This window comes from Schistocerca gregaria, chromosome X, assembly GCF_023897955.1.
Source record: "Schistocerca gregaria isolate iqSchGreg1 chromosome X, iqSchGreg1.2, whole genome shotgun sequence".
Classification (NCBI taxonomy): Eukaryota; Metazoa; Arthropoda; class Insecta; order Orthoptera; family Acrididae; genus Schistocerca; species Schistocerca gregaria.
The window spans coordinates 277405471-277477559 of record NC_064931.1 but is presented as its reverse complement, the minus strand read 5'-3'; the positions used below and the strand labels follow the sequence as shown (position 1 = coordinate 277477559).

Here is a 72089-nt window from a genome sequence, read left to right as displayed (position 1 = left end):
TGCTTGGCAGAAGAAAATCATGGTGGTAGTTTAATGCACACCTAAAGAAACTAGAGAAGTACTACACATACCTGGGAACGTAACGTTACTTCCCAACACGAAAGCTGAACTATCTCAATAACACTCTAGAACCCGACCTCATCCTCTCCCTGAACCAACTCATAGCATTCCCGGGGAAACACATTTCTGTAGAATAGGTGCTTCAGCATGTGCTGCAATAGTGGCATAACCAACATTGTACGGTTGTAACGATGAGTGTCACGATATCTGGCACCAAGACAGCTCTGACTGTGCCCTGTTTAGCCTTCATTCACTTTAGGTAGAGAGCTGTCCACGTATGTGACCCTCCGCTACACCAGCTATCAGCAGCCTGGACTACCTGTCGCCCATAAGATACAACAAAGTAGGACCATCTGCTGCGAAAACCGAGATCTTAACAAAGTTTGTTGACAGGGAAACAAGTCCCCAGCATTATCTGTAATTTGTTACATCAAGAGTGAGTTAAGTAAATTAGCTACACACACTGTTCAGATAAGCTTAAGGACTTTCTTGAGTGACTCAATTTACTATTAAATATTCGTTAAGGCGTGATTAACTGGAGTGAAGAATCTGGTAATTGTATTCTGTTTGTAAGTAGTCATTTATATGGTTTTTAGTCTTGGGAAAAATGGAAAAGTCAGTGGGCTAATATATAGGTTAAGAACGCAGTCAATGAACCTTGTGGTTGAAACTGACTATTCTTAAGCAAAATGAACTGTACACAATTATCAGGTTGATGATGTATGAAGCGTGTTTTTTAAGTAAATACCGTTTTGAAATTTAAAAAAGACGTGCTAAGATATCTCAATAATTTTATATTTACATGAAAGCTCTACCTTAATCTACGCACTGACGCCATTACAGTCTGATTCTTCCTTGTTTACGTTGTGTACTGAGTGTTTAAGATGCCTCCGATAATCGTGAATCCTGCTGACTGTGAAGTACGGGCTGTTATAAGATTTCTTAGTGCTAAAGGCCTAAAAGCGATCGATACTCATCGTGAGATCTGTGCAGTTTACAGAGAAAACATTATGAGTGATGGAATGGTAAGAAAGTGGGTGAGAGCATTTAAAGATAGCGGCACAAATGAGTGTGATGAACAACGCAGTGGGCGTCCTTGGGTCATTAATGAAAGTTTGGTGCAGGAAGTGGACAATAACGTGAGAGAAAACAGACTCTTTACGATTTCCTCCTTGCGGGAGGCATTGTGGCATTGTGACCGAACAGTTGAATTACCGAAAAATGTGCGCACCTTGGGTACCGAAAGTGTTGACGGATGTGCACAAACGTTTAGACAGTGTATTGACTTTCCTTGAGCGGTACCACAACGACGGTGATGATTTCTTAAGCCAAATTGTTACGGGCGATGAAACATGGGTGGCCTACGTCACACCAGAATCAAAGCAACAGTCCTTGTAAGATGAGAAAGGGCATCGTTTTGCTGCAAGACAATGCCCGTCCGAATGTGGCGAATCAGACCAAAAATCTCATCACATCTTTTCGATGGGAAACTCTAGATCATCCTCCCTTCAGCCCTGATCTTGCGCCCAGCGACTACCATCTGTTCCTGCACTTGAAACACCTGGGTGGTCAGCGTCTTCAAGACGATAACGAAGTCAAAACACTGGCGATGCAGTGGTTAACAAGTCAGGCGGCAGGCTTCTATGAGGAAGGTATTCAAAAACTGGTACAACGTTATGACAAGTGCCTCAATATTGACGGAAATTAGGTAGAAAAGTAGATTAAGGTACAGGCTTTCATGTAAAAATAAAATTATTGAGATATCTTAGCACGTCTTTTTTTAAATTTCAAAGCGGTACTTACTTAAAAAACACACCTCGTATGTTGAGTCTTTGCAGAATGACCCTGACCTAAGATCCAAAGACTGAATCCACCAGAGAGGGTAGGTATCTGGAGTCGCCACTATTTTTCGACGCTACTAAGTAAAATAGCGACGTCGCCATGGCTGCTACAGGTGCATTGGGAGTGGGCGAAGTCAGCATCAACCAATTGCTCTTATGTCAGATGCAGCAATGTTACCAACTGGTTACCACATTTGGCCAACACCACAATAAGAATGACACAGTAAGAAGGCAGAACTACTGCAGCATCAGTAGGTCGGTTAATACACATCGAAGCCATGGGCTTTTTATTGCCTATGTGGCTGAAAGCAGCGTTTCAGAAAAACAATTATGCCTCGAGCCAGTATAATCACTCGTCATTTTAGTCAAAGGTATCGCAGTCTGGCAGCCACTATAACGTGGAGAGCTCCACGCTGGTCATTATCCTGACAACAGCCACTATCTCAGTTCAACCCTGCCACTGTAAAGGTCATCCAACCTGGACATCTACAAAGTGTTCTGTAAGTCTTCATGAGACAGACTCACGCCACTTGCTTTCAGGTCATTAAAGAGTAGGAACACAGTAACCTTGTATTAGATGCGGAGCCGAGAAAACTCATTGGTTCTTTAAAATTTTACTGTGAGTTCAGATAAATCAGTAGCTGGACATGAAAACTTAAACTGATAACAGATTTATTTAGCCAGCGGTGCGCACGCCTGGAATCTCCATGTCAGTACACACAGCTAGTGTCACATACCCTTGCGGTTTTCATCGCATTTAATTTGCATTGTTATATATATTGTGGAGAGAAATGTTAGTAAATGAAGTAATATCATTACCAGTCACTTTAATATATGCATTTGAAAGAAAAATTTTATACACTCCTGGAAATTGAAATAAGAACACCGTGAATTCATTGTCCCAGGAAGGGGAAACTTTATTGACACATTCCTGGGGTCAGATACATCACATGATCACACTGACAGAACCACAGGCACATAGACACAGGCAACAGAGCATGCACAATGTCGGCACTAGTACAGTGTATATCCACCTTTCGCAGCAATGCAGGCTGCTATTCTCCCATGGAGACGATCGTAGAGATGCTGGATCTAGTCCTGTGGAACGGCTTGCCATGCCATTTCCACCTGGCGCCTCAGTTGGACCAGCGTTCGTGCTGGACGTGCAAACCGCGTGAGACGACGCTTCATCCAGTCCCAAACATGCTCAATGGGGGACAGATCCGGAGATCTTACTGGCCAGGGTAGTTGACTTACACCTTCTAGAGCACGTTGGGTGGCACGGGATACATGAGGACGTGCATTGTCCTGTTGGAACAGCAACTTCCCTTGCCGGTCTAGGAATGGTAGAACGATGGGTTCGATGACGGTTTGGATGTACCGTGCACTATTCAGTGTCCCCTCGACGATCACCAGAGGTGTACGGCCAGTGTAGGAAATCGCTCTCCACACTGTGATGCCGGGTGTTGGCCCTGCGTGCCTCGGTCGTATGCAGTCCTGATTGTAGCGCTCACCTGCACGGCGCCAAACACGCATACGACCATCATTGGCACCAAGGCAGAAGCGACTCTCATCGCTGAAGACGACACGTCTCCATTCGTCCCTCCATTCACGCCTGTCGCGACACCACTGGAAGCGGGCTGCACGATGTTGGGGCGTGAGCGGAAGACGGCCTAACGGTGTGCGGGACCGTAGCCCAGCTTCATGGAGACGGTTGCGAATGGTCCTCGCCGATACCCCAGGAGCAACAGTGTCCCTAATTTGCTGGGAAGTGGCGGTGCGGTCCCCTACGGCACAGCGTAGGATCCTACGGTCTTGGCGTGCATCCGTGCGTCGCTGCGGTCCGGTCCCAGGTCGACGGGCACGTGCACCTTCCGCCGACCACTGGTGACAACATCGATGTACTGTGGAGACCTCACGCCCCACGTGTTGAGCAATTCGGCGGTACGTTCACCCGGCCTCCCGCATGCCCACTATACGCCCTCGCTCAAAGTCCGTCAACTGCACATGCGGTTCACGTCCACGCTGTCGCGGCATGCTACCAGTGTTAAAGACTGCGATGGAGCTCCGTATGCCACGGCAAACAGGCTGACACTGACGGCGGCGGTGCACAAATGCTGCGCAGCTAGCGCCATTCGACGGTCAACACCGCGGTTCCTGGTGTGTCCGCTGTGCCGTGCGTGTCATCATTGCTTGCACAGCCCTCTCGCAGTGTCCGGAGCAAGTATGGTGGGTCTGACACACCGGTGTCAATGTGTTCTTTTTTCCATTTCCAGGAGTGTATATTGGTCCAAAACGGCTACACAAAATGGAGGTACATAAAAATTAGTTGCTGTCAAAATAATACACATATTCAGTGGGATATTTTGTCGATACAGTCTTGGCACATAGTAACAGAATGTTGGAGGTAAATGTATTTCTTGTAGTTTTTATAAACATAGCTGGTTTTTCTGTTGTTTTTTTTTTCTGTTGTAGTCACCATCCTCATGAGCTCGCGGTTGATTCCACTTCAGACCTTTTCACACCACAAATCTCTCGAGTTCTCTCAGTGACCTTTCTTGGCAAAGTTTTGGATACTGCGACTTGTTGAAGATGGTCTTGCAGAAGCACAAAAGAAAGCTGCCTCAATAATTCTCTTCTTCTCAGTTGTTCTTTCTTATTCGTGATGCAAATAATAGCAGAATTTCACTATCTCCTCTCCTGTCATTTAAGCGTATGCTATGATACAAAACTTACAAGATACTAAAATAAGCTAAGAAGCAAGAAAACATCCGTTATAGCACTAAACAAATCCAATACTGCGTACATGTGCACACAGGAATAACCTAAGCGGACTTAACAATAAACTGACACCAGTGCATGTGCCTGGTGCTTGATACGCTCGAACTGTTTGTTTTAAGCTAACGGGAAGTGCTACTGTTAAAATACGAGGTAGACCATATCAAATGACTCCTATTATGGTCACGTAAAGATACTGATAAGATAGTTTCTTGGAAGCAATTGTCATATTTTGTACTAATTGAGAAAATATTCTCTGTGGTCTCGCAGACCACCTGCATGGACTTATAGATGAAGTGAGGAATTGAAGATCTGATATTTGTTAACATCTACAACAGTAAATCGCAAGCTGATCTATGACTAACGTATTTTTAAATATTGGTTGGTTCGAGACACTTTGCTTTCAGGTCACTTAGGTGAGATAATCTGACAATCTTGTTGCAAATCTGAGGTTCAGAAATCTCCCTAATTCTTTAAAGTTTCATATTCAATTCATAAAAATTAATAACACAATATAAAGGACAATTTTGAACGTTTTCAAGTTTTAATGAAGGATGAAAACTACTAACCGGTCCATGTCCAAAAGAACAGACACCAAATATACAATGGTACCCAAACATAAAGAAACAAACCATTGTTTCTCTGTCCTGTGTCACGATAGAATCATACAAAGTACCAACAGAAGTCCGTACGATCGTGTTCTGCGCAGAAGATGACATTCCAGTCAACAGACAACCACGGCAACGATGGCGTGAGGTCACCTATCGAACGGGATAGTACACTACTGGACATTAAAATTGCTACACCACGAAGATGACGTGCTACAGACCTAAATTTAACCAACAAAAAGAAGATTTTGTGATATGCAAATGATTAGCTTTGCAGAGGATTCACACAAGGTTGGTGCCGGTGGCGACACCTACAACGTGCTGACATGGGGAAAGTTTCCAACCGATATCTCATGCAGAAACAGCAGTTGGCCGGCGTTGCCTGGTGAAACGTTGTCGTGATGCCTCGTGTAAGGAGGAGAAATGCGTACCATCACGTTTCTGTCTTTGATAAAGGTCGGGTTGTAGCCTATCGCGATTGCGGTTTATCGTATCGCGACATTGCTGCTCGCGGTGGTCGAGATCCAATGACTGTTAGCGGAATAGGGAATCGGTGGGTTCAGGCGGGTAATACGAAACGCCGTGTTGGATCCCAACGGCCTCGTATCACTAGCAGTCGAGGTGAAAGGCATGTTATCCGCATGGCTGTAACGGATCGTGCAGCCACGTCTCGATCCCTGAGTCAACAGATGGGGACGTTTGCAAGACAGCAACCATCTGCACGAACAGTTCGACGACATTTGCAGCAACATGGACTATCAGCTCGGAGACCATGGCTCCGGTTACCCTAGACGCCGCATCACAGACAGGAGAGCCTCTGATAGTTTACTCAACGACGAACTTGGGTGCACGAATGGCCAAACGTCATTTTTTTCGGATCAATCCAGGTTCTGTTTACAGCATCATGATGGTCGCATCTGTGTTTGGCGACATCGCGGTGTACGCACATTGGAAGCGTGTATTCGTCATCGCCATACTGGCGTATCACCCGGCGGAATGGTATGGGGTGCCATTGGTTACACGTCTCGGTCACCTCTTGTTAGCACTGACCGCACTTTGAACAGTGGACGTGTTACGACCAGTGGCTCTACCCTTCATTCGATCCCTGCGAAATCCTACATTTCAGCAGGATAATGCACGACCCCATGTTGTAGGTCCTGTACGGGTCTTTCTGGATACAAAAAATGTTCGACTGCTGCTCTGGCCAGCACATTCTCCAGATCTCTCACCAACTGAAGACGTCTGGCCAATGGTGGCCGAGCAACTCGATCGTCACAATACGCCAGTCACATCTCTTGATGAACTGTGGTAACGTGTTGAAGTTGCATGGGCAGCTGTACCTGTACATGCCATCCAAGCTCTGTTTGACTCAATCCCCAGGCGTATCAAGGCCGTTATTACGGCCAGAGGTAGGTGTTCCGGGTACTGATTTCTCAGGATCTATGCACCCAAATTGCGTGAAAATTTTATCACTTGTCAGTTGTAGTATAATATATTTGTCCAATGAATACCCGTTTATCGTCTGCATCTCTTCTTGGTGTAGCAATTTTAATGGGCAGTAGTGTATTTACCTGGTAGTTCCACATCCACAATCGCTGTGCACACAGTTACAGACGATACGAAAAACGCCTACCAGACTCTCTGTAGTCAGGATCAGAGGAAGAATGGAAGGAGGATAGTTAAAAACTGATGTGGCACGATGGCTTAATGTGAACCGTTCTGTTGTTTCTCGGATGTGGCGACAGCTTATAGAGACCGAAACTGTATCCCGAAGACCAGAGCAGGGTAGACCACTTGATATCAGGAAAGAGAGGACCCTTATTTGGCTGTAAGGGGACGACGATACCGCCCTTGTACTGCACGGCAACTGGCAGCTGACGTCGCAGTATCCACTGGGCGTGTTGTATCGGGGTGAACCGTGTAGAGAAGGCTTCGGTAGAGTGACCTTTATCGTCGGAGACCTGCCATATGTGTACCTCTGAGCATCTTTACAGATGGGGATGTCTAGAGGACAGTCAACGTGCCAGCTGGGTGGTCGAACTGTGAGCCAACATTCTTTTCACAGATGAGTCCCGATTTGGCCTTTAGAGTTAATCTCGACTGATTCCATTGTATCTGGAGCACGATTCCGGGACCCAAACATTGTGGGAAGGGACCGATATCGAGGAGGATCCCTGATGGTGTTAGTAGGGATTGTGCTGACCACTCGCAAACTTCTTCATAAAATTGTATGGGTGAACTGACAAGGTTTAACTACTGTCAGGTATCGAGAAGAGATCTTGGGATTCATGTGAGGTTGTTGCGAAGTGCTGCGAGCCCAGCCTTTGTACTGATGGACGATAATGCTCGACCTCACAGAGCACGCGTGGTTGATGTTTTCTTGGAAACGGAAGATACTACACGCATCGCGTGGCGTGACCTGCTCGCTCTCTTGATTTGGGTTGGGGGTTGGGTTCTTTGGGGAAGGAGACCAGACAGCGAGGTCATCGGTCTCATCGGATTAGGGAAGGACGGGGAAGGAAGTCGGCCACGCCCTTTCAAAGGAACCATTCCGGCATTTGCCTGGAGCGATTTAGGGAAAACGCGGAAAGCCTAAATCAGGATGGCCGAACGCGGGATTGAACCGTCGTCCTCCCGAATGCGAGTCCAGTGTGGGCCACCTCGCTCGGTTCTCTCGATTTGAATCATATAGAGCACTAGGGAGACGTGTTGCATCACGTCATCATCCACCAACCACTCTCAAAGACTTGCGACTAGCTCTGCGGAAAGAACAAGTGTTATTGCCTCAACAAGAGATTTATGACATCATTCACAGCATGCCCCGTCGTTTTCAGGCCTGTATTGGTGCCAGAGGTGGCCACATCCTATACTGAGCGCATTAATCGAGTGTCGTAATGTGTGTGAAAATCTGTTAAGTTAGAAAAAACCCTTATGCATGTTGCAGTTGTTTACATTCTGTATTCTTTATACTGTTTCTACTTTACTATCATCTCTTTATCCTGTTTTATGGCAAAATAATCGCAACCTTGCAAAATTTCCGTTTGTTGCTTTAATTTTGGACTCCATTGTGCAATTAAGGCGAGGACGACCAGTTGATCACTTTAGTGCGAATGCCCACCACGCTTGAATTCTTACGGGAATCGGCTAAATGCCACGAGTAATGAGAATAATGGGCAAGGGGTACTACATCAGTAGTGTGTGGGTAAGTTGAGAATCTGGGTCTGACGGGAAACGTACTATGGTAGACCGTACAATTACGATGGCCACTCTGTGTGGATGGCGGAGTGGTCAGAGCATCTGCCTAGTAAGCAAGAGACCAGCCTTCAAATTCCAGTCCGGCACAGCCGGCCGCGGTGTCCGTGCGTCTCTAGGCACTTCAGTCCGGAACCGCGTGACTACTACGGTCGCAGGTTCGAATCCTGCCTTGGACATGGATGTGTGTGATGTCCTTAGGTTAGTTAGGTTTAAGTAGTTCTAAGTGCTAGGGGACTGATGACCTCAGATGTTGAGTCCCATTTGAGCCAGTCCGGCACAGATTCTCAACTTTCCCCATTGATTTAAATCAATGCCCATTGGCAACTATTGTTGTTAATTCATTTGTGTCATGGTTGCACAAATTTTATTCATTCCCTTGGTTTAGATACCGGCTAAGGGTATCTTCATCACAATAAGTTATAGTTACCTATAAAAATTTTAATCAACGTAGGAGATTAACAAACATTTCAAAATCCGTAAGATGCACAAGACGTGAAAAACAGAGCAAGTATTACTTACTTGGACATAGCGTGGAGAAATAATAAAACTATATGAGTGGAAGTGCTCAAGTCAAATAAGTAAAAACTAGCTTGTAAAATCTACATTAAAACCATAAGCATGCCAAGCCGCTAGGGCTGACATCAGTCTGAAAGTTTTTTCAACTGATTACACCACTACATGGAAACAGCTCAATGCGCGATATCTATAGGCCGCGAATGAAGTAGAGAGACACAAATTAAGAAAGTAGCTATATTAAGAATGAAAATAGTTATTACAAGAGACCAAGCACAATAACAGACTATAAAAGCAGGTAATAAGTAGAATACACAGAAAGAGCTGCGAAATACGCCAGCTGTGATAACTGTGCTCTTAATTTACCGTAGATAAACAGTAACGTATGGTATTTCCCTTGCACTTGCCTAAAAGTGTCACTTTCCTGTGTTTCTTTATACGATCCTGGAAAACATCGTCCGACATTCTAATTTCATTCCTGATTTCCTAGATATCTACTGTTGATTTGAGTACCTCTGATGGCTTGTAAGTAAGACATCTGATTGTCTAGAGAACAACACACCTGATTCCAGTGGTTGAAGACAGCTAAGCGTCCTGCCCCACTCCCGATGAAGAATGGCCAACACACGACTATTCCCAACATCCAGGATGTCCACACAAAGTCGCCACCTGATGAATCTAACCGTCCATCACCCCCTCCCTCCTTCTGAAACGAGTAGCTAAAGACAACCATAAACAAGAAACAAACCGAGCGAGATGGCGCAGTGGTTACCACACTGGACTCGCATTCGGGAGGACGACGACTCAAACTCACGTCCAGACATCCTGATTAACATTTTCCGTGATTTCCCTAACCCGCTTCAGGCAAATGCTGGGACGGTTCCTTTAAAAGCGCATGGCCGACGTCCTTTCTCATTCTTCCCTAACCCGATGGGTTTGATGACCTCGCTGTTTGGTCCGCTCCCCCGAATCAACCAAACAAGAAACAACAACAATAAAAACTTAACAATAACACTACAATAATAAAAGAAAAGTACAGGTGGCAATGAGATAAAAACACTAAATTGACCTGAACACAACTCAGTGCAAAACATACCCATAACACAAACATAAAGATTAAATCTAACAGCAACATAACATTGGAAAGAATCCTACAAAACAACCAATTACGAGACCTCAAAGCATAAGGTAAGTCCTTACAACGTTTTGGTCTCTGCATCCGCTAGATGGTCCTTCTTTCTGCTTACTGCACCTCTGTGTACCAGGTCGGCCGCAGTTAATTGTGGTACCACATCCATCATAGTTTCTACCGACTGACGTGCAAGATAGACATTTCGGTAGGAAACTGTACCCTTTACGATAACTGGTGAGACTATCTCCAAGACCAGATACGGTTCGTGATATTTGGCCAACAACTTTTTCGTCTTTCCCTTCATTGGACAGGGATTAGTGACCAATACTCACTGCCATATACGATACTGTGGTTATCTGCCCATTCGCCTATTCGGCTGTTCCTGGCGTTCCAGAGCATTATGTGTTCGCCTTACGTACGTTTCTCCATACCTCCCATACTTTTCTCGCAAACTCCTTTACTGATTCGCAGTTTGGTCCTGATTTAGGACTTACAACGTCAAAGGGAGACGGCGTCTTTGTTCCGAACACTACCTCAGTTCTTGACATGCCTGTTCCTGTGGGAACCTTTGAGTTGTACATACAACCCAGATATGGAAGAAAGATATTCCAGTCATCATATCTGGCATTCACGTAAAAGCATGGCATTTTCGAAATGCACTCTATGCTACCGTTGATTTTACAGTTGGATGGGCTCGTTCATAACTTCTAAATATGAAATACGTGCCACGAAGTTCGTAGTCTGATCTGTGACTAAGATATCAGGCACTCCAAACTTCAACATCCAACTGTTAACTAATGCCAAGGCCACAGTGCTGGGCTCTTCGTCTGGAGTTGCTATCATTACTAGAAACCGTGAGATCTAAATCTACATCTACATCTACATTCATACTCCGCAAGCCACCCAGCGGTGTGTGGCGGAGGGCACTTTACGTGCCACTGTCATTCCTCCCTTTTCTGTTACAGTCGGGTATGGTTCGCGGGAAGAACGACTGTCTGGAAGCCTCCGTGCGCGCTCGAATCTCTCTAATATTACATTCGTGATCTACACGGGAGGTATAAGTAGGGGGAAGCAGTATATTCGATACCTCATCCAGAAACGCACCCTCTCGAAACCTGGCGAGCAAGCTACACAGCGTTGCAGAGTGCCTCTCTTGCAGAGTCTGCCACTTGAGTTTGCTAAACATCTCCGTAACGCTATCACGATGGTCGATGATAGTAAGTACATACGTATTCCCTGCCGATGTCCTGTTACATTATCCACAAATATCGAGCCCAAGCATTTGAAGTAGCTTTGACGCCTCTGATAACCTCTGGACAGCGATCTTCTGAGACAAGAATCCGTTTTTGTGCACACATGCTACACAGTCTCTGGCATACTGCTCCACATCGTGCTCCCCACTCCTCCATCAAAATCGCTCCACAAAATGACTATCTGTTGCTCATCGGCCTCCATGAATTGACAAGACTTGGTCATGAACCTATTGTAACATTTCCTTTTGAGAAACTGCCAGGACCATGGCAGGTGATCCACATTTCGTGATTATGAACAACGAATTCTCATGTATGAGAAAATGCAGCTCTGACTCAAAGGCCTGACAGTCATTATTCTCTGCCTGTACTCGTTGTCATGTCAACACTATCTTGCGTACTCAACATGGCTCCTCTGCCCGCATTTGTGTGTTTTATACCAGGCTTATAGACAACCTCATAATCATACTCCCTAAACTTGAGAGCACAACTTCTTAGACGACTAGATGGGTCTTTTAGACCAAGCAACTATTTAGTAATACATGATCAGCCACAACTTTAAATATTGTATTATACAAGTAACACCAGAAATACGTAATACCATGTATGACTACTAACATTTCTCTTTCTATTGTTCAGTAGTTGTGTTCTGCCTTACTTAACTGCCTCAAAGCATTGGCTACAGGAATCCCTTTTCCATCAACTTCAGCCGACTGCCTTGTTAGAAGTGTCACAAAACAGGATGAACTCTTTCTCAAAATCATGAAAAACCATTATGAGATCCAACATCTATGCCTCCTTCAGTTTCTCGAATGCTAGTTGACACCCCTGTGTTCATTGAAACTTTACGGCCTTTTTGAGTAATCTCTTCAAAGGTTTGGCTATTTTTGCGAGGTTCTTTGCCAATTTACTGTAGTAGTTGCACAAACCAACGAACGACTGTATCTGTTTGGTTGTCCATAGTGCTGGAAAATTGTGAATTGCTTCTGTAAGATAAGGATGGGCCTGCACACCACTCTCACTAAGTACGTGTCCCAGATAGTTAACTCGAGTTTGAGTAAAATGGCAGTTGTCCATGCTCAGCGTCAGACGTGCTGACCATAACCTACTAAAAACGTCATCAAATTGTCTCACATGTTCTGTGACATCCTTCGCTGAAAAGTAGCAAACTGAATGGTATCCATTTATACTGACAGTGTACCCACAGCATGGTAAATGGTGGCTTGAGCCTATCCTCAAGCACCGCTTCTAATTGATGATAACTATTTCTGAGGTCCATTGTAGTAAAGTAACGACCTGACCCAAATTATCCCAGGTTTCCATAATATTAGGGACTGGATAAGCTCCTGCAATCATCTGTGCATCCAGAAACCTATAATCACAACAAAAACTATATTTTTCCATTCTTTCCAGTGATTTCTTGGGGACGCTTACGATATTCGCGTTCCAGGGACTATCACTAGGTTATATGAACCCCATCTCGTAGTTGCTGTTCAATGAACTCCTCTATTAATGACTATTAATTCTCGCTATGTGATACAGTTTCCTATAAACAGGTGTAGTAATCTCCTGTTGGTATACGGTACTGAGTTACCGGAGCTGCTGGAAACCCCTCATCTGTACGAAACAAGTCGCTAAATTCCAACCATATTTTTTCCACAACTGTACATTCACTGCTCTTCAAATGACCCAGCTTCTTGCGTAAGGTTGCCGTGTAGACAGTTTTTTATGGCTTCTATCCAGTATCGATCTATCGTAGTCTTCTTCTTCTGATACTTCTAGAGTGGCTGTAGCTATGCCTTCTGATAGACTAACTTCACTTCTGCCAACGTTGTAGATGCTAACTGGAACCTTATATTCCCTATTAACACTACTCGCTCGGGCTATGCTTTTGCACAAAACAAAATGTGAACCATTCAACTTTCCATTATTTGTGAGTGGCTCAGCCACGTACAAAATCCAGCAAGACAAGTCGGTATGCACTGAAACCTACATTACCTTTCCCATACCTGCCGGTATTTTATTCTGCTCATCAATCTTTCGAACTCTTCTGCAGTTCAGCTGGCATCACCTCCATGACAGAGCGCTATGTAACATGGCTTTGTATGCAAATTTGTCACCCAAGTGAATCAAATTTTCCCTGAGCTCATCTGTGCATTGCCAAAGACCAATCCTTGCACGACGTTCGTCGAGAAAATCTAGTCCGAGAATCATTGAATATGCTTCACCCACATATGCAAAAACTTCCATACGGTCTGTAAATTTAGTTTCCCCAGTGGTAAACTTCAGTACCGTTCTACCCAACGACTCAGTACTACTGTCACCAACACCACGTAACTTAACATCGTGGCGGCCCCAGTCTCCTGCTGCTCACCAGGTCAAGACTGTGTCTACAAGAAACCTCTATTCCACACCATTCACTAAGCCCACTAAACAGCACTCCGTCTGTGCACTAACTTGTGCAATGTTGCGATCTATCGAAACTGCTTTCCAAAGGTCAAAGCATTCCTGTTTGAGTTTAGCGGCTGCTTCTCCCGACGTCACTTCCTGTTCTTCCTCTTACGACAGTAAGACGCTCGGTGGCCCATTTCACCACTAGAGTAACACTCTGGTTGCTTACACTGTTCTTGCATGTGGGCCTCACATCAATACCTATAGCATTTGACCTCAAAAAGCGATCTAACCGTTGCTTTATGACAAAATCTATTTCCTCCAATTGCGCAACCATTCTAAGAGCTGCTGTTAAATCCCTCAGATTCTCAATGCGAAATGTTCGTGACATTCTTCCACTCAATAAAACGTCTGTTGCCCTCTTTCTTCCGTCCTGCAATAACACCAATGTCAATACCTATGTCTCTACCCAGAATTCTGGGTTGACGCTTAAGTTTGAGCATTGACTTTACGAATCCTGGATGGAAATACTTCCATTGGCTCATTACGCTTCGGAGTTCAAGTACTGAGCTCCCCGCAAAAACTCATGTGCTATTTGGATTTTGGTAACGCTGGCATAGTCCAGAGACCAACTACTGAAACGATTGTGCTTTACTGAGAGTGCCGGCCGGAGTGGCTGTGCGGTTCTAGGTGCTTCAGTCTGGAACCGAGCGACCGCTACGGTCGCAGGTTCGAATCCTGTCTCGGGCATGGATGTGTGTGATGTCCTTAGGTTAGTTAGGTTTAATTAGTTCTAAGTTCTAGGCGACTGATGACCTCAGAAGTTAAGTAGCATAGTGCTCAGAACCATTTGAATCATTTTTACTGAGAGTCTTGTGATATATGGCATATGTCTTGCCTTTCCCTGTTAAACGCAAGTTAGAAGCATGAAGGGTTACTTCTTTTGACTAACTGCTCATTGGAGCAATAGTTGTAATATAGTGAATGAAAACACATCTTCTATTGTTTTACCTGAAAGGGAATTAATAAGTGCAGTTACTGCTCGATCAAAAGAAGGAGAAGCTACCTCCAACACTGCCTTATTTTCCCCAGGCTCAAGCTGTTACTGAACTTGACAGGCTTTCAAAACCTCAAATCTACGAATGCTACCACATCCTCCTGCTTCTGGCGAAAATTTTGCTCTGTTAATAGCATTATATGGGGTAAAGCGGGTTCTGGGACAATTTGTTAGCGCCAGTTACATACATTAAGGGGCAACCATACATTCACCGGCAAGTGTACATTTAGAGGCAAACATTTTTACACTAATTGATTAATGAGTCCCTGGGGGTTGATTTATGACCACCTGGGGATAATCCATCCTTCTGACAAACCCCCAACACTTCGTCCTCACCCTCCTCCTCTCCTACCTTTCTGGGAATTCCCCAACCCTCCCACCTCCCCTGCGAGTACCAGCACACTTTTAACATCAATTTAATTGACTAATTAATTAAATTTTTCTCTGGAACTGTGAACAAACATAACGTTCGAATTTGGGGATCGCAGAATCCACACAGTGTCAGGGAAAAGGTACGAGATAGCCTGAAAGTGAACGTTTGGTGTGGCCTCATGTGTGACAAGATAATTGGACCACTCTTCTTTGCTAAATCAACTGTCACAGGAAAGACATACCTAGACATGCTGGAGATCTTTGTCTTTCCCCAGGTTGAAGACTTGCAACCAAATCTTTGGTTGCAGCAAGATCATGCTCCACCACACTGGTCGCTGGATGCTTGGAAGGATATGGCGTTACGTATATGCTATAATCAGGCACAGTGAGCTTAATTTAAGCCTATGTTCGACAAAAATAAAAGCTGCATATAGCATATATGCTACATAAGGCTTAGGGTGGTTACTCACATACCAATCCGTTTTGAAGAAAGGACATGGAAGAAAAACGTGAATAGCATTCGATTATCATTTGTTATCAGTCATGGAAAATTGATAATTAACGTATGAAAAGTTCATAGTCATTATGCTTTTAAAGGTTTTCATATGGATTTTACGAAGGAATTACTTTTAATTTTGACATGGGAGTAGAGAGCACAATAGTTACAACACATCAGGTGGAACTGAAAGACTGTGTACTGTGATGGCTTACCAATATTTGTGTAGTTCTGGAATCCTGCTTAGAACTCTCTGTGCTGTACTAGAGAATATAATTTATGAAATTACTGTAGCATAAATTCAGTGCTGAAGTAAATAATTCTCTGCTAATGATTTCAATACGTCTTAAAATTAGGGCTTACATTACCTGTCTGAATGAGAGGTGAACCAGAGGAAGTCTTCAGCTACAGGCTTGTCTTTGTAATTAACTTATGATGAATTAACAGGTTGCTTTATAGACAACAGTCTGTTTTACAGTGTGCAGCTTGATTGTAATAAGAAAAATTTCTTCAAATCTGCATTACTCTCCACAAAAAAATATAAATAAGACTACAGAGACAAAATAATTTAATCTCACATTGTGTCTTGCATGGCAAATTAAATCCTTGTGCTTCTGAGAAAATTACCATGAGAAATTTCAAATTCTATGAGTTTCTAGATAGTATATTATGTCAGCACAAAGGCTATCTCATGTAAACAGAAGTTGCAACATGTACCTACACTAACCTTCTTAATGCTTTGATTTTGTTAAAGTTTTAAGCTCTTATGCACATGTTTTACGGTTGATACAGCCTTTCTCCCCAAAGGTAAATATGCTCATCAGGTAGTACAGAAAGGTGATGTGTGTTGATGTCAAGGAGTGTTTTCAGTTCAACAAATTGAAAACGAAACGAAATAGATGATACATTGTGTCACTGCCATTGAGTGGGCGACCTAGTATCCATTAAAACCCAGAGTTCTAAAATGCAAAACATTTTATTTGCAAGAATACAACAAAAATTTAATTGGAAAACTCTCATGAATCTTGACATCAGAACAGTCATAATAACAAAATAGCATCAGGTAACAGTATTATATAATACCTTGCACAGATCTGTTGATTATGGACTGCTTCTGCTATGGTCCTGCAGGATGCAGGAACTTATTGTTAGTGCATAAAAAGTGATAACACTCACCACATCAGTCAAGAAAATAAACCGCGTGGAAGCAGTTTTCCCATACTGTGTATGTTGCCTAGATCATTTCATATATGTTTGAACAGCTGGAGTCAGCTGAACTGTGACTCAATGCCAGGATACTATATGAAACGTCCCCTTAGAAAAATTATACAAGACTGTGCTTAAACTGACACACAATATTTTTAGCGCAACGCAATCTGACTTTCAATAATCCCTACAAAAGAATGGCCCTGACTAACATTAACCTATACCTTTCACAAATCACTTACCTCACAAAAAATCTTCGTTACTCGAACTACTGCAATACAGCGAGCACCACTACTGCCAGCTAAATAAGAGATTCAAACTACGGAAGGCACTAACTACTGATAGGTATAGTTAGCAAATGAAAGATTTTAATAGAGAACAAACAATGTATTTACCTTAGTAGTAATAATATATATATCACTTCATGACACCAATTCTTACAAATTTCAAAACTCCGCCATCTCTCTCACCACATCCACTGCTGCTGGCGGCTCACCTCCAACTGCGCAACGCTACACGCTGTTAGCATCCAGCTGCCGCTGCCCAACACTACAATGGCAGACAACAATGCAAACCAGCCACAGACTGCACAAGGCACAGCCAGTGATTTTTATACAGAGCGCTATGTGGCGGCAGCGTTACTAATAAAAAAACCTGAACAGCCTACTTACATAGCCCCCATGCTCCCCACAAAAAATTTTTACAAATTGTTTTGGGCAGTGGCCAATAATGATTTGATAAATTTTTTTCATAATTACTATAATAAAGATATCAAATGCACACACTTATTGATACAATGTTGGTCAGAAGCTAAAATTTTCTCACAGTCCATAAAGACAGTCCTGATCATTCATCAAAGTAAAATTGCAGTGTTTTTCTCAAAGTCTGAGTAGAAAAAGAAAATGCACACGGAACTAGTGGATTTCCATGCAGTCTTGAAGAAGTAGTGTTGTCCCTCCAACGGTAAGACAGTGCTGACTCTTGACATGCAGACAGGTAATGGGCCACAACAGAGCAAACCCACAGCAGAGTCAGTCGAAGTTTTGAAGAATATTGGTAGGTAGGTCATCTCAGAGCAGTAGTCCTGGTAGAGATTACGGTATTGGTGGGCCACCAGAGATGCAGACCGACTGTAGACCTTGTAGAAATAATGGTATTGGTGGGTCATCAAAGGTGTAGACCCACTGTAGTCCTTGTAGAGATGGCCAGCAGCCATCTGTTTGACTGTGCAGGCGCACAATCACCATTGAAGAGTCTTGCGGATAATATAGCAAGTCCATAACCACCACTTGTGCACTCACAAAAATTGTTTTTGAAATGTCCTTAGAACCAGCAATGCTGTTATCCAGTCCCTTACTGAATTATTAACACACGTGCAAACACTGTCAGTCCCTACTTCTCACATATTGTCCATATACTATGACCAACAGAAACGTGTGCAGTGGAATGTAATTTACAAGTTACTTAATTTGATGAACTGGTGTCAATTACAATTTTATAACATGAAAATACAATAACAAAAGTACAAAATACATCTTTAAATAACATAACAATACAGATAACATTTGCAATAGTACAAGCTTTACAAAAGAATCGAAATAGCAAATACATCAGTGTTACAAAAATTACGACATAAGTACATACATAAAAGATCAGAATAACTTTTGAAACATCAACTTCACACATGAGCATTAAAACAAAACACAATAAATAATGTCTGAACATATTTACAAAGAAAATAACATAGTATTTGAAAAATTCTATAACATAAATCTTATTAGCTAAACACATAAAGACAGGAAAAAGACAAATACACAAGGGTACATAAACACATAGAGGGATAATACAAAAGGAAAGGACAGGGTTTGTTTTACTGCAGTATTTTGCATAGAGATCTCCCTTAATTCATCATTATTCCCAAAAAGTCCTATCTAAACCTGCTTTCTGTATTCTGTTCACATCCTCTTTCAAAAATAGTTTTTCTCCACTGTACACTACTTTTTTGGCCAAACCATTTTTTTAAAGCTTCTCAATGCTTTTCTTCCAATTCATCATAGTTAGTTTCTTATATAGTCTACCCCCTCTTAAGCTAACTTAAATCTACTGAGCTCAGATGCTAAACTAAGGGACGAGGCAATGCCGTAGCACAAAACAATTAACACAAACAGCAATGATAAAAAAATGGAAATTGGCAAAAAAAGGCAGCAATATTACAACTAATATAAGGCAATGCGCAGCAAACAAGAAAAAATAAATCAGCAAACAAGAAAAAATAAATCCATAGTAAAACTGGCTTAACAGAGTAATACAAAGTGAAATTCAGTAGCACTATGAATGGCAAACAGCCGCAGCAAATGCTATAACTTATACCTAAACATGACAAAGCTCAAGCAGAAAAAATATTACACTAAAGACAACAATGCAGATAAGGACAATGTCTATTCACATCTTAATGTCTATGCAATTAAAGTGGTGCACCACAAAAATTTATTGTAAAAAAATATTACCATGTACTTGAAAAGACAATTCTGTATGCAATTTCTGTGAAGGGAAGTGTCTTTTTGTGCTACTTCGTTTTTTTTAAGTACATCATAAAGTTATTATTTACTGGATCTGTAGGCATAAAATATCTATATTAGTACATCCATAAAATTTATTTTAACCAATGATTCAGTGCAGTTAGAAACTAGATATTAAACAAAATGAGTAAATAAATGCATAAAGCAAGCCACATGGCATTTCTCTCAACTAGCAGGACAATAGCCATGAAATGTTTCTCGTCGTTTCATTAGGCATTTTAGTAAATATCATAAATTAAGAGCTCCACAGTGTAATCATATGTTTTCAAGTTTGGGCGTGTAGTATTTGCGATGCTTTCTTCAAAGGAATCTCAATAGCGAGGATAATGGCCTCTTTTTTTTTCTCCACCTGTGCCTCTGACAGGCACAAACTAATGGCTTTCTTTTGTCAGGTGGTTGTCGTGCAGCTGGGTGCCCACGACGCATTACATGCAGGTGGTCACTTAACTGTCTTATTGAAATATTTACAACACCAGTTTCCGCTACAGTGGCACTCATATAAAAAAATTCACAGGTCAAGAATTTGCGTTACAAATCTGTAGAAATAAAAACATTTAAATATAATAGTGTCCAAAAAAATTTCGCCAGCATAGTGATACATTCACGCATATACACACATTTCATAACTCTTAAAGTACGATTCTCGGTTTCCAACATCGTTTTTCACAAATCAGAGTCCCTAACCACTACTCATTATTCCTTAGCTTATTACACATGTGTATATTCGTCGACACTTCTTCAATATGTCATCAAAACAGATATGTAAAATAACCAAATAACTCATATAGCATCAGCTTAAACATACCTCAGCAGCATAATTCACATCGCCGTCGTAATAATATCATAACACCTCAGTCAAATCTCAAAATCGTCATAGCTTCCTCCAATAATTTCAATACCTAAAAAAAATTCTCTTCTCATGTCAATAGTGTCATCTACCTCAAACGTACTTTAAAAATCATGATCCCATACCAAATACATCATTCAAAGCTCTCATAGTATCACAATGGTTCTGAAAAAATATGAACATTCACAAAGTACAGACAAAATAAAATTTCGTAAGTGTGAAGTAATCCAACTGTGTAATTGCGTAAACAATGTGTCACTGATGTAGAAAAAAAATTTTGTTTCTTAGTTAAATAATCAGATAGCTGTGTAATTCTGTGTTAGAGAAATATGGTACCGATGTGTAAAATTGTATAAGGAAATACCATATTAGCTAAGGCTTCTTGTGCTTGCCAAACACATGGTACACAAAGTAAGCGTGTACCCCCCTGAGGAATAATGTAATTATATCCTCAGGTGTTACAGATTACAGCAATGGAATGAAATGTATCACGGAAAACTTTCTTTGTAATTCAAATATGTTGAAAAATAAATAGTTTAATGCGTGTCCTGTAGTGCTAAATGTGCATCTTGCTGTAAGACAATCTCTGTGGAAGTGTCGTAGTTATTGTCCTCCGAAAGCTAATTTCTGCAGAAGTCAATGTACTTACCTCATGATAAACGAAATTGAAATGCTTTGCGTATAGATATCTTAGTTATTACGCTTATTGCCGTGATGAAGTAAGTACTGTACTGTACATATTGTTGTGCTACAGAAAAGGCTGTCTCATTGTAGCTATACCACAAACGTTACTACTAAAACATGTTTTACTTTCCAGAAAAATTCAGAAAAACTGTGCAGATATAAAACAGATAAACTGCAAAAGCAACATTGTAAATTGTCACTCATTAGTAGCGTCGTGATAAAATCGTGTAGCTGTCACATAAACTAACCACTGTATCATCTGGTATCTCACAGAAAGTACTTTAAATCCAGAATGTATTTTCAAGTAAACCAAAATGTTGCATTAAAATCTCATTAGCAGTACTGGTAAATGTTCTAAGTATGTAAGCCTTATAGTCGTTACGTAATCGTGCAACTAACAAGCAAGAATTTACAAATAACGACACTGTGTCGTCTGTTCACTATAACAATGCACTCGTAAATACTGTCTAAATAAGTTCTCTAAGTTCTAGACTGGATAGTTAACTTCAAAACATTGTTGCATGTTAACAGATTCTTAGTGTGACGAAGCATACTAGAAATGTGAAGTGAAATGTTTTATGGCAAAGACAAAGTTAAAAAACAGACTATATTTCAATAAACGGTTTTACATGTGAAATGTGGTGCCATCATTTACCCTTTCTAGTTCGCAGAGTTTTAACTTCAAAGCAATTATCATGTTGTGTACGTCGGTAAGGAATGTTAAAATTTTTTCTCAGGGTTAGCGTCTTATGTTATTTTTCTCTGAGCAAGCCGGCGCACGTGGCTGCCTACGGTGCGAGTCATTGTCTGTTACCTCTTTGTTGGCGCGCGTCGTTACTGGGATTAGGAGACCTAACTTCTACAAATTCACCTTGCTGAGAGGGCCCTGCTCTGTTTGAATCCCGCCAGTTCTGATGCAATTCAGGTGTGTCGTTACGATCATATCGTCTGTTGTCATGTCGGTAATTTCTGTAATTAATTTGTTGTCGGTCACGTGGTGGAGAATTTCTCCCTGAATCGTAACTGCGCGCTGGACCGTTGCGTCTGAAGTTATTCCGTCTCCCTTGATAATAATTATTTTGGTTCCCGTATTGTCTGTTTCTCTTATTGTCTCTGTGATAGTCATTACTACGGAAATGCGATCTTTCTCTGTAACTATTACTCTGCCAGTGGTTGTCATATGGGTGGTGTCTGTTTTGGTCACGATTTGTGTTGTGAGAATGGCCTTGTCGTGTATTATTTCTGTCATCGCGGAATTGTGACAGATGTGACCTGTAATTGTTGTGCTCCTGTTTTCGCGTTCCGCGATTGTCAGTGTCAATTTCCAGTTCTTGTAACAGTCCCTGAAAAGCTTCAATGTCGTCTTTGCAACGTCCTACCAAAATAATATGCCGTAAATGTTCCGGTAATTTGATTAAGCAAATGCGGATGAGTTCTGAGGGGCTGTATGGGTTTGAAAGATACTGATTCTTACGTAGCATGTCTTCAAAATATTTGACAAGACTGGAAAATTCAGATTGTTCGAAATGTTTCATCATTATGATGCTTTGTTTTACTCGGTCGTGTGTAGCTTGAGACCAATATGCTGAGAGGAAGGCATGATAAAATTCTCCTTCACTATGACAATCGTGAATGACCGATCGCATTCTTACAGCTGGTTCATTCTCCAAGTAGCCACACATAAATTCTAATCTGTGCTCTAATGACCAGTTGCGAGGAAAACAATGAGAGAATTGATGGAGCCACGCTTGTGGATGAATGTCGTTGCCAGAATTCTTAAATGTTTTGAATTTACGTGTAGTAATGAACAGCTTATAGTCAAAATCATCGTGTCGGCGGGTCGCATACCGGTCATTGTTACGTCGTTTCGGTGGTTCCATGTCAAAATTCGGTGTACTTTGCCAACTTCTTTCATAATCTCCAAAGTGCCCTGTGTTGTTATTTTGTGGCAGTTCCGTATTTTTATGTCCCTCTTCCCGTATTGGAGTGCGAGTGTCCTCTGAAATACGTAATTCTTGTATTACCTGTGTCAACTGATCTTGTACTTCTCGGATTTCTCTTTGGTGTTGCGTATTAATTTGATTCTGATTTTGTTTGAATTTCCTAATTTGTTCGAACTCTTCTGTGTCATTAAAGACTACCGGTTTTGTGTCATTCAGATTATCATCTACCTTCGTAGATAAATTAGTGAACTGATCCAAAAGTTCGGCTACTTTCTCCGATAATGAACACATTTCCTCAGTGTGTTTTTCTGAACCAAGTTTCAGAGTGTCCATTTGTGTTGAAATCGAATCTACTGTGTCCTTTCAGTTTTCCTGAGTTCTTGCAAGTTGCGTAACCGAATCGGTGGATGCAACTGAGTCCATTTTAGCTTGCAAGGTGTCGTGATTTTCACGAACAACAGTTTGCAATTCTTTTATGGCTGCTTCGTGATTCTGTAATGAGTTTTCATGCCGCGAAAAAATAGGTTGAAAATGCTCACAAATTTGTGTTTTTACGTCATTACAGATTTTTTGACATTTCGATTCAATGTTATGTAACTCAGTAGTTAAATCTTCACGTGTTTGTTCAAGTGTGGTGTCTAACTTCCGAAGATTATGTTCCATTGTGTCCAACTGTTGCTGTGTTTGTCTCTGATTTTGCTCCATTGTGTCTAACTTTTGAAGATTATGTTCCATTGTGTCCAACTGTTGCTGTGTTTGTCTCTGATTTTGTTCCATTGTGTCTAAGTTTTGAAGATTATGTTCCATTGTGTCCAACTGTTGCTGTGTTTGTCTCTGATTTTGTTCCATTGTGTCTAACTTTTGAAGATTTTGTCCCATTTATTTCTGATTTTGTTCAAGCGTTGTGTCTAACTTTTGTAGCCTTTGTCCCATTTGCTGCATTAACTGTAATAACAGTGCACTGGTGTCTGAAACATGTTCCTCAGTGCTTTTCGGCAGTGCATTTGAACCGGCAATATTCGCATTTTGAAAAGCAGAAAATGTGTCTTGATTTATTTGAGAAAACGGTGAGGACTCAAAATCTGAATCTACAGTATTTGCAAGATTGTGTCCTGTCATTTCGGAATCCTGAGGCGAGCTGTTGCCGACCGATCGATCGATAACGCTTCCCTGTTCACTAATTGTTTGACTGCCTACACCATTATTTGCAACCCGCTCCATTTCCCTACACACAATTATCAAATTACTACTTTGAACATTAGTTAATTCATTACATGGTGGCGCTAACACACTGCTTTCGTCTTCACTGTCATTTCTCAATTTACTTTAGAGCCTAGTATTACGTTTTTCACACGCCATTATTGTCACAATTTTTCACACAACAACACAGAAAAACACAATTTGAAGAACAAAAATAAGAGAACACATTAACATAGCACTGAAAATAATATCTAGTTAACTGCAAGCGCAGCTGCGAAATACTTCATGCAAAACTACATGCATGCCACAACTATTTTACTGTACAACAATGAAAGACTGCAACTACAAAGGAAATTCTCTCTATGATTACGCGCTAGCAATAAACAAAGGCTACACTAATTACACAAACTACAAGGAAAAAAAAATCAGAAGATTCCAGTGAGGTATCCTTGGCTAAGGGTCGACATATGAAACGTCCCCTTAGAAAAATTGTACACGACTGGTCTATGTGAAACGTCCTCTTTGAACAATTATACACGAATGTGCTTAAACTGACACACAATAGTTTTTAGCGCAACGCAATCTGACTTTCAATAATCCCTACAAAAGAATGGCCCTGACTAACATTAACCTATACCTTTCACAAATCACTTACCTCACAAAAAATCTTCGTTACTCGAACTACTGCAATACAGCGAGCACCACTACTGCCAGCTAAATAAAAGATTCAAACTACGGAAGGCACTAACTACTGATAGGTATAGTTAGCAAATGAAAGATTTTAATAGAGAACAAACAATGTATTTACCTTAGTAGTAATAATATATATATCACTTCATGACACCAATTCTTACAAATTTCAAAACTCCGCCATCTCTCTCCCCACGTCCACCACTGCTGGCGGCTCACCTCCAACTGCGCAACGCTACGCGCTGTTAGCATCCAGCTGCCGCTGCCCAACACTACAATGGCAGACAACAATGCAAACCAGCCACAGACTGCACAAGGCACAGCCAGTGATTTTTATACAGAGCGCTATGTGGCGGCGGCGTTACCAATAAAAAAACCTGAACAGCCTACATACAACTATAAACAGCATCCCTCATGATTAAAATATGGAGATTAGTGGTATGCAGTGTACTGATACATTAACATTCCAACCTGAAATTGTAACCTTGTCATGGTCTGTCCAGTCATCTCCGCTAAACGACATAGATTTCAAAATAAAACTATGCTCGGATCAGGTTAAGTATATGCTTCAGGTAATGAAATGAATCTATATACACTCTTGGAAATGGAAAAAAGAACACATTGACACCGGTGTGTCAGACCCACCATACTTGCTCTGGACACTGCGAGAGGGCTGTACAAGCAATGATCACAAGCACGGCACAGCGGACACACCAGGAACCGCGGTGTTGGCCGTCGCAGCATTTGTGCACCGCCGCCGTCAGTGTCAGCCTGTTTGCCGTGGCATACGGAGCTCCATCGCAGTCTTTAACACTGGTAGCATGCCGCGACAGCGTGGACGTGAACCGTATGTGCAGTTGACGGACTTTGAGCAAGGGCGTATAGTGGGCCTGCGGGAGGCCGGGTGGATGTACCGCCGAATTGCTCAACACGTGGGGCGTGAGGTCTCCACAGTACATCGATGTTGTCACCAGTGGTCGGCGGAAGGTGCACGTGCCCGTCGACCTGGGACCGGACCGCAGCGACGCACGGATGCACGCCAAGACCGTAGGATCCTACGCAGTGCCGTAGGGGACTGCACCGCCACTTCCCAGCAAATTAGGGACACTGTTGCTCCTGGGGTATCGGCGAGGACCATTCGCAACCGTCTCCATGAAGATGGGCTACGGTCCCGCACACCGTTAGGCCGTCTTCCGCTCACGCCACAACATCGTGCAGCCCGCCTCCAGTGGTGTTGCGACAGGCGTGAATGGAGGGACGAATGGAGATGTGTCGTCTTCAGCGATGAGAGTCGCTTCTGCCTTGGTGCCAATGATGGCCGTATGCGTGTTTGGCGCCGTGCAGGTGAGCGCCACAATCAGGACTGCATACGACCGAGGCACACAGGGCCAACACCCGGCATCATGGTGTGGGGAGCGATCTTCCACACTGGCAGTACGCCTCTGGTGATTGTCGAGGGGACTCTGAACAGTGCACGGTACATCCAAACCGTCATCGAACCCATCGTTCTACCATTCCTAGACCGGCAAGGGAAGTTGCTGTTCCAACAGGACAATGCACGTCCGCATGTATCCCGTGCCACCCAACGTGCTCTAGAAGGTGTAAGTCAACTACCCTGGCCAGTAAGATCTCTGGATCTGTCCCCCATTGAGCATGTTTGGGACTGGATGAAGCGTCGTCTCATGCGGTTTGCACGTCCAGCACGAACGCTGGTCCAACTGAGGCGCCAGGTGGAAATGGCATGGCAAGCCGTTCCACAGGACTACATCCAGCATCTCTACGATCGTCTCCATGGGAGAATAGCAGCCTGCATTGCTGCGAAAGGTGGATATACACTGTACTAATGTCGACATTGTGCATGCTCTGTTGCCTGTGTCTATGTGCCTGTGGTTCTGTCAGTGTGATCATGTGATGTATCTGACCCCAGGAATGTGTCAATAAAGTTTCCCCTTCCTGGGACAATGAATTCACGGTGTTCTTATTTCAATTTCCAGGAGTGTATATTCAACTCATGTCATTTTTCATTTGCCATGACTACATAGATAATTCACATGTATAGAAATAAACTCTTTTCTCTTTTTCTCATATTTTATTATAAGTGCACTGTTTGATTTTATGATGACAAAATAATAATAATTACTTTATATCCACTTGCAGAGTCTGCGAATTACATACAAAATGCTTGACAGAATACAGTTTCTGATACGTATTTTAAATTATGTCAACATTAAATTAGTCAGACGAATAAATTTGTCGGGTAACAGTGATTAATGTGTCAGTTTTCATGGTCCAGTTTCATTTCATGGGCTTTTAGTGATGTTACTGTATTTTCCTACTTCATTCCATTTCTGTTTACACATCAGGAACATAGCAAAATACTTCCACCTTAACAGACATATCCAGAACATGCAAATTTGTCTTCCTTGCGAACCCTAAACGACTGGGTTGGAATTTGCCATCAGCTAGCCTGTAAACTTGATTCTGTGATGAGCGCCTACGTCCATTAGTTTTAAAGCAAGCACCAACAGAATTATTTCCACAAAAAATACTAAAAGCATTAGAAACAATCACAACAACAACAACAACAAAAGCAGCAACAGCAACTACATCAACAGCAGAGCCACCTCTGATACCAGCAGCGGCAGCAGAATAAATGGTAACAGAACCAACTCCACCACAAGTAATAAAAACATCAAGAACAGTTACACCAACAACAAATGCAGTAACAGCTTCATCAACTGCAGAGCCAGCCCAAATACCAGCTGGAAAATCGACAGAGACAGCAACAGAACCATCTTTAGCAACAGCAGAACCATCCACAATAGTAGAACCAGTACTGTCTACTAAAAAACTTCAGGCAGCAGACGGAAGCCAGTGCCTCCATCCCATCTAAATGATTTTATAGTAGTACCCAGAAAGAGGAGGAAGCCCACAAGAGAAACAAAGATATGCCTTATTTAAGTTGGAAAAGCAGAGAAATCTACAACAAGGTGTTTACAACTTTAAAACAATCCACCAGAATGTACAGGGTTTGAGCAAGAAATATGAACAATTAGACATGTTTGTATTTGAAACTATGCCTGATGTGCTTGCTATTAGTGAACAGTGATTATCTGATGCCAAATTTGAACTTTTTAAAGCTCTAAACATGGTACTAGCTAACACGTTTTACAGATCTTCTGTCAGATGCGGGGGTGTGTCAATGTACGTAAAAAGCACATTTGATTATAATTCTGTAAATGTAAGTAAGTATTCATTAGAAGGGACAGCTGAATTATGTGCAGCACTTACAAAGATCCCAAATGATGAAATTTATGTTATGTGTTTATATAGACTGCCAGGTGGAAACTTCGAAGTTTTCTTAACAACGTTTTGTGATATGATAGAGAATGTTTTTATATCACACCTGAACAATTTAGTAATTATAAGAGACTTCAACATTTCAACTTAGTAATTATAAGAGATTTCAACACAAATGTATTAGCAGATAAGTTACACACTAGACTATTCAAGTATACTCTGCTTGAATATAATGTAAGATACCTGATAAACACTGCAACCAGGGAGACTGAAACATGCCAGTCTGCAATAGATAATATAATCACTGGTCTTCATCTTTACGATCTTACGTCTTTTATTATTATAAGTGCTTTGTCAGACCACCATGCAGTAGAACTAAGTGTGCAAACAAAAGCGGTTCCTACACACAGTTGTTATAGATATATTAGGATGAATACAGACAAAAAATTACTCATTTGAATAACATGCTAAGGAATGTGGCTTGGAACCGTATTCTGACGACACATTATAGTTATGGCAAATTCTCAAGTGAACTTTACTACATTATCAACCAAGAATGCCCATTAATAAAAATAAGAATTCAGTCACATGTTGTGACCTGAAACTGGATATAAAGTTCAGTCACTGAGGCTAGAGAAAACCTAAGATGGTATGAGTATGATATGTTAAATGACTTGAGGAATAAAAAATTAAAAGAAGAGTTCAAAAAGTATCAGAAATACTATGTAGACCTCCTAATTTCAGAAAAACAGAAACATTTTGAAAGTGTCATTCAACACTCAACTAATATTTCCAAAATATCATTGTCACTAGTAAATAGAGAAATAGGTAAATTTGGGAAACATAAAACTGAAAATCACTTGCTGATAAACGGCACAATAGTAACTGATCAGAATAAGATAGCAGATCTATTCAACAATTACTTTGCTTCTGTTGGTTCCAGCTTAAACAATCAGTTTAAAAACCATAATTACAAATTCAGAGGAACACCAGTGTAAGAAAGTATATTTTTGATGCCGACATCTAAAGAAGAAATAATTAACAGAGCATAAAGAATTCCCACGCAGCAGGATATGATGGTCTTAGTCTGGACGCTCTTAAGACATGTATACATAAAATTGCATCAACTTTATCAACAGTTATGAACTTTCATATGAAAGATGGTCTATTTCAAGATGAGTTGAAAATTGCAGGAGTTTGTGCCTATTTTTTTTAAGGAAACAGAAATTTAGTAGAAAACTTTCGACCCATTTCTGTTCTTCCAATAATATCCAAAAATTTCGAGAAATTAATATATATAAAAATCTGAAACTTCCTGGTATCGAAAAAAGTGATTTATAAGGGGCAGTATGGGTTTGTCAAGGGGTCATACACAATTACAGCAGCATCCAACTTAATCGAAGGTGTCACTCAAGCAATAGATAATAAAGAATATGTATGTGACATCTTTCTAGACTTACAAAAAGCATTTGACTGTGTTGAGATGACCATATTGCTGGAAAAACTGTGGAACTGTGGCATTCGAGGCACAGCCCATAATCTGATAATATCCTACTTGACAAATAGGAAGCTGTTTGTATCTATTAGCACTACAGAGGGAGCATAAAAATCAAACACCACTGACATAAATTGTGGTATTCCACGGGGGTCAATATTAGGATCACTTCTTTTTATTATTTATGTTAATGATATTCAGTCCATAACAAACCATGCTACAGCTATCTTATATGCAGATGAGACCACGTTAATATGCCGCAATCCAAGCTATTCGCAGCTCAAAGTGGAATTCAATACTGCAGCAGATTTAGTTATGCAGTATTGTAACGAAATCAAACTAAAATTAAACACAAATAAATCGTCTATATTGAATTTGATCTTGAGAGGCAAAAAACTCATGAAAACGAAATTTTAATGGGTGACAAATATATTAAAAAACAATAACCGACCAAATTTCTTGGCCTGACACTTGATGCAGAGTTAAACTGGTGTGATCATGTAAATGATATTTGCAAAAAGCTATGTATTACCACATATGTCCTAAGAAAACTGACACCTTTTTGCAACATCACCACTCTGAGGCAAATATATTTTGCACTATTTGAATCCCATCTAAGCTATGGGATAGAGGTATGGGGATCCAGCAATGAAGGTAATGTGAAAAGTGTACTTATCTTACAAAAGAAGGCACTTATATTTATGAGAAAGTTATGGGCCAGGGAGTTCTACAGAAATTTGTTTAAAGAATTTAAAATACTAATTGTTCATTAGCTGTATGTACTGAAGATAGTCATTATGGCAGTAAACATTAACAAAACGCCTAATAAAGAAATACACGATCACAACACTAGAGGTAGAAAGAGACCTCACATTTCTCATAGAGCAACACTTTATGAGAAAAGCCCTCACCATGCAGGCATAAAACTACTGAATTGCTTCCATCCTAATGTCTCCAAATTGCCCATTACAAAACTATAAAAGAAATTAAAATTAGGGCTTCTAAACAATCCTGTATATTCAATAGATGAGTTCCTAGATTTAGTGCACTCGTATGATGGTAGACCATCTGTCTAAAAATATATGTAATGTCAGATCATAAACTGTGTCACAGACTGTAGATTCCTTAATCTAAGTACTTGCAATAACTAATTGTTGTTATGTGTAGTTAGGAAAAGTTGTGTAGATAAAAATGCCCGGCAATAGCATGTAACTCTAGTAAGTAAGGCTCTGACTTATCGAGAACACTGGAACAAAAAAAACATTTTTTGTAATCAGTTTATTTTGGATCAAAATAAATAAATTCACCCGAAAACTTATCCACATTTGTAATTCATTTATACAAGTAAACAAATTCGTTTGTCGACTCCCAAGTGGTTCATTTTTATTGTTACATCTGTCACGTAATCAGTAAATTATGTATCGATACCGATTGTGGAACGTAGATCCACAAATGTCTCAGCAAATTGTATTTGTCTTTAGGCTGGACCGAAATTTGTTTATGAAAGTCTTTGAATCTTCTGTCACTGACAGAGATCGATCGATATGTGTGTATATCGACATCTATTGAATCGTCAACACATTATGAGAGGAACGCCCAGTCGTAACTCTGTGAAGAAAGTTGTGAATCTGAGGTGGAGCTTAGTTGCGCTTGCGCAGAGGTTGCAGTGTGTTGAGTGCCAAGTGAGGGAAACAGCTTCCTAGATATCTAAAAATGTTTAGTTGGTTGAGCAGAGATGAAAACAAAAAGGGACCAGAACTTTTTGAAAGTGTTGTGGAAGGTCTTAAAAAAATATACAAAACAAAGTTATTGCCACTAGAGGAATTCTACGATTTTCATGAGTTCCATTCGCCGAAATTAGAAGATCCAGATTTTGATGCAAAGCCCATGATTTTATTGGTGGGCCAGTATTCTACCGGTAAGACAACATTTATTCGATATTTATTGGAACAGGATTTTCCGGGTATTCGGATAGGCCCTGAACCAACAACTGACAGGTTTATAGCTGTCATGTATGGTGATAATGACGGAGTCATACCTGGAAATGCATTAGTTGTCGACCCGAAAAAACAGTTTAAACCTCTAACAAAATTTGGAAATATGTTCCTAAACCGGTTCCAGTGTTCACTGGTAAATACGCCTGTGCTTAAAGGAATATCCATTGTTGACACGCCAGGAATATTATCCGGTGAGAAACAACGTGTGGATAGGGGCTACGATTTTACTGGCGTGTTAGAATGGTTTGCAGAAAGAGTTGACAGAATCATATTGTTGTTTGATGCCCATAAGCTTGATATATCTGATGAATTCAGAAGATCGATTGAAGCCCTTAGAGGACATGACGATAAAATTCGTATCGTTCTTAATAAGGCAGACATGATAGATCATCAACAGCTTATGAGAGTGTATGGAGCGTTAATGTGGTCTTTAGGTAAAGTGCTCCAAACACCGGAAGTAGCAAGAGTCTACATCGGATCTTTCTGGGATCAGCCATTGCGGTACGACGTAAATAGAAGGTAAGTTAGTTATGTTGTGCTTTTGTTTTGCTATTGATAAAAGTACTCTTGGGATAAGATGCTTTCACAATCGTATTTGTGTGGTCTCTGTAGCCACGCCCCCCTCATAGCTCTACAATGACCACAGTTTATTGGCGTGAATATTTCATCTTGTATATTGCATTTCACTCTTCTCCCTCCCCCCTCCAGACAGATTAAGTGTTTGATACCATTTTACCAGCACCCAAACAAAATTGCACATGTCAACGTTACCTAGGTGTCATGCTGTACTGAAGATTAGTGCCTCATGACAGATAATATTTCTTATTCACATTAGTTGTCATCACCAACTCACAACCAGATTGTCAACTTCCAACTTAATCTCGGCATCAGGCTGTGCTACATATCAGTCTGTCAGCATATCCTACATTCCAAAAAGTAAAACAGGTGTGAATTAAATATTGTAAGTGTTGTGTTTTATTACTATGTGCCCGCACTACTTCATCATTGTTAGCGTACGAAACTGACATAAGGTATCGTTGGATTCGGTTGACCTCTCCAAACTAATAACTTCAAAAAAGACTTCCCTACCCCTACATCTAGTGGAATTATAGACGTTTACTACATAACTCTTACTGAATAACGCAGAATCACCTGTAGTTGACATGTTTTACTGGCAATAGCAACAAAATATCGAATTTGTAGTGGTGAAATTAGGTGATTGCTAAGAGTGTTTACAAATAAAATGAAGTGTATGCAGAAAAATATTGTCCTCCTAGGAGTGTCTAAAGATATTAATACATTAGTCACATGTTTAGTGTGCCTTTTACAGTTTCTGAGTGATTGAATCCCCATATTTCTGCACGCAATTTAAAAAACTGAGGATCACACATAACTAATATTTTTTAACGTCATGATGAATCACACACAATGCAACATATTGAGCCTATGAGGAAATGAAGATAAATAGTGAAGACCCAGTAATGAATTAAAGGTTTTAGCAAGGAGTAATTCTTGACAAAGTTGCCACAGCTACCCTAGTTAGCCACTGTGTCCTGAAAGCATCTAATATTATCATGTTAGATACATGTTCCATGGATATTTACAGTAAATTTTATGTGGGATGTGTGAGCTAAACATATATGAAAAATATATTTATGTGGGTACAAGTGGGCCATTTACAGGGTTTTCTTATATTAAAAGGGCTAATTATTTCTACTTGGGGAATTTTTCTTTGGCACTCTAGATTTATATAAGGACTTTCTGAGGAGAAATATCCCTAATCTACATTTGAAAACGCTTCTGCTATCTGCCAGACATTTTATTTTTGTGGGTATGTTGTCAATCTTACAGCTTCATATTTCACTCTTTTCTATGTCAAAGTTTGTGGATAATATTCTGGGCTGCATAGAGATTTTACCTATAAAGTGGACATGTGTTAACCCCACACACAATTATTTTGTGCAATGACTACATTTTTCCTAAGTGAGTAGTTGTCCTAGAGTATTATGCCAAAAGCTATCAGTGAGTCAAAATATGTTGACTTACTGTTTCCAATGTCTGCAAAGTTGCCAATTATTCTTTTGGTAGCCGAACTTAAAAAGGTAAGTAGGTCTACTATATGGTTTTCCCAGTACTAGTTTTCATCAATAGGCTATGTGTGCAAGTAAGAACTTGAGAACTTCTTACGGTATTTATTATTTCTTGTTCGTATACTGTTACAGGAGGTGAGATATTTATGACTGTACAAAACTGGATGAGCTGGGTTGCTTTGGATTTGAAAGCTAGCCCCAAAGTCAGTAATTTTCATGAAAAGCACTGTTAACTGTTTTCTCTGCAGATGTTTTTGCTCAGCTTCACTGCAATGCTTATTGAAAAGCCACCACCAAAGTGCTAATACAGTCTTTGTACATAGTGAAACATCTCTGGATGTTACAGCTAAAGATACTTTCATACATTTACCATCTTCTTCCACTATCTTGGAATGTGAGAACTGCTGGTACATGAGTGTCATGCAGTTAGAAATGCTGAGGCTTAGTTCCATTTTGTAAGAAAGGAGGTGAAGGTGGAATGATTATATGGTCCTCTTAAGTAAACATGGGCGTACCCAGCAAGGAGCGTGGAGGGTGGGGTGGGGGCAGCTGCCCCCTCCCTCCAGTTCAGATCCTTGGTACGCCCTTGTAAGGAAAGGAAGGTGATTTAAAACAGTCAACAGTGGTACAGACTGAAAAGTTGTACAAGAACGAACCAAAAGCTAGAAGGAAAAACAGTAGTGAAAAGGCCAGAGGAAAATAGTTACAATTTGAGTTTCATTTTTACTTCCTCATTTCCATTTAGGCTTCTTGTGGTGGCATCCTTGTGTAAAATCCTCTCTGTGTATGTACTGTCAAAGATCTTTATTTAAGTGAGTGCAGTTTCCACCATCCAGCTTCAAAGTGTTTTGTCATTAGCATTTTGTTATACAGAGCACAGACAATTTCAGGCTATGGTCATCTGGTATCTGAATTAGAACACCTTAAGAACGTTTTCAGAGAAATCAGATTATAACTGCATTCAGTGCTAAACTTGGGCACAAACCCATCCAGACAATAGAAGAATGTAAATCTACAGCACATTTTTGATTTGTTGAGTGACCTGTGGCAATATTGGGCTTATATTAGGTCAATATGGATTAGACTAGTATTTCAACCTCCACAGAAATTGAGAGCTTGCTGTAGCCAGTAAAAACAGCCTTGATCTTAGAGTACCTGATGTTTACAATATGTCATGTGAATGTGGCTAAAATTAATGCATGTAAAAAATCCTTACTGTAACTGTGTTGTGCTGAACATAGATGACATATCTAGTACAGAAACATTAGAAACATGGTGACAGCAGAACACAGCCTTACGGAAGTGCAGAAGGCCAGCTATCTCACTCATAGGCTTACTGGCACTCAGTAGTAAAACCACCAGTAGAACTTTGTATATACACCAACATTTTAAAAACCCATGGTTATAATTTTGGTGGTGATTGGAGGTGAGAGCTTAAGTCAGGGCATCTTCAAATAAATAAGACCAAAAATGTAATTTGTAATGGGATAGGTGACGCTGGAGGGTGGTTTACACTCCCCTTCCACCTCGAGTCGTGGTGTGGAGGCAACAACTAGGCTTACTACCAAATTGCCACACCCTGCATTTGCTCATTCAAATTCCTCCCTCCAGGTGACTTCACCCTGGCAATACAAATTAGTGATTTCACCTGACCAGTGACAAGTTTGGAAACTACCATAATGGGGGCATACTTTTTTCCTGACAGTCATCCACTGACTAAGGTTATGATTATTTTTGAATGCTTTAGTTTTAATCCAGATTTGACTAGGCTGTATGCAAAGAAGATATTATAAAAATTTTCTCAGTGTTAATTGTATTCCATTTTCAATACCTAGATTGCAATACATACCTAAAATAGTAAAATCTTTAAAATGAAAATTGAAGTAAGATATTGAATCAAAAATTGTGTGTCCATTTTCAGCCATGACAGTATGTATAAAAAGCAGTCAAAATACAGGCAGTATTCACCACTACCCTTGCTGTTTTTTTTTAGTGTGGTGTTGTAGACAGTGGTTTCATATCACCATTGGAAATGATCAGAAACATTTCAGTGAATTAAACTTGAGGTAACCACTGAGAGTCATGGCTGAACTATGTGGTGCATGCTTAATAATGTCATGTGTGTGTGACTGGCTGGTCAACAGTGCTGTGTGCCTGACTGTGTCATGTAGGAGAAATGCATTCTCCTGGGGAATTGTCAGCATTGATAGTGACACTGTGTTATGAAACAAGGCAGGAGTGGTGATTGTTAATCGAAGGTCATAAGAATAAAATTACACGTCTAATGGCATTTGATGGGTTTTCCTCGTGGCAAGTGAATAGAGACTACTGCAGTGGAATCTGGTTGCCATGATGTCATTTCTGGCAACAATACTATACTCTCCTTGGTGGAAGCAGCAAATGTTGCCTTGATGTCACTATACTTCTGGCTGTATGTGCACATCATCAAGGTTGAGAATACCGGCCTCATTCATGGAGTTTGAATGAAGCTCACAATGTGCAGTATTGCTCCGAGAACAGATAGTGGTTCGTAGTTGAGTGGAAGGTTTGAACCAGAGACTCCAAAGCTTCTGTAACAAGCTAGGCTATGACTTCTTAGACTTGTGCCATACGGTTGAGAGCTGTAGAGGCCCCACAAGTGGGTTAGGTGTGCACCAGTTAGGTGTGCACTATACATCAGAGGCAGCTACCCAGGTAGCTGCTTGTGTGTGGGATCCATACAAGGCTTTTTAGATTAGGGCAGTCTCCATCCAGTTCAGATGACGATGGCTATAGGAGACCCAGAAGTATAAACATAAGACCCAAAGAAATGCTCCCCACTTGTGGAAGTATTAAAAACCTAGATGACTGGAAACCTTTGGTCAAATGAGTCCCAATCTCAGGTAGTAAGAACAGATGGTAAGGTTAATGTGTGGTGCACACCCCCATGAAGCCATGTATGCAAATTGTCAACAAGGCAGTGTGCAAGCTGGTGGTGTCTCCATAATAGTTATGCTGTGTTTACATGGAATGGGCTGGGTCCTATGGCCTAACTGAACTGATTATGGACTGGAAATGCTTATTTCGGTTACTTACAGACCATGTGCAGCCATTATAGACTTCGTGTTCTCAAATGACAAAGGAATTTTTGTGGATGATAGTGCACCAGGCCACAATTGTTCAAAAATGGTTTGAAGACCAGTGTGGACAATTTGAGCAAACAGTTTGGCCACTCGGATTGCCCGACATGAATCCCATCAAAAATTTGTGGGACATAATTGAGATTTCAGTTCATACAAAGTCCTGCACCAGCAACTCTTTTTGCAATTATGGAGGTCTATAGAGACAACGTGGCTCAGTATTTGTGCAGGGGACTTCTAATACCTTGTTGAGCCTTTGCAACATCGTTGCTACACTACACTGGGCAAAAAGGTGGTCCAACCTGTTGTTAGAAGGTATTCCATGACTTTGTCACCTCATATACCGAAAAGATAAGGAAATGGAGGTAATATATTTGTCACAGCAGACAAAAAAACTGAAATCCACTTAGGTAGAGATTGAAGTTGCATGTGAGACTGTTCAAGTAAGACTCAGTATAAAGGGTTGGCCTGAAATTATAATATGATTAACCACCAGACTCACCTCCTGATGTAACCGAAAACTGTAAAGGAAACCTGTGGTTGATCATGTATGTATAGAGAAGTATGTAGTAGAAGGGTTCATGATGGGAGAAATCCTTCATGGTATACAGTCACTGTAAAACAAAACTAAGGGCTACAGGTGGAGAGATGCTGAATGAAACATGTTTGGCAATAAAGAGAGCAATAATTGAAGCCTTCAGTGACTACCATTGCAGAATAGTGTTGAAAGATCTTTCACAAAATCCAAAGAAAATTTGGTTGTATGTGGAGTATGTTAGTGTAACCAAAGTTAATGTCCAGTCACTCATGGACGAGACAGGAACTAAAACAGAAAGTAGCAGAGAAAAAGCAGAAATGCTTAACTTTGTTTTCAAATGTCCTTTTACAAAGAAAAACACAGGAGTATTGCTCCAGCTTAATCATTATACCACTGGAAAGATGAGTGAAATATACAGGGTGGTCCATTGATAGTGACTGGGCCAAATATCTCGCGAAATAAGCATCAAACAAAAAACCTACAAAGAACAAAACTCGTCTAGTGTGAAGGGGGAAACCAGATGGCGCTATGGTTGGCCCACTAGATGGCACTGCCGTCGGTCAAAAGGATTTAAACTGTTTTTTAAAATAGGAACCCCCCCCCCCTTTTTTATTACATATTCGTGTTGTAAGTAAAGAAATATGAATGTTTTAGTTGGACCACTTTTGGCTTTGTGATAGATGGCGCTGTAATAGTCACAAACGTATAAGTCCGTGGTATCACGTAACATTCCACCAGTGTGGATGGTATTTGCTTCGTGATACATTACCCATGTTAAAATGGACCGTTTACCAATTGTGGAAAAGCTCAATATCGTGTTGATTTATGGCTATTGTGATCAAAATGTCCAAAGGAGGTGTTCTATGTATGCTGCTCGGTATCCTGGATGACATCATCCAAGTGTCCGGACTGTTCGCCTGATAGTTAGGTTAATTAAGGAAACAGGAAGTGTTCAGCCACATGTGAAACGTCAACCATGACCTGCAACAAATGATGATGCCCAAGCAAGTGTTTTAGCTGCTGTCGCGGCTAATCCGCACATCAGTAGCAGACAAATTGTGTGAGAATCAGGAATCTCAAAAACGTCGGTGTTGAGAATGCTACATCAACATCGATTGCACCCGTACCATATTTCTATACACCAGGAATTGCATGGCGATGACTTTGAATGTCATGTACAGTTCTGCCACTGGGCACAAGAGAAATTACGGGATGATGACAGATTTTTTGCACGCATTCTATTTAACAACGAAGCATCATTCACCAACGGTAACATAAACCGGCATAATATGCACTATTGGGCAACGGAAAATCCACGATGGCTGCGACAAGTGGAACATCAGCAACCTTGGCGGGTTAATGTATGGTGTGGCATTATGGGAGGAAGGATAATTGGGCCCCATTTTATCTATGGCAATCTAAATGGTGCAATGTATGCTGATTTCCTACATAATGTTCTACCAATGTTTCACTGCATAACAGGATGGCAATGTACTTCCAACACGATGGATGCCCGGCACATAGATCGCGTGCGGCTGAAGCAGTATGGAATAGCATATTTCGTGACAGGTGGATTGGTCGTTGAAGCACCATACCATGGCCTGCATGTTCACCAGATCTGATATCCCTGGATTTCTTTCTGTGGGGAAAGTTGAAGAATATTTACTATTGTGATCCACTGACAATGCCTGACAACATGCGTCAGCGCATTGTCAATGCATGTGCAAACATTACGGAAGGCGAACTACTCGCTGTTGAGGTTGACGGACATCATTTTGAGCATTTATTGCATTAATGGGTTATTTACAAGTAATCACGCTGTAACAGCATGCGTTCTCAGAAATGATAAGTTCACAAAGGCACATGTATCACATTGGAAGAACTGAAATAAAATGTTCAAACGTACCTACATTCTGTATTTTAATTTAAAAAACTTACATTTTACCAACTGTTCGTCTAAAATTGTGAGCCGTATGTTTGTGACTATCACAGCACCATCTATCACAAGGTGAAAAAAGTGGTCCAACTAAAACATTCATATTTCTTTTCGTACTACACGAATATATGATAAAAAATGGGGGTTCCTATTTTTAAAAAATGCAATTGATATCCGTTTGACCTATGGCAGCACCATCTAGCGGGCCAACTGTAGTGCCATCTGGTTTCCCCTTCAAGCTAGACAAGTTTCGTTCTTTGTAGTTTTTTCGTTTGATGCTTATTTCGTGAGATATTTGGCCCAGTCACGATCAGTGGACCACCCTGTATACTAGTGTCAGTGGCGTGGAGAAACAGCTGAAATACTTAAAATTGGACAAAGCTGCACGGCTGATAGAATCTGTCAGGTTCTATAGCCAAGTTGTGACTGAGTTAGTCCCTCTGTTAACTATAATTTATGACAACTATCTCAAGCAAAAAAACCATGCCCAGTAGCTGTAATAAAGAACAGGTGACACCAGTCTATAAGAAGGAGAGCAGAAGTGCTCCACGAAACTATCATCCAACATCCCTTTCTCTTAGAACATATTCCGAGTTCAAACATCATAAGGTATCTTAAGCAGAATCTCCTCCTTCATGCCAACCACCGTGGATTTTGAAAATGTAAAGCATGTGAAATCCAACTCTCATTTTTCTCACGTGACATCTTGAAAGCTCAAGGCAATCAGGTAGATGCAGTAGTTTTTGATTCCTGGAAAGCATTTGACTCAGTGCCACACCTACGCTTATTATCTCAAGTATGACCGTATGGGGTGTCAGGTGAAATTTGTGACTGGTTTGAGGATTTCTGGTAGGGAGGACATAGCATGTTACCATGGATTGGGGAGTCATTGGACGATGTAGAACTAACTTCAGGTGTACCCCAGGAAAGTGCGTTTGATCCCTTGCTGTTCATGTTGTATATTAATGACCTCGTGAACAATATTAATAGTAACATCTGATTTTTCGCAGATGATACAGTTATCTTCAGTGAAGTACACACTAAACAAAGCTGCACAAATATTCAGTCAGACCTTTATAATATTTAAAAATTGGCAACTTGCTTCAAATATACAAAAATGTAAAATTATGCACTACAAAAAAAATATAATATCTCATTAATATAATACCAGTGAGTCACAGCTGGAACTGAAAAACTCAAATACCTGAGTGTAACACTTAGTAGGGACATGAATGGAACAATCACATAGGCTCAGTCATGGATAAAGCATGTAGCAGACTGTAGTTTATTGGCGGAATACTTGGGAAATGCAGTCATTCTACAAAGGAGATAGCTTAAGTCACTTGTGCAAATCATCCTAAAATGTTCCTCAAGTGTGTGGAATCCGTACCAAATAGAACTAACTAGGGCATATGGAACATACACAGAGAATGGCAGCAAGAATGATCATAGATTTATTTGATCCATGGGAGAGTGGGTGTTGAAAGAACTGGACTGGCAGGCTCTTGAAGACAGACAGAAACTGTCCCAAAAAAGTCTACTGATAAAGTTTGAAGAACCGGCTTTAAATGAGGAGTCTAGAAATATACAACCATCCCCTACATATTGCTCCCATAGAGATCATGAGAACAAGATTCCAGTAATTACAACACACAAGGAGGCATTTAAACAATCATTCTTTCTGTACTCCATATGTGAATGGAACAGGAAAACGTCTTAATAACTGGTACAGTAGGACACATTCTGTGTTGTGCACATCAGTGGTTCACATTGTGTAGGTGTAGTTGAAATAAAAAATCTGACTTGAAACCTCCCTTTACACAAAGGAATTATAAACAATGTCATATGAAATGATCCATCAAATGTATATACAGACTGCTTTTACCATTATATGCATCAAAGCATTGTTATTTCATGTCAACAGCGTACACTGTCACCTTAACCTCTTATTGTAATTAATTTTTCCTTAGCATTTTTGAACTCTCAGAACCACCACTGTTCACTTGTAAAAGGTATGGCGTCTACATATCCCAAAAGATTTTGTTTGGCTGCTTGAGCAATAGAAAATGATTTAGATTTTGCTGCTCATACAAAGTGCACATATTAAGTGCACAACCACTGACAGTGCTGCCATACAACAGAATCAGCTAAACTTTACTGCTGGGCTTTCCAGGACTTTTGTTACATTGAAAGTATTACCATGCTACTCAATCAAACAAATCATTTTGATGGAAATAAATGTAGGCGCAACTTTATTTCCCTTTATATAAATTTATTGGCTGTGTGTCAATACACTGACAATATCTGACTTTGTGATTATGAAAATTTCAGATTGTTTGAAGATGAAGAACAAGATTTATTCCGGGATTTACAGTCTTTACCAAGAAATGCTGCACTGCGAAAGCTGAATGATCTCATCAAGAGAGCTCGTTTGGCCAAGGTAGTTCTTCAACTTGTATCATTCTGTTTTTGTACAGTTCTTTGCAGTTTTTGCTGTATTGTAATTTTTTATTTTTTAGGTACACGCCTATATTATAAGTGCTTTAAAAAGAGAGATGCCAGCTATGTTTGGTAAAGATACAAAGAAGAAGGAACTGATCAAGAATTTGGGCCAGATTTATGATCAGATACAACGTGAACATCAAATTTCACCTGGAGATTTTCCAGATCTGAAGCGTATGCAGGTCTGTAAATAAGTTTTTTCTCCCCCATGAACTTTACTGTAAAACCTTTTTTAGACATTAGAAAAGATAGTTTTGTGCCAGAATTTGCATTAATAGTGGACAGAAAATTATTCCCTATTGAATAAAAATCAGTTGTCAGAGACAATCATTGTCCACTCTTACATGTGTAGCGTTTCTGTCATCTTTTGTTGTCTGTCCATTATATGTTTAGAATTCTCTTAGAACACCATATCTTATTATTTCTGGCTCCCCTGATGCCCATGTCCCCAATGACAATACTCCAAACAAAACTAGTGTTGCGTTGTTTTCAAACTAAGATTGTTCAGTTTTAGTTCTTATTATTAAATGCTGCTTTAGCTTGGGTAATTCTATGTTCAGTGTCACAGCCGAAATTGTTACCTGCATCCTTGAAGTTGATAATTTGTTTCATATTCTCTTCCTCCAGATTTCTGTTCAGTGCTATTGGCACTTCATTAAACTACAAGATTTCAGTTTTCTTGTGATTGATTCTCATATTACGACATTCTGAAAAGACCTTGTTCATGCCTTCTGTGATTGTTTTGAAGGCTGTGTTCAGATTTGGCTGTTACTGATATGTTGTGTGTAATCCTATACATTTTTGTTTTACTCATGTGAAATCAATCTGTCAGTATTATTATCTGGGATTTATTTCTACCAATAATAAGTTCTGAAATAGTCTTCCTGTTTGGAACTGTGTAGAAAATTGCTTGCAGGTCATAACAAAATGCCTAGCCCTAATACGGAACACAATAGCATCTTGTGACAACTCATGTGGAATGCCTATTATATCTTAAATTACTTTTAAAATAGCTGTAACTGAAATTGGGCAATTTCCCTGTTCTTCTTAAAGCCACGTCAGACCTTAACTGTCACAAGTAGTTATTCACAGAGTAGTGCAGTATGTAGAGGACTAAGCTCCAGCTTGCTGAAGGAGATGAATGGAGTCAGTGTTTTGTCATTCATGCAGACGGAACACCTGCAGAAATTAAAACATATATAGAATGGATGAACACTAAGATTTTCTTTTAATTGCAGTAGAAATTGTCTTGTAAATTGGTAAATGCACATAATAGTGTATATTGCTGCAATTATTTCCTCAAAACCAGAAAATAGTGTATAGAAATTTAGGGATTTTTGACAATGGCTGCTGCTGTTAATGTATGGTTCAGCTGCTAAGTTTAGCAGTTGCTTAAACTTCCAAGAATTTGGTACTGAGGAGTCTAGGGGCAAAGAAAAAGTGCATAAGTAATTGGCCAAATGGTCACTTGATCCAGTTAGAGAAATTCAGTCATGCCACTTAGTCACTCCTTGTGCATGTACAGAAGTTCACTCCTTTATTGATACTTGATCTTGGTGGAGGCATCTACAAAACAGTATCTCCTGTGCAGACAGCATCTTTTTATATCTCAAAGGCATAGCACACCACTTTACAGCATTTTGCTGCTTCTCGTTTAAGCTTCTCGTTTAATCTTCTCACTACTCATTTGCTACAAATTACTTTAAGGAAGAAGTGGACAAAGGACACTGATTATGAACTGAGTAATAGTTAAGTTTGTGTCTATTTAAATAAAGGTTTTGTTTCAATGTTATCAAATTCATGGATATGGGTCTCTGCAGTTACTTTTAAAAATATTTTATGGGCATTGTTTCCAATGGAAAGCCTCCCAGGTGGATCACAACTCTTTAATGAGCACACACATGGTGAGCGTGGGTCCCCAAGCCTTCTTTGCCCTGTGACACAATTATTCTATTTTCTGATCGTTTCTCCGTTTCTTTCTTTTTGACCTGACCTTAAGCAAATGCCTTATGTGACATTGATTCGACCATACCTTGCTCTCCATCTGTACTGCCCCTCCCCAGGGGGCTCAATACTCTCTTGTGAGTAAGTGCTTGGCTACCACTGGGCTCCAACCTTTTCAGCACTACTTCCCTTTCTGTGCTGCATGTCTATTATCGTGCTTTTCTTTTCGCCTCCCATGGGGACCAAGCTGTATGCCTTCTTTGGGAAACCAAAGTTCTTGGTGAAACTGTGTATGGAATCATCATGCCCATATCTTTCTTTCCCTATCCTTCCTTTTCTTACCCTTCCTCTGCTTTGGTGTTTGAGATCTCTCCTTTTCCTTTTCTTCTCCTTCTTCTTCCACCCTGTCAATTCCTGAAGGCTGGCCCACACATTTCACATGTAAAAGTTGTTGACAAGTAGGGCTTGTATGTACTCCAGGCCTCTCCCAACATAGAAAGAATGATCCATTATCATTTTGCTACAATATAGCAGGTCAGCAACTGGAAGGAGTTAATTCCATAAATTATCTGGGAGTAGGCATTAGGAGTGATTTAAATTGGAATGATTATATAAAGTTTATCGTCGGTAATGCAGATGCCAGACTGAGATTCATTAGAAGAATCCTAAGGAAATGCAATCTGAAAACAAAGGAAGTAGGTTACAGTATGCTTGTTCGCCCACTGCTTGAATACTGCTCAGCAGTGTGGGATCCATACCAGATAGGGTTGATAGAAGAGATAGAGAAGATCCAATGGAGAGCTGCGCGCTTTGTTACAGGATCATTTAGTAATCGCGAAAGCATTATGGAAATGATAGATAAACTCCAGTGGAAGACTCTGCAGGAGAGACGCTCAGTAGCTCGGTACGGGCTTTTGCTAAAGCTTAGAGAACAAAGCTTCACCAAAGAGTCAAGTAGTATATTGCTCCCTCCTACGTATATCTCGCGAAGAGACCATGAGGATAAGATCAGAGAGATTAGAGCCCACACAGAAGCATACCGACAATCCTTCTTTCCACGAAGAATACGAGACTGGAATAGAAGGGAGAACCGATAGAGGTACTCATGGTACCCTCCGCCACACACCATCAGGTGGCTTGTGGAGTATGGATCTAGATGTAGAACAGTGTATCTCTCAGACCAGGGAGTGTCTGCAGTTCACCGCATCATGAAAAGTGTTGATAAAGAATTAGTGCCAACGCGAACTCTGTTCCTCACATTTGACTGTATGTACTCCCGTAAAAAATTAAGGCTGTCTACGGAGCCATTGCTGTTGGACCATATACTCCAAATCCCATGCACTGCTTTAAGTGTCAACGCTACGACCACACTTGTGAATTTTGTGAAAATGGAGCCAAATACGTAACTGGCGGCAGGGACGCTCGTGAGAGTCTGTGTCCATCTCCTTCCCTTCAGTGTATCAACTGCAAGGGTGATTGTGCTGCTTCCTCCTGTAACTGTTCAATCTACCTCAATGAGAAAGCCATTCAGAAGATACGGGGAAAATGTTTCTACTCACATTGCTCAAAAAATGTTGGCTAGCTGCAAACCTTGTACACTACCCTCTGGCACCCCAATCTATGAAGGACATGGCTATGCAGATCTAAGACTTACAGTTTAGTGCGTGGTTGTGAAAATGTCCATCTCCAGGGTCACAGCCTCATCTTTATCTGCCATGGGTGCACACCAACAAACCTTTGCCTATGCCAGTGAAATCGCATGCCTCATAAACAGAAGCACGGAAATCCAAAAAGGAGTACTCCCACGATGACTCTCTCCTCACATCTAGTCAGCCAACGTCTGGGTCTGCACCTGTCAAATGCCAAGGTTCTAGGCATTCAAACAAACGCAAATGAACTTCCCTTCTCCACCTTGGCATTCTTCTTAAATAGTGTCACCGTGCGATACCCTCACCCAGCTGACCTCCGTTTCACCGGGACGCACCCCCAATGACCAGTCCACTGGCCAACTAAAGGCGAATACAAACACCTCTGTCAGACTAATGGACCAGCATCCGTCAGCCTCTGAATGTGCTCATCATGCACGTTTGAATTCTGGCACTTGGCAGCTATCGCATTGACTGCCCCCTTATTTGACCCATCTCCTGTCTATCATCAGATATGGTTATTCTCCAATGGAACATTTGTGGCATCAGATCCAATAGGGTTGAACTACAGCTCCTGAAATCATATTGTCAAGTTGTTTCCTGCCATCAGGAAACAAAATTGCACCCTCACAGTCGCTTTCACCTCCCACACTTCACTTCAGTCCGTTTTGACCTTTACCCTGAAGCATGGACTCTGGTTCATGGGAAAGTCATATTGCTCATTCGAGATGACATCTGTAATCACTCCATTTCATTGCGCATCCAGCTTCAAGCTGTTGCTGTTCATCTTTCCCTTCCTGATTTCACCTTCTCTCTTTGCAGCTTCTACTCACCCTCGTATTTTGCTGTCACCAGAGCAGACATTTTGCCACTTATTGCTCAACTACCTCGTCCGTTTTTTGCTGCTTGGTGACGTCAGAGCCCACGATCCCCTGTGGAGCCCCTGTTAAAGAGGCTCTCTGCTAATAGATATCTTCAACTAACTCAATCTAATCTGTTTGAACGTGGGTACACCACAATTCTTTCAGATTCCATACACTCCTATTCCCACTTGGACCTTTTGATCTGCACTGTTCAGGTCGCTCATCATCTGAAGTGGTCCATACTCTCTGACACACACTTGAGTGACCATTTCACTTGTGTCATTAGCTTACTAATGCCTATCCCAACTGTGCGTCCAACCAACTGGCAACTTTGCAAAGTTGATGGGCAGCTCTACTCCTCACTGGCCACTTTTGACGAGTACCATTTCCCCTACATTGATGACTATGTAGAATACCTCACAAATGCTATCTTACTTCCACAGAATGTTTCATACCTCTTCCTCACTGAGACATGCCCCCATCCCCTAGTGGACTGAGGCCTGCCACGATGCAATCCACATGTGGAGACGAGCTCTCCGCACTTTTAAACGCCATGTCACGATGACAGACTGTATCCATTATAAACAGCTAAGTGCGCAAGGTCGCCACACTTTCAGGAATAGCAAAGAAGCTGGTTGACTTTTATTTATTTATTTTTCAAAGCTCTTTTAACAGTTTTCCTCTGTCTTCTGTTGTTTGGGGTAATCTCTGTCGGCTTTCAGGAACTGTTGTTCATTCCCCAGTTCCCGGTCTGACCCTAGTGAACAATGTCATTGTAGACCCTCTCGATATCTCCAACACCTTGGGCTGATATTTTGCAGACACTTCCCGTTCCACCTACTACCATCCCGCCTTCCTCCCTCTGAAATGGTTGGCAGAGACAATGACAATATCTTTCTCCTACCAGAATCGTGAATTTTACAATACTGCTTTTACTGTGACCTTTGTGCTGGTCATCTGCTCCAGGACTGGATGGCATTCATATTCTGATGTCGCAGCACCTATTTCCTGAGGGCTTACGCTTACGCTTTCTCTTTCATACATATAACCACATTTGGACAGAAGGTACATTTCCCAGTCTCTGGTTTGAAGCAGCTGGTAAGTACAAATATCTTCCTTCCAGCTATTGCCCAATTTCCCTCACCAGTAGTGTGTGCAAGGTGATGGAACATATGATTAATGGTTGGCTGGTGTGGTGGCTAAAGTCTCAGAATCTCCTCACTAATGCTCAATGTAAATTCCGTAGGCACCCTCTGCAGCTGATCATCTCGTCACCTTGTCAACTCGTATTATGAACAATTTTTTTTGCAAGTGCCAAACTATTGCTGTGCTTTTTGATTTGGAGAAGGTGTATGACACATACTGGTGGACAGGTGTCCTCTGTATTATGTGCAAGTGGGGCTTCCAGGATCACCAGCTTTTTGTTATCCGTGAATTTTTAAGAGTGTATTTTTAGGATACGTGTGGAGTCGGCTGTGTTGGGCACTTTTAAGAAAGAGAACGGTGTGCCTCAGGATTCTCTGAGCATAATCATCTTATTTTCCCTGGCCATTAACCCTGTTATGAATTCTCTCCTAGGTATCTCGAGCTCTCTCTTTCTTGATGACTCTAGTATCTATTGCAGCTCTCAGTTGAACCTGTCTATTTGAACGATGTCTTCAGTGAATCTTTACTTGTAGAGCATCAACAATGGCTTCCGCTTTTCTGGTGACAAGACTGTCTGTGTGAACTTCTGGCTGTGCCAGGAGTTTCCCCCCCCCCCACCCCCCCACCCTCGTCCCTTCATCTTGGCCCATTCCATATTCCATTCGTTGACACAACAAAATTCTTGTGACTCATGTTTGACAGTAAATTCTGTTGTGTCTTACCTGGCAGCTCATTGTACTCACTCCCTCAGTGTTCTACATTTCTTATGTGGTATCTCATGGGGAGCGGATCGGACCAATCTCCTCCATTTATACCAGTCCCATGTCCATTCGAAAGTGGATTACGAGTCTATTGTACACTCCTGGAAATGGAAAAAGAACACATTGACACCGGTGTGTCAGACCCACCATACTTGCTCCGGACACTGCGAGAGGGCTGTACAAGCAATGATCACACGCACGGAACAGCGGACACACCAGGAACCGTGGTGTTGGCCGTCGAATGGCGCAAGCTGCGCAGCATTTGTGCACCGCCGCCGTCAGTGTCAGCCAGTTTGCCGTGGCATACGGAGCTCCATCACAGTCTTTAACACTGGTAGCATGGCGCGACAGCGTGGACGTGAACCGTATGTGCAGTTGACGGACTTTGAGCGAGGGCGTATAGTGGGCATGCGGGAGGCCGGGGTGGACGTACCGCCGAATTGCTCAACACGTGGGGCGTGAAGTCTCCACAGTACATCGATGTTGTCGCCAGTCGTCGGCGGAAGGTGTACGTGCCCGTCGACCTGGGACCGGACCGCTGCAACGCACGGATGCACGCCAAGATCGTAGGATCCTACGCAGTGCCGTAGGGGACCGCACCGCCACTTCCCAGCAAATTAGGGACACTGTTGCTCCTGGGGTATCGGCGAGGACCATTTGCAACCTTCTCCATGAAGCTGGGCTACGGTCCCGCACACTGTTAGGCCGTCTTCTGCTCACGCCCCAACATCGTGCAGCCCGCCTCCAGTGGTGTCGCGACAGGAGTGAATGGCGGGACGAATGGAGACGTGTCATCTTCAGCGATGAGTCGCTTCTGCCTTGGTACCAATGATGGTTGTATGCGTGTTTGGCGCCGTGCAGGTGAGCGCCACAATCAGGACTGCATACGACCGAGGCACACAGGGCCAACACCCGGCATCATGGTGTGGGGAGCGATCTTCTACACTGGCTGTACACCTCTGGTGATCGTCGAGGGGACACTGAATAGTGCACGGTACATCCAAACCGTCATCGAACCCATCGTTCTACCATTCCTAGACCGGCAAGGGAACTTTATGTTCCAACAGGACAATGCACGTCCGCATGTATCCCGTGCCACCCAACGTGCTCTAGAAGGTGTAAGTCAACTACCCTGGCCATCAAGATCTCCGGATCTGTCCCCCATTGAGCATGTTTGGGACTGGATGAAGCGTCGTCTAATGAATTTTGCACGTCCAGCACGAACGCTGGTCCAACTGAGGCACCAGGTGGAAATGGCATGGCAAGCCGTTCCACAGGACTACATCCAGCATCTCTACGATCGTCTCCATGGGAGAATAGCAGCCTGCATTGCTGCGAAAGGTGGATATACCCTGTACTAGTGCCGACATTGTGCATGCTCTGTTGCCTGTGTCTATGTGCCTGTGGTTCTGTCAGTGTGATCATGTGATGTATCTGACCCCAGGAATGTGTCAATAAAGTTTCCCCTTCCTGGGACAACGAATTCACGGTGTTCTTATTTCAATTTCCAGGAGTGTATATTCATCACTACATCCATCTATCTTAAATTGTAACATCATCCATCATTGCGGAATATGTTTAGCCACTGGTGCCTTTTATAGTAGTCCTGTTGAGTGTTTATGCTGAAGCTGCTGACTTACTGTTGTTCTACTGGTGGGATGTTCTGCTCGGTCATTATGCAAGTTGTCTGTGTTCTATTCCCAGCCATCCATACTATGCTCCCATTTTTTTATGATTCCCTTGACCACCTGTGTGGGGTGCACCCATCTTCTCTGTTGCCCCCAGAGTTCACTTTCATTTGCTCTTTGACAGATTTGATTTATGTTCCTTGTCACATTGCCCATGGATGTGAGCTCTTCACCGCCCTGGCTTCATGCCGAGGTCCATGTTCATTTCGAACTCCTTTCACTTCCTAAGGACACTACTCCTTCCCTGGTGTATTGCAGTGAGTTTCTCAGACTTTGCACACAGATAGGGGTCAGTTTCTTCATCCACACTAACAGTTCCAAGACTAACCATGGTGTTGGGTGTACCTTTGTACTTGGCGATGATCCATTCCAATATCGGCTTCTTGACCAGCTCTTTATTTTTACCACGGAGCTTGTACGCTTTTCATCAGGTCATCCAGTACATCTGGCCACAAGGGCTTTCAAATCACCATCTGTTCAGATTCTCTCTGTGCTCTTCACCACCTTCTCACGGCTGTACTCAGTCTACTCTTTAGTACAATGGATGCAAGAATGCCTGCACTCGCTTACTGTGGGTTCCAGGGAATGAGGCTGCTGATGCTGCAGCAAAACCTGCAGCTCTCCTCCATCTGCCTGCTTGTCATTCAGTTCCTTCAAATGATCTTCATATATCTGTCATTTGGCATGTGCTAGCACTTTGGAGTGCGCAATGGTCTTCTCACCAGGGGAACAAAGTCTGGGTCATTAAACCTGTCCCAGTAGCATAGTCTACATCCTCTCGGTCCTCACAACATGAGGTGGTCATTTTAGCCCTGTTGCATGCAGGACATTTTCATTTTAGTCACCACCATTTATTAAGTGGCGACATTGCTCCACTCTGTGCCTACTGATCTCAACCCTTGACGTGCACAACTTTCCGATGCAGTGCCCATTTTATAACTGTTTGACTTACGTCTATGTTTTCAGACTACTTTTTCAGATATTTTAGGGGATTACACGCATTCTGTGAATCGTGTCCGGCTTTTTATTCACCACAGTGGCATGGTGAAGCAAATTTGATCTCCCCCCCCCCCCCCCCCCCCCATGGGGACCTGCACCACTCATTGTTGTTTTGAGAAATTTTCCATAAGGACGTCCTTGTCCTCTGCTGCTCCTCTTTTAAAGTTGCTTGACTGTGTTTTTACCTTTTTTGCCTCATATTTTTATTTAGTACCTGTTTTTTTCTTGTTTTATGATACAGGTGTTTATGACCTTAGCAGTTTTGCACCCTATAGCACCTACCAATGAAATCTCCATCTGTACCAGCCTCATATCTGGTTACTCTTCATATCAAATCTAAATCCCATAAGGAGAAAAGAAGGAAGAAAAGAGGAAACCAATGGTGAAGGCAGACAGGGCAGATCTTACTGCCTTGGTTTCCCCTTTCACTGCTATCAAAATCGTGCAACAAGATTACAAGCAACAGGTGGTGCTAACACAAATCAAATTGTGTTTAATGATTCTATCCTTTCCTCACTGCCATTGGACTCATGTGCAAGCATAATCCAATAGAATTTTAATGCCCATTGTCCTCACCTTGCTAAACTGAAATACTTGCTTTCACTGTACTCAGTGGTTCGCATAGCTCTTCAGGAAACCTAATTTCACCCAACGTTTTCACCAGTTTTGTGTAGTTATTGAGTCTATTATTACAGTAGCACTTGTGATAACTGAACACCACTAAGGAAACGGTGGGCATACACTTACGAACAAATACTGAATTTGCCATTTGCAACATTTTCAACCACAAAAATGTGATTATACTGTTATTGTCAGCCATCTGCTGATGCACTTTGCCTGAGGATTGCATCCACCATTTCCTCTCATCACCTTACATGTGTGGATTTTCTATGGCTCCCTCCCAGTCTGCACCCAGAATTTTCTATCTGGGCAATCTGTCAAGAGTCCAAGTCTGTAATTCATACAGGGTAAAGGTATCCCAGGAGGCTGTCGTGAATGTGACCCTCTTAATAGCAAATTAACAGATTCGTGGAAGCAATGGGATCTAGTCTCGCCACTCTTATATACTGATGACTTCTGCATCTGCTATAGTTCTTCTAACATGAGTCACCAAGTGATAGTGTTATGAGGAAACCAGAATGTTGGGCACACACACATGCTTCCAATTTACTACTACCAAAGCTTGTATTGTTAATTTTTGCTAACTTAGAACTGTTCGTCCACAGTTAACCTTAACTACATAGTATGATTAATGTGGTAGAAACTCGTATTTTGTTACAGGTAAACATAGTTACAGGTTAAGCAGATGTGCCAGTTAAAACTTAATGTCTTCTGCTGCCTCAGTAATACCACCAGGGGTGTGAGTCATCCCACTATTTTCCTGCTTTACAAAGCTCTCATTTTACCATATTTAGATCACAGGTACCTGCTTAATGGATCAACACTGGAGTCAGCACTGAGACTCCTAGATTTGATTCACCATTGTGGGATCAGACTTGCATCTGGTGCCTTCTGAACGAGCCTTGTGGGCAGCTTACTGGTAGATACATGGATTTCCTCTGCATGGGTCAGGTGCCACCAATTACTCCTCAGGTTGCTACACTCATCCATAACCAGCCAGAACATCTGAACTGACACCTTCTGATACCTTACACAAAGTAAGATGTTGAGAAAGTGGCCTCAGTAGGGACTCTTGCTATTGAATTGGTTGCAGTCAATCAGTTCAGATTTTTGCTTACCCTCACTCAATCCTCTCACTATTTCACATTCACAAACACTTCCATGGTGCATGCCGTACCCACAAATTTGGGATCATTATATGGCCCAAATGACTTGATAGAATGCTTGGTTTTTCACCAGTTGCTGTTCATTGTACTTGCAGAGTATCCCTATTCAAATATCATATATATGAGTGACTCAAGAGTTTGAAGACTGGACAGGCTAGTCCTTCACCTGCACCAGGACCAGTGAACAACACTCTCTTCCTAGTGGATGCATTGCTTTTATGACAGTGTTCTTCACTAAGGCTGCACCCAATCTAATGACTCTCTCCTCATCTGCAGTGTGTCCATGAATAACCAACAATCTATAGCCCACTGTTATTCCCTGCATCCATTAGTAATGCAGATACAAAATCCCATCTTCTTCCTTTGTGATAGTGGAATTACTTTTGTCCCCCCAGTCACATTAGGACACCAGGCAGTTGACCTGTGGATCACTGAGCGAGGTGGCGCAGTGGTTAGCACACTGGACTCGCATTCGGGAGGACGGCGGTTCAATCCCGTCTCCGGCCATCCTGATTTAGGTTTTCCGTGATTTCCCTAAATCGTTTCAGGCAAATGCCGGGATGGTTCCTTTGAAAGGGCACGGCCGATTTCTTCCCAATCCTTCCCTAACCCGAGCTTGCGCTCTGTCTCTAATGACCTCGTTGTCAACGGGACGTTAAACACTAACCACCACCACCACCACCACCACCTGTGGATCAGCTCGCCTAGGATTCACTGGAAATAATGATATTGGGATTCAACGTGCATGAAAAATCACTTCAGACTCTTAGTGGCACGGAACAATTAACAGACTGTCACGGCAACAATCAATATGTTACTGACTGTAAAGAGAGTATGTGATGGTCTTCTCTTTGACCATCTCATCTGGAATCCACAGTTGTCTGCTGCCTTTGTATTGGTCACACCAGTCTGACCCATACAGTGCACAACAAACTGCCCCACTTTGTTGTAGCTGTGATGTTCTGTCCTTCAGCCATATCCTTACCTTTGGCCAGACAGCATACCTTTACCTGGAACTTTGTGATGTGGTCCTTCTGGTTGCCAGACGGGGGAAGAGGGTCACCTACCACTGATACTTTTAGCTCCGGATTTTCCAGCTGCCCTCACATAAAGGGCTGGTCCAACTCGTGATTGACATCCCAACTCAGTTTTGATATTACTTTGAGTCTTAATGTCGTCTTTAAAAAGTTTTAGTACTCTTCATATTAGATAACATACCTGTTGACTCAGTAGACATTGTACAATTGGTGGCGCAAGCCTAGTTGGGTGGTGGTGCGCCGTCCTCGGCGTGTGACAAGACACATTGTTTGTTGGTTGTCTTTAACAACTGCCCCCCCCCCCCCCCCCCTCCCCGTGACTTATTTGTTTTGCAAATTTTCTTCTATCTCCCTTTTGATTGTGATTTAAAATGAAATGATTTTCTGACATACCCAGCATAGGTTGAGCAGATTTCGATCTTTGAGATTTTTTTCAGTTTGGATCATATTTATAGAGATAGACTGTTCTATGGGTCAACCAAGAAGTGTGCCAAGATAGGCTGCGCAGTTGTGATAAGCACTTTGCCCGGGTGGCACAGTGGTTAATGTAACTCCCTACTAAGCAGGAGATCTCAGGTTCGAATCTCATTCCGGCATGCATTTTCACTAGTCGCTGCTGATTCTGCATAAAGTCTCAGAGCAGCTGACTTCAGTAGTTCCTACCCTTGCCCCTTGCCCCTTCCTTTACTCTCCTCTCTACCTTCAATTTACATGACTTCCTACAACTACAATTGAACTGCTCTTCAGTGATAACAGTAATAAGTGTGAAGCTTGATCACATCAAGAGCTGAAGAAGTTATCAGAATTCCACTTCTCGTGACATTAATAATTGTGAATTTCTTTCTTTCATGTTAAAAAAAAAGTCACAACTTAAACTAAACCTTGTATACTTTTTCTTGATCTGTATACTCTTAATAATGGAATAGTGATCTATGTTTAAATATATTGTATTCCATGCTTTCTGAACAAAACTTGAAAATACAACAATTTTTTTTTAAAAGCGGTCAATGTTTTTAGAAATCATTTGTCTAAAACTAAGAAATAAAGTAGGGGAACATTTGATGTGCTTGTGAGTGGCTCGAAATCTGTGCAGCAAATGAGGTACCAATTGAGAATTTTAGAGAGTACTAGAGGTTATTTGTCTGATGGATTATGTAAACTGTACAGTCTGCTGTTGTGCGGCATGGAGAAACTGATGACCATTGCAGTTTGCTCCCTTACAACCCCATAATCCATCCATCCAATGGGAAACTAATTAAGCTGTCACACCAATAGGATATGCAGAGAAATGAACTCGTCACTTAGTGTAAAAGAGCTTGAGTGAACAAATGATGTCTCCTTGGAGCTCTTAAAGTCATCAGATACCATCTTTGTTACTGATGTGCTATGCACGGTTCAACAAAGCATTGACATTTGCAAATGTTGGAATTTTCACACAATGTGGTCGAAGTACAAGCCCCCAGTCCCTACATCTTTGCAGAAGGTTGTGAGCTGGTACTTAGTGCATAAGCAGATCTTTCTGGATTAGAATGTTTAATAATTTGTGTGTTCCTCAGTTATTACCATATTTCTTTGCTATTGGAATGACTTTCTGAATTGTGTATCAAAAGACTATTAGGGATTTTGTCAGAGAACTAAATATGGGAAAATGTCTCATTTCTCTAAAGGACTGTTCTAGATGAAAATGACTACTGAAGAGGCCCATATAAGTTGTAGGATGGAAATAGTACACCAGAATACATTTTTAAATGTAGACCATACTACATTTTATTGGAGCGAAGTTATTAAACACTGATCTCACTGGTGAGTTGAAACAAGGGGTCTGATCAGTTGCACACATGTTTCCCATGAAAGCATCTTCAGAAAATGACCTTCTAATGAAGTCTTGTCTGTTTGTGAACCACATGTAGTCTTGTAGATATCTGAGCAAATGTCTTGACAGACATTATTTTCCTGTCATCTTTTCTTACTTAAGTGTCCTTCAGGCTATTGGGCAGATGTATCCAACAGAGGATATGCTTTAGGATGTGAGATAAACTTGTTACGCAACAAAGACATGAAGAAATGGGTCTCCGTACCCTCTATGCCAGAGTCCATCATTTGGAAAAGAGCGCTAAAACATTAGCCCAATACGAAGGCCCCTTCCATTATATTTAAACACTGAGTGTTGAAGTAGAGTATGAAGGAAAATATGAAGCTAAAAGTGGCAAGCAAATAGTTGCACTTTCTCAGTTCTGTGTGGTGAACTTCCATACAGCCACTGCAGTAAGAAGTAGTATCCTGTGTGCAGTTGGGAGGCACTACTAGTTTTCACTGCTTGTGACACTGCATTTAAATATCACACACCGAAACCTTGTCTATTTTTGACATTAACAAGATAGAATGTTATTTTTTTCAAGGCTGTGCTCACTGCTTTACATAATGACCAGATGTGTTGATACAAATTTAGAAATGTGACTTGTTGTCCATACTTCTCTCTGGATTGGTGGGAGAGGGCAGGGGGTGATTTTAATGTGTTTTAAGAATGGGTAGTTCTTTCAATTTTTCTCTGTAATCTGCTTCAGTTTAGATATTTTAAAAATACTTTTTTGGTTGAAATGTTTAAGTGTAACAAGAATGTGACATCCCTATAAATTAGACAATGGGTTTTTCATAGCCAAACAAAGAGTGAGATATGGACAAATAGGGTATAAAATTGAACCGCATGATGTCTAGTTTTGCAAAATAGTTTGTTGCCTTTAAGGTAATCAGGGCAATTAAGAAACATATAGTGATTTGAGGGAAAATTGAAATATTCTAAGAACAGCCTCAGCTACCTGTGTGTATGAAGTGTCAAAAACTTCATCTCTTCAAAGCCTAGCCATTTCACGTGCAGAAAGTTGTATTGGTGTGATATTTAACTGTCAAAATGGCTTCCTTCTATCCAAGTACTAACTTCAGGACATTTCGAAGAGAGATGATAGTAGGAAAGTGGTTTTGTAAATGTGTCTATGATAAAACCTCAGTATTGTCCCAGTATTGGAAGGTTGCCAGCAATGTTGAAGGCAGAGGACCAGCAATAGGAGAGGTCACCCAGAGTGCTGAATGACCTGAACAAGTAGTTCGAAAGTTATTGGCAGACATTAACCTTCCCCTGACTCAGTCTCGCTGGGTTTGCAATCGCCAAATGTTTTCAAATCTTTTGGTATGGTGTGCAGATAACAGCAGGATTTGTAAGCTGCTCGCAGATAACAATACGTCTGTCGATGACAGTGGAAAACTGTGTGCAAGGTGCTATCAATCAGTGATTGGTCATCGTGTTCCTACTCAAGCGAAGTGCAACAGAATGGAATTGGAACAAATTCTGTCTGCCTTTACTGACTTGTAATGTGCAGAAAAGCATCTTCTTATGTTATTCCATGAGTTTACCAAGCTCATGGAGAAATCCAAACAAAGCAATAAGAGATAATTTGTGACTTCCCACAAATTTTTGAAGTATTCAAGCAGCTGCCAAGCAATCTTATGGATACTGTCGTCATCATCATGGTCGCAAAAAAGTTGCTGTTGATTAATGTCAAACTTATGCTTGATATTTGAACACAAATCCTGCAAGTTGCTTCAAATTCTCTAAAGAAGCACACCTATCCAATAAGTACACAGTGTGTAGTGTGAAACAAGCTGAGGCTTGCAGAAGTGGCTGCAAAAGTTTCTAAAGTTTGCACCAGCATAGACAATATATTATGCAAAGGGTGGGTTGCTACTCACTATATTGTGGAAATGTTAAGACGCAGATAGTAACAACAAAAAGACTGCTAAACAATTAAGCTTTCAGCCAAAACGTCTTCTTCTGAACGAGACTCTATCGATACGAACTCTGAAATGTCAGAGGATGCATGAAAAAGAATCATAAACAAAACACCAATAACTATGGTGGACTTCCAGTTGCGATCAGTAGTGCGTTCGCCACTTGAGTTATGTTGTGAACAAAACTTGAAAATAAAATCGAAAAATGGTCAAATGTTTCATGAAAGTAACAAATAAAATAGTACAGTAATAAATAAAATAGAAAACATTTGAAACACCTTTGACTGATGCTTGAAGTAATGTATAGAAAATGAGATGCCGACTGAGAATTTTAAGTTAGTGTTTAACTTATAATCTTAGCATTTTAAAGAGCAGTAGAGGATGTTTGTCTGATGGATTATGTAGTCCGCTGTTGTGTGGCCTTGATATATTTCTGTCATCTGTGTCCAAAGATGTAAAAAAGTTCCAACAAGTTTTCAGTCTCAAAAATGTGTATATAGTGAATCCTTCAAATATCGGGAAAGAGGGGGCACAAGAAATAATGTTCCCTTTACAAGTGCTGTAGTTGTCACTGTGCTTGTTCCACTCACTTTTCCTGATAGAAAGAAATGTGATTTTGAGCATAATTCAAAGGCACATCAAATGTTTCTCTAATGTGTTTTATTTCATAGTTTTAGACAAATGATTTCACAAAAAGTTTGACTACTTTGTTTCAAAAAAAAAATTTAATAGCCCTGATAACCACATAGTTAGGAACTCTAATATAGAGATATTTAGAAGACTGCGGATAACCGCTGTCAGACTGATGAAGTGGTCTTGGACTTGAGGAACACAGTTTTACTCCATTGTTTCATATAGTACGCAATTACAGAATCTCTGAGGGTGTATGTGGCAGTACCAATAATTCCTTGTAAAGTAGAACCCAGTATTTCTTTATTGACAGAAAAGCCATTATCAAAAAGAGATGGATTGTACTTTGTATGAAGTGTAAAACCATTTACACACTTAAGTGTGTGTAAATTACTGAATGGACAGTATTAGCAGCTTTAAGATCTCTCTCTCTCTCTCTCTCTCTCTCTCTCTCTCTCTCTCTCTCTCTCTCACACACACACACACACACACACACACACACACACACACACACACACACACACACACACAGTGAGGGAGAGTTTTGAAACCTATTGTATTAAGATTTAAGATGTGAATTTAGTAGCAGTTATTTTTTAAAGAATGTTTGTCTTCTTTTAACAGGAAGCTCTCTCACACCATGATTTCACTAAATTTCATCCATTAAAACCACGTCTCTTGGAAGTGGTCGACAAAATGTTGGCTGAAGACATTGCTAATTTGATGGCAATGATTCCTCATGAAGAAGTTACGCATCCAATTGAGCCACATGTGAAAGGTATTATTTGTCAAACATTATTTTACCTTTTAAAAACTTTTGATTGCTGAAGTGAAATGGGGGAAAGGAGATTGAGCAAAGCTGAGAATTTTTTGATAAAATTGTACAAACTTCAGCATATTTACTTCAGAAGCCTTAAAACTATTAATGGTATGGAGATTAATATTATTTTCTCATTTAGACTGACTCGGATTGGATTTGAGAGGAAAGAGAGAAGAGTATGTAGGACCTGCCATGGTAATAAAAGCAAAACTGGACTCTTGTTGGAGCCATAGAACAATAAAGGCGTTATGGAATATGTAAAGTTTCAATAGACTAACAGAAGTCTGCTTGGATGCCAAAATGGATTGTTCATTTGTCAATAAATCTCTATTTGCAGGAGTGCAAAGTACTGGTATAATGTCAAAGGTGTTGGTTGAGAGAAGCTGTGTACCATCCAGATTTGCTATTGTAATTTTTTCTTAAGTAGGTAATCTATAGTTGCAAGCATAAAAGTGAATCTCTAAACTAAAAGTCTCAAATATTTATAGAAACATCAAAGATTTCAGCTGTGTCGCCACAAGGTAGTAGACAAGTGATGGCATGCAGTGGGGCAAGTGTTTATTTGTGTGAACAGTGTTAGGAAAAGGATAGATTGCTATTCACCATAAAGATGACGTGTTTGGTTTATGATAGTGAAACAATTACTGTTTTCAAAAATGGAAGTATGAATCTGTTTTTAAGCATTCAGAAGCCCTTGAAAAGTGGAAGGTATCACTTTTAAGTGGTCTGCAGTGAAATTTTTTGTAAAAATTGGCAGTGAATATGCTAAATATGAATTCAGACACATGAATCACATAGCAGGTTTTGCCACTTTATCCAATGATTCAACCAGAATGATAGTGGAAAATGCACCATGCTGACAATATATATTGAAAATTCCCCAACCAAATTCATATTTATAATCTTTCACACTGCTCTTCACAGAAAGTGTCCCTGTAAACCATAACAGACATTGCGTCACTATATTCCTTGTTTCCAGGTATCTCAAATGCTGTTTAAAATTATGGTTTCATTTCTTTAAAAACTGTGGTAGCTTAAATATATTAGACAAAAAAAAGTATCAGCATAGGCCACATAACAATACCTGTGAGTTGAAATTTCACAGTATGACCTCTGTTTCTTAGACAGATGATTCTAACTCAATCAAATTGTGATACTGTATTGTACTCTTTAATACTGGCAAGGCCTACTGAAACTTACTTTCATATTTCTACATCTTTCGTGGTAGCGTTTCAGTGAGGCATGTGAAGCAATAGTGAAGTCTCTTTTTCCCTCAAATCTTAATTTAGCTAATGTCCTGAAGTGGTACCTAATGGAGGAGGAGGGATGCAGTGATCTTCTGCACACTGAGATCAGGGGTGACCTCTGTTCCAGTAAATATATTGAAATAGGCAGCACTTCTTCATTAGCAAAGGTAGTGATCACTGTCTAGAAGTATTATTTACTGTTAAGAATACTAATCATAATGCTCTGCAGAAATTACATTATTTTGATCCATTACAGTGCTTATCTGTTTAGTACCAGATATTGATCTTGGTGATCGACAGGTCCCACTGGGAGGTAGTTCAGTATACTCTTTACAGTCCAGACCTCACAGTCTGATTTTTATTTTCCATGAAGGCAAAAGAACAGCATGTGCTTTGCAAGTCATAACTTGCAGGACACTGACAGAGTACTAGAATGATCAGTAATCCTGTGATGTGCTCCAGTGTTTAAGATACTTACAGCACAAAGCTATGTATTGTCATGGTGACAGTGTTAATAATGGTGTTTGTAGGATGAAATACTCTTTGTATTCCAGTAACTATTATATTTAACAGTTCTCTCATTAGTAATAATCACAATCGAGAACAATGCTAGCAAATATGTACAAAAAATAATCACACGAATGAAGATTAATAGAGAGAAAAAAAAAGGAAAAATAGAAAAAATGAACTTTGAATTAGTCTGCAACAGCAGGACCATACGGTGCCTAATAACTGTACTTATTAAAAAGTTTACATGCAATTAAAAAATAAAATGCAGAACAGTATCTTCATTGTTAAATTTTGTTGTGTGGTGGTGCTCTAGTCTACATCTGTTGGTAGCTACCCACTTCTGTAACTTTCATTATATCAGTATGATTACGTAGGCATTCAGTGGATACTTATTTGTCCTGAAAATTTTTAAGATTCCTGTCATTTGTCTTTGTTCTTGTTGACATGCATTTTCACCACCATTGTCATGAACAATACCTCATTTGTTACTTACAGTGCACAGTTACACCCTAGCTAATTTTTTTTTCCCAGTTCAGTTCAGTGCCTCATCATTATAGTTTATACTTACTGTAATAAGTATTGGTATTTTAGCATCTTTGAATCAGATGATTTTTATATATGCAATTAAAACACTTGAATGCCTATTCAGAAAAAATTGTGTGCAAAGAATGGATTGCTTGATATTCAAATGAAATCATTAAATATCACTTGTTACACAGGTGGAATATTTGAAGGTGTTGAGGATAAAGTTAGTCCATTTGGATACAAGAAAGGAGAAGGAGTAGATGCAGGCTCAGGAGAACCAGAGTGGATTGTGAATAAGGAGAGAAGCAAGTATGATGAATTGTTCCGAAGTCTGGGACCAGTTGATGGAAAGCTTTCAGGTTCAGGTAAGTAACAAATTTAAAATATTTCAATTGTCAAATCATTAGATTTTTCATCGTATGCTAAGAGATTTCATTGCTGAATTTATTCTTTGCGCACTGTATGTTTTAGTGCGCAGATGATGATTAGTGATAGATGACAGGTGAGAGAAAAGTAAAGACAGACTGGGAGGTATGACATTGGGTAGACTTTTCCAATTATTACAATTTTGTATCTTAAGTAAAGATGAATAAATTAATTTGGCAAACCAGCCTTGTATATGCTGAGACAGAATAGCAACTGTGACATCAATTTACAGCATTTCTGTGGTGTGCTCTTCTCCTTAGGTGGACTTGTTTGTTACAGCTCCTACACTAGAACGTACCTCAACTTAATTCAAAAAAATGTTCCATCACTAGAATAAAAATATTTCTTAGAATGTATCATAAGTTTGTTTGTTAACATTCCATTACTTATGGAGTGTTCCAGCAGTTTTTGCCCCAATTAGTAATTTAACTTATTAATTCAAATTCTCCAGCAGAATCTGTTCTAAGCTTTCATTTCTTTCAACAAAAATGCTTTTTGCTTACTTTTGTTTCCTTCTAATTTAAAGTCTATGCAAAGTGTGCTTTTTCAAGCAATTTCAGGTAGCCTTCACAGCAAGTGCTTCATCCAGCAGTAATGCAATGTGGGACACCCTCTCCGAGGAAATTAATATGCACTATAAAAGATTCATCCATATAACTTACAAAGCTTCACTTCAAAGTTTATTCTGAAAACATTGTACTCCCTTAGGCACATATTACATCAGCATTTAAACTTTATTTTGGCAAATACAGATGTGATCTGTTTGTTTGCTCCATAGGAGCAATGGTTACTGAAATGTTCAGCAAACTCCACAGGGGGATACTTACACCAATGTGTCATACAGCTCAAAAAGAGTAATATTAAAATTTTGAAAACGCAGTGTAGGATATGCTGTATGAAACCCCTAATCATTTCTATATAGTGTTGCATCAGAATTGTGATGTAAAATTGCAGAAATGTTGGTGATGGAGGCAAATGAGCACCATTTGCAAGTGAAATGGTCCTGACAGTTTAGTCACCATACTCATTACCACATACTTTATTTTGGAAGCAAGCATATATGAAGTCTCCATACCGAATAACAAATGTGAGATCTGTACTTCAGACTCTTTGCTGTACCAAACAGCATATCCCATTCAGGGATGTATGAAGACTCCAACACAGGTAATTCATGCCAGCAAACTACTGAATGGGACAGGGTAGTCTTGCTAGTATTATGTGCTTGGCTATATTAAGTGTCCAGTATAAGACAGGGATTCATTTGTGTGCCCCACATAGTAATTTATGCCTTGCAAGTGACTGAATGAAAATAGTTGACAGTAACCAGTATTTGCCAGTGAAAGAGTACCATTGTTAAACAGTCACACGCTCCTGTATGGAGAGCATAGAAATAGGCATCCCTGGCATTGAGAAGAAACTGAATGAATTGGAAGAAGATAAGACACCAAGTCAACACAGAATCCCAGTTATGTTTCACAGAGCATACTCTTCAGCACAGGCTGCTTACTTACCTCGCATTTATCGCAGATTGGTCACCAAGTGTAAAGTCCCAAGCAACTGGAAAAAAGCTTAGGCAGTTTCTGTTTATAAGAAGGGTAAAAGAATAGACTCGCCAAGTTACAGACCTGTGTCCTTAATATTGGTATGCTGCAGAATTGTTGAACATATTCTAAATTTGAAGATAATAAATTTCTTTGAGATAGAAAAGCTTCTGTCCACAGATTAGCATGGATTTAGAAAGTGTTGCTCATGCAAGACTTTGCCTTGCTGTTGCATGATATCATGCGAACTATAGGTGAATGGGAACAGACAGATTCCATAGTCCTACAGTTCTGGAAAGCATTTGACTGGAGCCTGTTAATGAAGGTCTGAGCATATGGAATAACTTCCCAGGTATGAGAGTGGTTCAAAGCCTTCTTAAGTAATAGAACACACATGACCAGTTATGAGAACACAAGAAGACTGTTTGTCAGAGAAGTCCTATTGTTAATGAGAGTGTGCCTCTGACTATTAATAGAGATTGTAGGTCTTCTGAAAGTGTCCTTATTTCACATCCAGGAAGAACAAGGGTATGCTTAGAGTCTGAAAACTAGTAAGACACTGCAAAATAGAACCTTTTTTGTGGTTTCAACTAAGTCTCGGCAAACTACAGGTCTCCTGGAAAAGAGTACTGCAAACCACTACTAATTAAACAAGGGTTTGGTAATGAGCAAAAATTGAGTGCACATCCCAATATAATTCCAGGAAATTCAGGGGCAAGAAGAATAGCACACTCACGGAACATCATACAAAGCATAATTGGGGACTTTGTGAAAACAGTGGCTTTCATTCAGTCATTTAGCACTCCAGCAGTGAATGAAAACATTAAGGTGTTACCTATTGTGAATACCATGTATTACTATAATTGTCAAAACACTAAAACTGCATGAAATGCAAAGAAAGATGCAGTAAATAATGAGTATTAGCTACTTAAAAGGTGAGACACAATGTACCTCCCCACATGCAGTTCGCCTAAACTGTGTTGGTGACCACTTGGTGTAGTGTTAGGAGTTTCTTGTGTTCACCAGTGAAAAAAAAATTAATGATTGAGAAACAGAAGCTCAGAAAATATCTTACTCAGAATCAAGGAAACTAGCACCCTCCTCCCAATCCCCCCTTCCACCTTCCACTGCAGCTCCGTCCCTCATCTTGTTTGTGCTAAGTTATTTACTTCAGTTATGAAGAAAACTGTCATTAAGGTGTGTAGTGTTCTACAAACGTAAGGTGATACTATCCCCAATATTATTTTTGTGAATGATTTAAACAATAAGAGAGTTAAGACATATGAGCAGTAAATAGTAATGGCAATTGAATGTCGAATAATTTCTCACTTAGGCAAGCTAGTCAACCATTGCTGAAAAGAAAAGTAAGAAAACGGCAAAATGATTCATCAAAAGAGAATAGGTACCAAGTAAAATTGGAAGTTGAGATGAGGAATAAGAAAGACAAAGAAAAAATTGAATTAGAGGACAAATGTAAGGATGTAGAGGCTTATCCCACTAGAGGTAAGATAGATACTGCCTTCAGGAAAATTAAAGAGACATTTGGAGATAAGAGAACCACTTGTATGAACATCAAGAGCTCAGATGGAAACCCATTTCTAAGCAAAGAAGGGAAAGCAGAAAGGTGGAAGGAGTATATAGAGGGTCTATACAAGGGCGATGTACTTGAGAACAATATTATGGAAATTGAAGAGGATGTAGATGAAGATGAAATGGGAGATACGATACTGTGTGAAGAGTTTGACAGAGCACTGAAAGACTTGAATCGAAACAAGGCCCCAGGAGGAGACAACATTCCATTGGAACTACTGACGGCCTTGGGAGAGCCAGTCCTGACAAAACACAACCATCTGGTGAGCAAGATGTATGAGACAAGTGAAATGCCCTCAGACTTCAAGAAGAATATAATAATTCCAATCCCAAACAAAGCAGGTGTTTACAGAAGTGAAAATTACCGAACTATCAGTTTAATAAGTCACAGCTGCAAAATACTAATGCGAATTCTTTACAGACGAATGGAAAAACTAGTAGAAGCCGACCTCGGGGAAGATCAGTTTGGATTCCGTAGAAATGTTGGAACACGTGAGGCAATACTGCCCCTACAACTTATTTATAGCATTTGTAGACTTAGAGAAAGCTTTTGACAATGTTGATTGGAATACTCTCTTTCAAATTTTGAAGGTAGCAGGGGTAAAATACAGGGAGCGAAAGGCTATTTACAATTTGTACAGAAACCAGATGACAGTTATAAGAGTTGAGGGGCATGAAAGGGAAGCAGTGATTGGGAAGGGAGTGAGACAGGGTTGTAGTCTCTCCCCGATGTTATTCAATCTGTATATTGAGCAAGCAGTAAAGGAAAGAAAAGAAAAATTCGGAGTAAGTATTAAAATTCATGGAGAAAAATAAAAACTTTGAGGTTCGCCGATGACATCGTAATTCTGTCAGAGACAGCAAAGGACCTGGAAGAGCAGTTGAACGGAATGGACAGTGTCTTGAAAGGAGGATATAAGATGAACATCAACAAAAGCAAAACGAGGATAATGGAATGTAGTAGAGTTAATTTGGGTGATGCTGAGGGAATTAGATTAGGAAATGAGACACTTAACATAGTAAAGGAGTTTCGATATTTGGGGAGCAAAATAACTGATGATGGTCGAAGTAGAGGGGATATAAAATGTAGACTGGCAATGGCAAGGAAAGCGTTTCTGAAGAAGAGAAATTTGTTAACATCGAGTGTAGATTTAAGTGTCAGGAAGTCGTTTCTGAAAGTATTTGTTTGGAGTGTAGCCATGTATGGAAGTGAAACATGGATGATAAATAGTTCGGACAAGAAGAGAATAGACGCTTTCGAAATGTGGTGCTACAGAAGAATGCTGAAGATTAGATGGGTAGATCACATAACTAATGAGAAAGTATTGAATAGGATTGGGGAGAAGAGAAGTTTGTCGCACAACTTGACCAGAAGAAGGGATCGGTTGGTAGGACATGTTGTGAGGCATCAAGGGATTACCAATTTAGTATTGGAGGGCAGCGTGGAGTGTAAAAATCGTAGAGGGAGACCAAGAGATCACTACACTAAGCAGATTCAGAAGGATGTAGGTTGCAGTAGGTACTGGGAGATGAAGAAGCTTGCACAGAATAGAGTAGCATGGAGAGCTGCATCAAACCAGTCTCAGGACTGAAGACCACAACAACAACAACAACAACAACAACATTGTGAGTTCTGACTGTCACTTCCCCTAAGCACTTTGTAACCAATAGTTAATAATTAACCCACTTGTTCTTCTACATCTACATGATTACTCTGCAATTCACATTTAAGTGCTTGGCAGAGGGTTCACAATAATACTGTCTCTACCATTCCACTCCCAAACAATGCACGGGAAAAATGAACACACAAACCTTTCTGTTCGAGCTCTGATTTCTCTTATTTTATTTTGGTGATCATTCCTACCTGTGTAGGTTGGGATCAACAAAATATTTTCGCATACAGAAGAGAAAGTTGGTGACTGAAATTTTGTAAATAGATCTCGCTGCGATGAAAAATGTCTTTGCTTTAATGACTTCCATCCCAACTCGCGTATCATATCTGCCACTCTCTCTCCCCTATTACATGACAATTCAAAACGAGCTGCCCTTTTTTTTGCACCCTTTCGATGTCCTCCGTCAGTCCCACCTAGTAAGGATCCCACACCGCGCAGCAATATTCTAACAGAGGACGAACGAGTGTAGTGTAGGCTGTCTCTTTAGTGGACTTATTGCATCTTCTAATTGTCCTGCTAATGAAACGCTAACTTTGGCTTGCCTTCCCCACAATATTATCTATGTGGTCTTTCCAACTGAAGTTGTTCGTAATTTTAACACCCAGGTACTTAGTCGAATTGACAGCCTTGAGAATTGTACTATTTATCGAGTAATCGAATTCCAATGCATTTCTTTTGGAACTCATGTGGATCACCTCACACTTTTCGTTATTTAGCGTCAACTGCCACCTGACACACCATACAGCAATCTTTTCTAAATCGCTTTGCAACTGATACTGGTCTTCGGATGACCTTACTAGACGCTAAATTACAGCATCATCTGTGAACAACCTAAGAGAACTGCTCAGATTGTCTCCCAGGTCATCTATATAGATCAGGAACAGCAGAGGTTCCAGGATGCTTCCCTGGGGAACACCTGATATCACTTCAGTTTTACTCGATGATTTGCCGTCTATTACTACGAGCTGCGACCTTCCTGACAGGAAATCACGAATCCAGTCGCACAACTGGGACGATACCAGATAGGCCCGCAGCTTGATTAGAAGTCGCTTGTGAGGAATGGTGTCGAAAGCTTTCCGGAAATCCAGAAATACGGAATCAACTTGAGATCCCCTGTCGATAGCGGCCATTACTTTGTGCAAATAGAGAGCTAGCTGCGTTGCACAAGAACGATGTTTTCTGAAACCATGCTGATTATGTATCAATAGATCGTTACCTTCGAGGTCGTTCATAATGTTTGAATACAATATATGCTCCAAAACCCTACTGCTAACAGACGTCAATGATATAGGTCTGTAGTTCAATTGATTACTCTTGCTGCCCTTCGTAAACACTGGTGCGACCTGCGCAATTTTCCAATCTGTAGGTGCAGATCTATCGGTGAGCGAGCGGTTGTATATAATTGCTAAGTAGGGAGCTATTGTATCAGCGTAATGTGAAAGGAACCTAGTCTGTATACAATCTGGACCTGAAGATTTGCCAGTATCAAGCGATTTGAGTTGCTTCGCAACCCCTAAGGTATCTATTTCTAAGAAACTCATGCTAGCAGCTGTTCGTGTTTCAAATTCTGGAATATTCCATTCGTCTTCCCTGGTGAAGGAATTTCGGAAAACTGCGTTCAATAACTCCACTTTAGCGGCACAGTTGTCGGTAACAGAACCATTGGTACTGCGCAGCGAAGGTATTGAGTGCGTCTTGCCGCTTGTGTACTTTACATACGACCAAAATTTCTTCGGATTTTCTACCAAATTTTGAGACAATATTTCGTTGTGGAACCTATTAAAGGCATCTCGCATTGAAGTTCGTGCCAAATTTCACGCGTCTGTAAATTTTAGCCAATCTTCAGGATTTCGTGTTCTTCTGAACTTTGCATTCTTTTTCCGTTGCCTCTGCAAAAGCGTTCGGACCTGTTTTGTGTACCATGGGGGATCAGTTCCATCTTTTACCAGCGTATGAGGTATGAATCTCTCAATTGCTGTTTTGCTACTATATCTTTGAATTTGAGCCACATCTCGTCTACATTTGCATAGTCAGTTCGGAAGGAATGAAGATTGTCTCTTAGGAAGGCTTCTAGTGACACTTTATCCACTTTTTTAAATAAAATTATTTTGTGTTTGTTTATGGTGGATTTGGAAGAAACAGTATTGAGCCTAGCTACAACGACCTTGTGATCACTAATCCCTGTATCAGTCATGATGCTCTCTATTAGCTGTGGGTTGTTTGTGGCTAAGAGGTCAAGTGTGTTTTCGCAACCATTTAAAATTCGCATGGGATCGTGGACTAACTGCTCGAAATAATTTTCGGAGAAAGCATTTAGGACAATCTCGGAAGATGTTTTCTGCCTACCACCGATTTTGAACAAGTATTTTTGCCAACATATCGAGGGAAGGTTGAAGTCCCCACCAACTGTAACCATATGAGTTGGGTATTTATATGTTAAGAGACTCAAATTTTCTCTGAATTGTTCAGCAACTATATCATTGGAGTCTGGGGGTCGGTAGAAGGAGCCAATTATTAACTTAGTTCAGCTGTTAAGTATAACCTCCACCCATACCAATTCGCACGGAGTGTCTATTTCGACTTCACTACAAGATAAACCACTACTGACAGACACAAACACTCCACCACCAATTCTGCCTAATCTATCTTCCCTGAACACCGTCAGAGACTTCGTAAAAATTTCTGCAGAACTTATTTCATACTTTAGCCAGCTTTCTGTACCTTGTTATAAAATTGTTGGAGGTTTCCCATAACCGTTTCATGACGTATTGCCTGTTGGTGTGTGTTTGGGGAACTTAGACCAAAGGTTGTGTAATGACCCCAAAATGAGTGCCCACAGGCAACACATCACCTGTTATTGCTATAGGTCTACATTTGCACATATTCCTTGTATCTCTCGACTTTATATTCTTAAATGATTTACCTTCTTTTGCCCTAACTTTGTTCTGTTTCTATTTGTCTCCAGAGGAAGGAACATAATAAATTACAAAATTGTAATTTCCTATTTTTTTATGTTACTGTCAGCTGTACCTCCGCTTCTTCCCACTAGCCTAATTGTCATTTGGCTTTTCATCCACAGATTAAACTAATTCAAATCTATTTCTAATTCTGTTAATTTTTTTCACAGTGGCAAAGAAAGCTATGGTTGCATCCAAATTGCCAAATCAGGTATTGGGCAAGATCTGGAAGTTATCAGATATAGACAAGGATGGTTTCCTAGATGCAGATGAATTTGCATTGGCTATGCATTTGATTGATATCAAAGTTGACGGTCATAGCCTACCAACTGAACTTCCTGACCACTTGGTGCCTCCATCAAAACGCAGCTCTTAGCATTGTGGACAGAATGAAATTGAAGAAAGATAGTTACTGATTTTAAAGTACTGGTTAAGAGCTGGACAATATATTTATATACAAATCAGATGTTATTATTTTGCGTGTATACTTCGTGTATCATGAAACATATGCAAACCTATAATGCACAAAATTTGTATACTCTTTTGCAAAGAGTTTTGATGTGGATATTTCTGTCAAAAATACACACTGATTCAAAAACTAAAATTTTATAGACAGACAGAAATCAGAATGTGTGTTTATGATGTTTGTATGTATCATTCCATTCCATTCTGTTCCATACCATTCCACCCAACACCACCACCAAAATAGTGTGTGTGTGTGTGTGTGTGTGTGTGTGTGTGTGTGTGTGTGTGTGTGTGTGTGTGTGTTTTGGTGATGGGTGGGTCAAGTTTAAATTATGTGCTCATTGTTGTAGTTACCTGTATGCTATAGACATTAAAGCCAAATGGCATGCCACTCAGACCAGATGCTACTGCCTGCATGCAGTTTTAAACAAAATTTCTGAAACAATACAAATTCAGAATAATTTGTTGTAAATACATGGATGCATTCAACATTATGCTCTGTTTGTTAGCTATTAAATCTTTAATGAGTGTAGAATATGATGTATATTTGTTTCATTGAAGCTTTTACTGATGTATTTCAGTAATAAGATTTTGTGATTCCTATGTTTGTGAGTAAATTCATTGTTATTCCTAGTCAGTTGAATGAAAAACTATATTCCTATCAGTCCTGTGTATTTTAATCTTAAATGGCAGCTGTTTGTGTCAACTCATATTTTTCACAGTCAATATTTCTAAGAAACAGGTTTTTAAATATGAACCAAAAGTGTCAAATTATATGGAATTTCAATAACCAAATGTGATTACCTCTTCCTTTAATACATGAGCTTGGAGAAATATCTTAACCCATTTATGCCAGCAAAACTTTTTTTTTCAAAAAATATTAAATATTTTGCACAAAATGGGTGCAAATTAAGTTGTTGTAGATTTGAATTTAATAGAATTTTGTATTTAATTTTTTTTACTTCTTTTTAAAAGCAGATTTCCTTGTGAAAGAACAATAGGCGCATAGGCATATATTTTATTAGCATTTCTATAAAACAGTTCTTTAATCTTTTGTATGGTTGCTAGTAAAACATGTTACCATGAAGGGCAGCATTAAACTCTGGCGTTTAGTAGAAACTTTTTAATGACAAAGGCGGCATATAGTATCTTGAATCAATATTTTCAAAACTAAACAGTATGTTCCAGTTCCTGTTGTATTCTCTGGAGGAATTGCTTTCCAATAGAGCCATTGCAACCCTGCAATGGAATGACAGCTGGTCTAATCGTGCACCACTGTAACAATGTAAATTCCAGGCATTTTGTATAGCAACATATACAGTGGGTTATCAATGGCATGTACCACTTTTTACCACGAATTGAAATGTGATAAAGGCTTATATTTTCATCACAGTGGTCCATTCCACTCATACCTTTGTTATGTACGTGTATTGAATGTAGCTGAGCAATAGAAATCTTATTTTCTATCCTAAAGTATTTTGTGACCATATGCAATGGTTCAACTGGAGACGCATTTGAGACAATGTGTACTATACTGCTGTCATTCCACTCTATCATAATAGATGCCTTCTGTCACTTGAGATTTATAGGATCCCCAGAGCTTATTTTTTTGTTTCATAAGGGGACACACTGATGTGTTTTTCCTTATAGTTCCTATCACTTGTAACGTGTGGTTTTTTAATTTGTGTAGAAGTGGTACAGTTATGAATTAGTTTTAAAAAACTAAATGTGAAGGGAAGGTACCAACCCTTTCACAGACTATTTCTACATACTGCAAAGCAATGGATTGTCATAGGTTAGACAACTTGTATTTATCTAAAAATTTTGTTTTTGATCCTTAATAATCCATAACACATCACTGCTTGAAGCTGCACCTGCTCACAGTTTGTATCTGTAATCTGTATCTAATTGGCTTGTGTCATATAAACTGTTTGCACCCATGGTGCCCAAAATATAACACCATTGCCTAATTAACACTGTGTTTTCTTGGTGAGGAGCAAAATGTTAAAACAGGTCATTTAGAGCTTAGAAAAGAGGGCGAACCTTTGCAAAACCTTTGCATCATTATAACAACAGTGTAGGTTGAAAAAGATAAATTCAAATCTCTCTCTAGAAAGTGCACTTAAAACAGCTTCATTGGACTAATCTTGCATTCCCCCCCCCCCCCCCCAC

At 40.5% G+C, this 72089-nt stretch overlaps 1 protein-coding gene across 1 annotated transcript; it reads left to right on the top strand.

The window, feature by feature from the left end:
- Positions 1-31129: 31129 nt before the first annotated feature.
- LOC126298035 (EH domain-containing protein 3-like) lies at positions 31130-70712 on the top strand. The gene is made up of 6 exons (XM_049989356.1): positions 31130-32213; positions 41709-41817; positions 41897-42061; positions 58788-58941; positions 61460-61630; positions 69623-70712. The coding sequence occupies exons 1-6, from the start codon at positions 31411-31413 to the stop codon at positions 69826-69828; spliced, it is 1608 nt and encodes a 535-aa protein (XP_049845313.1). The 5' UTR covers positions 31130-31410; the 3' UTR covers positions 69829-70712.
- The last annotated feature ends 1377 nt before the right edge of the window (positions 70713-72089 follow it).

Bases quoted from the DNA above. Each gene is read 5' to 3' on its own strand.
- LOC126298035 (XM_049989356.1), top strand. From the start codon at position 31,411: ATGTTTAGTTGGTTGAGCAGAGATGAAAACAAAAAGGGACCAGAACTT. The intron at 41,818-41,896 runs GTAGTTCTTCAA...TTTATTTTTTAG, and splicing joins AGAGAGCTCGTTTGGCCAAG to GTACACGCCTATATTATAAG. The intron at 61,631-69,622 runs GTAAGTAACAAA...TTTTTTTCACAG, and splicing joins TGGAAAGCTTTCAGGTTCAG to TGGCAAAGAAAGCTATGGTT.